General features: G+C 39.9%; 3 protein-coding genes and 1 long non-coding RNA gene across 7 annotated transcripts; 2 read left to right on the top strand and 2 right to left on the bottom strand.

Annotated features, from left to right (window-relative positions):
* Positions 1-11003: 11003 nt before the first annotated feature.
* Positions 11004-33010, top strand: mfsd11 (major facilitator superfamily domain containing 11). The gene is made up of 14 exons (XM_026916702.3): positions 11004-11205; positions 26273-26398; positions 26607-26662; positions 26954-27061; positions 27185-27264; positions 27357-27453; positions 27567-27625; positions 27745-27904; positions 28017-28057; positions 28148-28213; positions 28714-28839; positions 28915-29089; positions 29284-29419; positions 31308-33010. Exons 2-14 carry the CDS (start codon positions 26303-26305, stop codon positions 31467-31469), a joined length of 1362 nt encoding a protein of 453 aa, XP_026772503.3. The 5' UTR covers positions 11004-11205; positions 26273-26302; the 3' UTR covers positions 31470-33010.
* A 7678-nt stretch (positions 33011-40688) lies between these two features.
* Positions 40689-44093, bottom strand: mettl23 (methyltransferase like 23). Of its 4 annotated transcripts, none has more exons than XM_026916911.3 (5): positions 43924-44093; positions 43724-43828; positions 41254-41491; positions 41087-41171; positions 40689-40918 (listed from the first exon to the last, which is right to left on the bottom strand). In XM_026916911.3, the coding sequence occupies exons 1-5, from the start codon at positions 44047-44049 to the stop codon at positions 40756-40758; spliced, it is 717 nt and encodes a 238-aa protein (XP_026772712.1). In that variant the 5' UTR covers positions 44050-44093; the 3' UTR covers positions 40689-40755. The 4 variants fall into 4 exon arrangements, with proteins under 4 accessions (XP_026772712.1, XP_026772715.1, XP_026772714.1 ...); XM_026916914.3 differs by having other exon boundaries at positions 41254-41397; positions 43773-43828; positions 43924-44062; XM_026916913.2 differs by having other exon boundaries at positions 41254-41397; positions 43924-44018.
* A 7452-nt stretch (positions 44094-51545) lies between these two features.
* On the top strand, positions 51546-53523 carry LOC113527984 (myeloid-associated differentiation marker homolog). Its single transcript, XM_026916194.3, has 2 exons — positions 51546-52032; positions 52153-53523. Exon 2 carries the CDS (start codon positions 52237-52239, stop codon positions 53071-53073), a length of 837 nt encoding a protein of 278 aa, XP_026771995.1. The 5' UTR covers positions 51546-52032; positions 52153-52236; the 3' UTR covers positions 53074-53523.
* Positions 53524-60599: 7076 nt separating this feature from the next.
* On the bottom strand, positions 60600-66197 carry LOC117599003 (uncharacterized). The gene is made up of 3 exons (XR_004579431.1): positions 66106-66197; positions 61982-62180; positions 60600-60708 (listed from the first exon to the last, which is right to left on the bottom strand). It is a non-coding gene; the product is annotated as an uncharacterized LOC117599003 (long non-coding RNA).
* Between the last annotated feature and the right edge of the window lie 5892 nt (positions 66198-72089).

A 72089-nucleotide genomic window follows, 5' to 3' on the forward strand; every position in this document is an offset into this window, starting at 1 on the left:
TCAGCCAGAAGCCTTTCAAAAATTGAAAATAGAGCTCAGTTCAACACCATTGTTAGCCCAATACTCACCAGCAAATGTGACAAGAGTGTCAGCAGATGCCTCATCATTTGGGTTAGGAGGGGTGTTGATCTGAAAACAACCAGAGTATGGAATATGGAAGCCAGTAGTGTTCATTTCCAGAGGATTATCAGAGGCAGAACGCACAGCTTGAGAAGGAGGCATTAGCAGCGACATGCGCATGTTAACCTGCTGGGGTTAAAGTTAACACTTGAAACTGATCACAAGCCTCTCGTATCGTTGCTGAGTACCAAAGCATTAGACCAACTCCCTCCTCGTGTCCTAAGATTCTGGCTAAGACTGCTGAGATTCGATTATGACATAATTCATGTGCCTGGAAAGCAGCTGATCACAGCAGATGTACTGTCAAGAGTGCCAGTTAAACACACACTCTCACAAGAGGAAATAGAGCAGAAGGCAGATGTGAAAGTGTTTGTTGATTCTGCTTGCCTGCTACAGAAACAAGGCTTAAACAAATAATTGACAAACAAAAAGCCGACCCAGTGTTACTGCCAGAAAGAGTGGCCAGAGAAAACTCATCTTCCAGAGTGGGACAACTGCTCTATAGCTGGAGACTTACTCTTGAGAGGACAAAGAATTGTAATTCCCTGTTCTATAAGGCAAAAGATGCTGAAAATCCTTCAAGAGGGCACCAGGGAATTGTTAAGTGCAGGTTCAGAGCTCATCAGTTAGTCTGGTGGCCAGGTTTGTCAGTACACATCAGCCAACTTGTTGAAAGATGCAGTGTCTGTGCTCAACACAGGCATGCACAGAGTGAGCCCCTATTAATGACAGCCATACCAGAAAGACTACAGCAATGCATTGGCACTGATCTTTTCTTCTGGGAGAATAGAACTATCTGCTTGTCATTGACTATTTTTCTCAGTATATTGAGGTAGCTTGACTTAAAGTCGACTTAAAGTAGACCTAAATTCTGCACTGAAAGAGGTATTCAGTCAACATGGTATACCAGAGACAGCAGAGTCAGATAATGGACCACAATACAATTCTCCTGTCTTCAAGGATTTTGCAGATGAGTGTGAATTTACTCATATAACAAGTAGTCCATTGTACCCACAAGCAAATGGAGAAGCAGTGCGGGTGGTGAGCACTGTCAAAGGTCTTTGGAAAGGGGGAGGAGATAAGGAAAGCGCGCTGCTGACATATTGTTCCACACCCTTGGAGAATGGGTATTCACCAGCACAGCTGCTCATGGGAAGGCAGCTTCGCACTACCTTACCTCAGCTGCCGAAAAAATTGTCGCCACACTGGCCTGGCAGTAGAGAGTTCAGATGTCAATAAACAAAAGGAAAGAAACAGCAGCAGCAGTATTATAACAGATGTCACAGAGCTCGTCCCCTTCCTTTGTTGCAGCCAGGGCAAAACATTTGGTTGCCACTGAAGAAAACACACCGGACTGTAATTTGTCAGACACCAGCTTCACAATCTTATCTGATTGGAACAGAAGATGGACTGATTAGGAGAAACCATACTCATCTCCATGTGATCCATCAGCCAGACCAAGTGGCACAATCAGATACAGAGACTGATAGTAACACACACAATACACCAGACACTGATATAGAACAAACTGAGTCTCCATATGTGACCTGGTCAGGTACAGTATCACAGCCACCTAAGAAGCTGGACTTGTAAATGAAAGAAAATAAGTTAAGAATGGTTCTGAAATGTGTTGAGAGGTAATGTGTTGAGATATTATGGTATTTATCCTTGTAAAGACAAATGGTTAAGAAAAAGGGGGTTCTTCATTTAACAGGGAAGGTGTTCTGTAACAGTAATAATTGTTAAGTGTATGTTGTTACCCAGACATATATGTAGGTGGAACAGACTGGAAGTAAACGCTTGTGTGAATGTTGATCCGCATACCCTGTCTCGTTCTTCCGTGTAACATAACAGAGGATTCTGTCCATGAGATGTTGAAATGTCGCTGGGGCCCCAATCAACCCAAATGGATGAGCAACAAATTGATGTAACCCAAGCAGTGTGGAAACTGCCATTTTTTCCAGATATATTGGTGTGAAAGGAATCTGCCAATACCCCTTGGTTAAGTCTATTGTCGAATAAAAGTGAGCCGCACCTAACCGATCGAGCAGTTCATCAGTGTGAGGCACCAAGTATGCGTCAAATTTAGACACCGCTTTGACTTTCCTAAAGTCCACACAAAAACGGACCGACCTGTCAGTCTTGGGTACTAAGATGATCGGGCTACTCCAATCACTCTGGGACTCCTTGATTACCCCCATGTTGAGCATAGCCTTGAGCTCCTCCCGAACCACATTTTTTTTGTGTTCAGGCAACCGGTATGGGCCGCTGCTACAACCATACCTGGAGGAAACTCAATGTGGTGTTCTATCAGGTCGGTGCAATCAGGTAGAGGTGAAAATACATCGTAAAATTCCTCCTGCAATCTGACAACCTCTGAGTAAGTACATACATACTTGCAATAGCCCAAAATTCATTGACCTGTAGCAGCCAAACAGTTTGGTCAACAAAACTCTTTTGTCAGGAAACTCTCTACTTGATGGTCTACCTATGGCTACTTTGAAAAAGAAGGTTTTTTTAATAAATAATTAAAGATGACAGAAAGTATATCAGCCAAATCTAATTAAACTATATGATATAATATACATAATTCTGTTGATATAACAAGTTTCACTCTATTCCCTACAGTTGTGAAGATATAAACCAAAAGGTAAATTAATTTATTTTAGTACCCCCTTCTGGTGGGAATGGGTCATTTCATTTGCCTCAGTACAGGGTGGAATATGAGCTCTAGCTACCAAATTTGGTGGCAATATTTCAATAATAAGCCTGTCTTATAACTGTGTAAGTAAATTAGACTCTGTCTCATTAGAATTTATTGACATGTGGTGGCAACATTTTTTATATATGTCAACATGTTTTTGATAATTACTGAGATTCACACACCACTGAGTAGTTTGACACCAATATTGTGCAGATAGGACAAAAATCCTATGAAAAGGTCTCAAAAGTAGGTTTTGCATATTAAGCAAATTATTAAAAATTCGAGCTAATTGGTCCAAAATGCACATTTTTAGCAGGTAAGGAGACAAAGCATGGGAAAAAAGAGCTTTCTCTCTACCCCTTATTTATTTATTTATTTTACAAAAGATTTTTTTAAGTGCAAAAATATGAATTGAGCTCTCCAGAAGCCAAGTTGAGTAAGACTGTATCAATAATTACGGGGTCCTTAGAGGGACCATAGCTCAATGCTTACCCTGTCAAATGCCAGCTGAAAGCTGATTGGCTGATGGTGGGCATGTTTTTTAAGTAACCAGGTCATCATCAAATATCCACTCGCCGCATCTCTTAGCATAGAGATGCAGTTTCAGCTTGATAGGACTTAGCTCTGTCCCTTATGCATGACCACACCCCAAATTTTGCAAATGACCTCAGAATCTTGTCCTGTATATATTTTTCAATTTTCGTGCAAATCCATGCATGAGTTGCAGCTGTTTGAGTAAATTAGGCCTTTACAGTTGTGGCAGCCATATTGTTTACAATTGTCAACACGTTTTTGATAATTATTTTGGGTCACAATCTGTTGAGTGGTTTGACACCAACTTGTGAAAACAGGACAAAAATTCTAGGACAAGTTCTCAAAAGTAGGTGTTGCATATTATTCAAATTAGCTAAAAATCTAAGTGGGCGGAGCTTGTTCTGAGCCAAGGAATAAGTTGCAAAAATTCTCACTGTAGGACTTAGGGTATTAATTAATTATTAATTTATTAAATTATTAAGTTATAAACCTTCGGTGCTCGGAACTCTAATAAGTGGAGAGGAAAACTGTAGAGATATAATGGAACCATAGAGGGATGCATGAAACATCCCACAATTATGGTTAAATCATGCAATTCATGAGAAATCATTTTAGAAAGCAATAGTTATTAATTTGGAAAATATTGAATATTTTCTAAACTTGTTATTGTTGTTAGAAATGAATTATAGAATGTTTCTCAAACTAATATCTTGTGTTTACAGAATATTAGAATATGTTGATGATGCACTTGGATAAGATTTTTAAAAATCCTGCTACCGAAATGTGATTTGTATTCTACAAATAAATTATGTTTTAAACCTGTAATTGTGGATGAAAGTAAAATCCTAAACCAATGAATAACGTGTGTCCCAAATTATCAAACACGCTGTCCCAAATTACCAAACTTGTCATTAAAAACGGCTTTCAGTCAGTCTTGACAAAAGTGTAAGCCATGCTTCTTCAATTCAATTCAATTCAATTTTATTTGTATAGCGCTTTTAACAATGGACATTGTCACAAAGCAGCTTTACAGAAATAAATGGATTCAAAAAATATACGTAAATATGTGAATTTATCCCTAATGAGCAAGCCAGAGGCGACGGTGGCAAGGAAAAACTCCCTTAGACAATATGAGGAAGAAACCTTGAGAGGAATCAGGCTCAAAAGGGAACCCATCCTCATCTGGATGCAATGGATAGTGCAATTATAAATAAATCCCTTCTATTATTGTGTACTATATGGACAAAGAGTGCAGTTGTGCAACCAGTAAATTCATCACAGTTTTCGCACGAAGTTTGGTTGGTTAAAATCTATCCACCATCCACTGATGGAGTCCTGAGTACGAAGGTGCTCATGGCAACTGCAGCCCCAAAGCCACTACAGCAATCGCAGTCCCAAGCCATTACAGTACAGCTCCCTATATGTGATCCCCAAGCCATCTCCACAGCCCCCAGGTGGCACCATCCCCAGCAATCCAAACGGTTCTTCAGGCCGTGCATATGAGGCCACCCCCAGCTGCAGTGAGCAAACTCAACCGATGAGAACTCCAACCAGAAGTAGGGCATCAGGATGGGTCAGGCAGGTCTGGGGAGCAGAAGGGGTCAGGATCACTGGAACCTCAGAAGTAGCATGTGTAGCTTGACAGAGAGTGAGGGAGAGAGAGAGAGAGAGAGAGAGAGAGGGAGAGATTGTTAGGTAAGCTTTTGTCCTCTAATGGTTAAGGACAATGTACTTTGCGTGCAAGCAGGGACTCCGGCAAGACTAGCTATGACAGCATAACTGAAAGGGAGAGCCAGAAGCTAACACAGACATGAGGGCACCCTGGGACATAAGGCAGCCAGCCACTCCACCGTCGACAAATCTGAGTTAACGCATGAGAGTGGGGGGCGACAGCATCCAAACATCCCAGTTCACCACAACACTCTATGCCTGTGAACCCTCCAGACAACAAATATGTTTTCAGCCTAGACTTAAACACTGAGACTGTGTCTGAGCCCCGAACACTAAGTGGAAGGCTGTTCCATAACTGTGGTGCTTTGTAAGAGAAAGCTCTACCCCCAGCTGTAGCCCGCAATATTCGAGGTACCAACAAATAGCCTGCACCTTTTGATCTAAGTAGGCGTGGCGGATCATAAAAGACCAAAAGTTCGCTCAGGTACTGTGGCGCAATTTAGTGCATTTATAGGTCAATAGTAGTATTTTATAATCAATACGAAATCTGATTGGGAGCCAATGCAGTGTGGATAAGATAGGGGTGATGTGTTCATATCTTCTGTAAGTAAGGACTCTCGCTGCTGCATTCTGGACTAACTGGAGCTTGTTTATGCATCTACTGGAATATCCAGACAGTAAGACATTACAATAATCCAACCCAGAGGTAACAAAACCATGAACTAATTTTTCTGCATCATGTAGTGACAATATATTTCTTATTTTAGCAATATTTCTGAGATGAAAGAAAGCGATCCTAGTTATATTATCTACATGAGCTTCAAAAGAAAGATCTCGATAATCTAGTCGATAATCACACCAAGGTCTTTTACTGCTGCACATGATGAAACAGAAAGGCCATCCAGAGTTATTTTGTAATAAGAAAGCTTACTTCTAACTGCATGTAGTCCTAGTACAAGTACTTCTGTCTTGTCAGAATTAAGTAAGAGAAAGTTAATAAACATCCAGTTTCTAATGTCTTTTACACATTCCTCAACTTTATTAAGCTGGTGTCTGTCATCTGGCAAACATACAACTGTGTGTCATCAGCGTAACAGTGAAAGCTAATACCATGTTTACGAATAATTTTGCCTAGAGGTAGCATATATAAAGAAAAGAGCAGTGGGCCTAAAACAGAGCCTTGCGGGACACCAAACTTTACCTTAGTATGCAAAGAGAAGTAACCGTTTACGTTTACAAACTGATAACGATCAGTCAAATAATACCTGAGCCAGGAAAGGGCCGTTCCCTTAATGCCTACTGCATTTTCCAGTCTATCGAGGAGAATCGCATGATCAATGGTATCAAAAGCTGCACTAAGGTCAAGCAGCACAAGCAAGGAGACACAACCCTGATCAGAGGCCAGTGCTGTCTCTGTGCTATGATGAGGCCTAAATCCTGACTGATACATTTCATGAATGTTATTCCTCTGTAAGTATGAGCATAGCTGCTGTGCTACAACCTTTTCTAGGACCTTGGAGGTAAAGGGGAGGGGTTTGATATTGGTCTATAGTTAGACAGCTGACAGGCGTCAAGGTCAGGTTTTTTAATCAGGGGCTTGATAACTGCTAGTTTAAAAGATTTAGGTACATAGCCAATGCTAAGGGAAGAACTGATTTTATAAAATATAATATATTTTTGATATTTTTAAAAGAGGTTTGATTGTTTCAGGAATTATCTGTTTGTAGAAACAAGTAGGTAAAGGATCTAGTATAAAGGTTGATGATTTTGATGATGAAATTAGTGAAATTAGTTCAGTCTCTTCAAGGGTAGTAAAACATTGTAATTGTTGATCTGATATTATTATATTATCATCTACAGGGTTAGTTATAAAACTGTCCAGTTTTAAATTAATAGTCTGAATTTTTTGCCTGATATTTTCAATTTTACCATCAAAAAAATTCATGAACTGCAATATAATGATTGTGTGTGTGTTTCTACTGTGGTCTTATTCCTAGTTAATTTTGCTACAGTATTAAATAAGGATCTATGATTATTTTTATCTTCAATTAGGGTGGAGAGATACATTGATCTAGCAGCACTAAGAGCTTTCCTATAGCTCAAAAGGCTCTCCTTTCATGCTATTTGAAATACTACCGATTTAGTTTGACGCCATTTACGTTCTAGTTTTCGAGTGCTCTGTTTTAAAGTTCGTGTGTGATCGCTATACCAGGGTGCTAGCTTTTTCTCCCTAATTATTTGTCTTTTAAGTGGAGCTACCTTATCTAGCCAGTTCCAGAACGTTGATTCTAAGCATTCAGCTGCCTGGCCAAGTTCTTCGGGATCAGACGGTGATCCAATCATGGTTGATAAATCTGGGAGATTACTGATAAAACTCTGTGCAGTTGTTGATGTGAAAGTACGTTTGACATGGTGACGTGGCAAGGTGCATATATTATGATTAAGAAGCATTTTAAATGAGATGAGGTAATGATCTGAGATAGCTTCAGACTGTGGAAATGAGACTATATTTTCTATATTTAATCTGAATGTGAGTATTAAATCAAGAGTATGACCACCACTATGGGTGGGTCCTATTACATTCTGATTAACCCCTACTGAATCTAGAATGGACACAGCTGCTGTTCTTAGAGGGTCATCTGGATTATCAAAATGAATATTAAAGTCTCCAACAATTAATGCTTTGTCTAAAGAAACAACCAGGTTAGAGATGAAATCCGCAAATTCACATAGGAATTCCGAATATGGCCCTGGGGGTCTGTAAATAATAATTAGTGGAATCACCTGGGTAGACTTATTTTTAGTGGGTACGTATATGTTATGTTAGTATAAAGAACTTCAAATGCGTTGAATTTATGACTAAGTTTTTGTGCGATGCCTAGATTATCATTATAGATGACTGCGACACCTCCTCCTTTGCCAGTTTGACGGGGCTGATGTATGTAACTGTACCCGGGCGGACTAGCTACATTTAATGCCACAAACCCGTTTTGTTTAATCCATGTTTCTGTTAAACACAGTACATCAAACTCCTGATCAGTAATGGTTTCATTAACAATAAACGCTTTAGACGTAAGAGATCTAATATTCAACAGTCCTAGCTTCAGATCAACAGTGCTGGCTACACATTCGATTTTATTTAATTTTATGTTAGTTAGGTTACTAAAACAAACTGTTTGAGTATGTCTATAATTTTGTTTAGCTCGGGGAACAGACACAGTCTCAGTATGGTGGAACCTAAGTGATGACTCAGTGCAGCTAGCAGATAGTCGGTTTAGCCTGCTTGTCTGCTCCCTGGCCTTGGCCCTGGATTGTCACCAATTAACTAGGCCTGTTCTGAGACTATGTGCTATGCTGCAAGAAATGAGAGCAGCACCTTCCCAAGTGGGATGGGTAGCATCCCGCCCTAAAAGGCCGGCCTTGCCCTCAAAGATAGTCCAATTATCTATAAAGCCCACATTGTTTTTGGAGCACCACCTGGACATCCAGCAGTTCAGTGACTATAACCTGCTGTAAGCAATATCGCCACACTGCATTGGAATGGGGCCAGAGCATATTACAGCATTGGACATCGCCTTCACTAATTTACACACCTCTACCATGTTACTCTTAGTAACCTCAGACTGACAAAGGCGTATATCATTAGCTCCTACATGAATAACTATCTTTGAAAACCTGTGCTTGCCTAAGACCCTAAGATTACCTGCTATGTCCGGCACCCTGGCTCCCGGTATACACCTAACTAAAGCTGATGGTGCCCCTAAAGGCCTAGCTAATTTAATGTGCCGCAAGATAGAGTCACTTATAAGCAGAGCTCTTTCAGGTTTCTCAGCGGGTGCTTCACTGAGGAGAGCAAACCTGTTGGACACGTGAAGCGGAGAGGAGTGGTGCTTCTGTGGGCGAGCCTTAGCGTTAGCTTTGGCTTTGCGATTATGCAGCCGAGTCGTCACCCATTTGCCCCGAATTAGTGAATCTGGATTATTTGTTTTCATTTCTATCAAAGAGGATAACAAAGCACATCTCTGGCAGTGTCTTTGTTCTCTTACATAATGAGATCTGGTGGCACACAGAAAGCTCCAGTCTCACATACAATTGGGTATGGCTGTGTAGAATATTGACTAGCTTTTGATGTCAGCACTTTATTCTATAAAATATGTGTAGACTGTTAGCTTACTTAACAAGACTGCACATTACAGATCTTAATGTTTGACTTTGTATGTACCCTCTTGAAGGTGTTTGACGAAAGCAATTGCAAAAGCATTAACTGCAAAGATGCTTGAAAAAGCCATGTCCAAGTAGTTAACAAGGCCCGTGTTGGAGAGGGGTACCATGTACACAGCATCGACAAGCAGCTTACTCTTAAATATAAGATTATCAAGCAGTTAAAAGATATTGATGTACGGACATTTGTGTATTATTAAAGTTATTGATGTACAGACATTTGTGTATTATTGATAATTTTATCATTGTTGTTGATCTGCTTCAGTGGCGTTACGGGGGGCGTGGCGGGGGCGTGATGTATTGTCAAAAGACCCCGATCTTTCTGAAGACTGAAAACGTTTCACTTAACAAATAAAACAGGTTTTATAAGGTTTTTTTGTTTGTTTTTGTTCTCCCAGTACGAGAAATCCGTCTGTCCGTGATGAAAAGCAGTCGGCCCTGGCAATGACAGAATACTGTTTACCGCTTCCCTTACACGTTCATTTCGCTCAAAGTAGTTTTGAAGCCCTCGTTTTATGTGTCGGGTATTTTTGAATAGCCAGCTGTTAAATAGTACCTGTTCCGGCCGACAGGTGGGACTGTTGTACACCTCAGTTAATTAATCACTTTGCCCAATTTAATATTTTTATAACCTTGTAGCACATTTCTTGCCTCATATAAGCTAACAGCTTACACCACAAAGACACACAAATAGACATATAACAAAATGAAAGAAACAGACAAGACAGAGAAGAGATATCAGGACTTAAAAGACAAACAAGATGATAGACAAATAAAACACAGACAAACAGCAAAAAGGATTTGAGACAAACAGCCAGACAAAAAGAGAGACAAAGAAGCCACTTGAAAGGAGAGAAAAAAAGAGATACAGGAGAAAGGCAAGACAACAGCCACAAAGTAATGGAGGATCAATAAGAGGAAGAAACAGACAAAAGTGAGAAAAACGAAAACAAGAAGAACATTAAAAAAGAAACAAGGCTTACAACAAGCGAGCGGACAGACTATAGAGACAGCTAAAGAAGAAGAGAGAGGGTAAAAACCAATATAGACAACTAGAGTACTGGGAATCATAATTGTGTTTTTGTTTGTGCAGTGTGTTCAAAATGCAGTAAATGCAGAATACCGTAGGTATTGGTGTGGTATCCGCTAATCATTTATAAAATAATTTTATTGTTTTGAAAATTAATTCCTGGGTCAGGGAGGCGAGGGGCGGGTCTTGTTCTCAGTGGGCTAAGCACCTGATCTCTTCCCAACCCTAGCAACGCCCTTAATCTGCTTGTTCTTTGCTTTTAATTTTTAAATAAAAAAGTTGTAAAATTGTATTATGGATCCTTAATCTGTGTAATGTTTTCCTAGTTAAAGCAGCTACTGTAATTTTCCTACGGTTTCATATCCATGACCTTCTGGGGAAAAAAAAACAAACAAAAAAACAGAAACTGGACACTCCCATGTGAACGGGCGCTCTGGCTAGGCTCGCCATTATATACGTTTAGTGCGCACGCGCAGACAAATCTCTCGTCTCCCGCCCACAATTTTAACCTTTAAATGGCGGTAGGACAGAATAAACAACTACTAACAAAACAGACACGTAGAAAAGCAATGCATTGACACACCTATGTTGAATAGGCTAATTAATAAAATTATATGTCATTCCAAGCAGCACAAGGCCCTTTGTTTCACAGTTACCCGAAAGACAGTTCTCCTTAAAAACTCGATTACCCATAAGCGGTTTTCTTAACTGACAAGTCATCAGCTGATTCCTCACATGACAGATTTTTTTAACCAGTTCAGTGTTGAAGCGGCTGATTAGTTAGCAGTGTGAAAACTGGTCGAAATACTAAAGTTTGGTTGGCACGCACAATAATACGTAAACTCGGCATGGTTCTGAGACCCTACAAACTGTGAAAAAACAACAACAACAAAAAAAAACAAAAAACGATAGGATCTTACCGCCGGTAAGTTGCTTGCTAGCTAACATTGGGGAACGGTGTACTGTACATTATTTCGTCATTTTCGCTTTTCATATTAAATACCCGAAATCACACGAATTCATACACGCTGTAATGATGGTTTGGGCTATGTAACATCTGCCTAGAAAACAAAATGCCTTTTGACCGGACCAATGTTTCATTAGGTATAGAGTGGTTGAATATATTGTTCCAAAACAAGTTACACATTATTGTGCACCATATCTGGATTATACTACACCAGTGTGTTTTTTGTGATTCAAATAACTTTTTTTTTTGTTTGTTTGTTTTTTGATGATGTTTTCAAAAAAAGTTGTACAACATTGTACACCTTTTCTAGGCTAAAAAGCAACTCTTACTCTTCTTAAATTGTAATTATTTATGAAAATCAGTATTTTCTGAACGGTTAATTTTATTGCTTTAAAACAAATACAGTATTTTCCACCTTATATGCACTGTAAAAAAAAATAATAATACTAGTACTACCAAGCTATCATGGGCGTTGAGCAAGACACTCAACCCGGTTGAATGGGTAGAAATTCATTGAGAGAGGTGGTTCAGTGGTTAATCCTTTGGGCTGCAGGTTAGAAGGTTGTGAGTTCAAATCCCAGCACTGCTATGCTGTCATGGTTCATGAACAAGACCCTCAAGCTTCAACTGTTAAATTGTACCCTGTCTCAATTTTAAGTCATGTTGGATAAAAGCATCAGCCAAATGTAGTGGATAGTATTTTATTTTAAATTTACAATATATACAGTGAGGTCAATAAGTATTTGATCACCCTGTGATTTTGCAAGTTCTCTTACTTAGAAATCATGGAGGGGTCTACAATTTTCAGCATAGGTGCATTTCCACTGTGAGAGACAGAATCTAAAAATAAAAATCTGGAAATCACATTGTATGATTTTTTTAACAATTTATTTGTGAATTACTGTGTCAAATAAGTATTTGAGTCAAAAAATTTTAATATTTGGTACAGAGGCCTTTGTTAACAATTACAGAGGTCAAACGGTTCCTGTAGTTCTTCACCAGGTTTGCACACACTGCAGGAGGGATTTTGGCCCACTCCTCCATACAGATCTTCTCTAGATCTGTCAGGTTTCGGGGCTGTCGCTGAGCAACACAGAGTTTCAGCTCCCTCCAAAGATTTTCTATTGGATTTAGGTCTGGAGACTGGCTAGGCCACTCCAGAACCTTGATATGCTTCTTACGGAGCCACTCCTTGGTTTTCCTGGCTGTGTGCTTTGGGTCATTGTCATGTTGGAAGACCCAGCCATGACCCATCTTTAATGCTCTGACTGAGGGATGGAGGTTTTTTCCCAATATGTCACAATACACGACCCCGTTCATCCTCTCCTTAATACAGTGCAGTCGTCCTGTCCCCTGTGCAGAAAAACACCCCCAGAGCATGATGCTTCCAGCCCCATGCTTCACTGTAGGTATGGTATTATTGGGATGATACTCATCATTCTTCTTCCTCCAAACACGGCGAATGGAGTTAAGACCAAAAAGTTCTACTTTGGTCTCATCTGACCACAGGACTTTCTCCCATGACTCCTCTGGATCATACAGATGGTCCCTGGCAAACTTCAGACGGGCCTGGACATGGGCTGACTTAAGCAGGGGAACCTTCCATGCGATGCAAGATTTTAAACCATGACGTCTTAGTGTATTACTGATAGTAGCCTTGGAAACGATGGTCCCAGCTCTCTTCACGGCATTGACCAGCTCCTCCCGTGTAGTTCTGGGCTGATTCTTCACCATTCTAAGCATCATTGATACCCCACGAGGAGAGATCTTCCGTGGGGCCCCAGTCCGAGGGACATTGACAGTCATCATTAGCCTCTTCCATTTTCTGACAATTGCTCCAACAGTTGTTCTTTTTTCACCAAGCTGCTTGGCAATTGCCCCGTAGCCCTTTCCAGCTTTGTGAAGGTCTACAATTTTGTCTCTTGTGTCTTTTGACAGCTCTTTGGTTTTGCCCATGTTGCTACTTAGACTTTGGCTGATTGTGGGGTGCACAGGTGTTTTTATGACAGCTAACGACCTCCAACAGGTGCTACTAATTTAGAATCATGAGCAGAGTGTAGCTGGACTATTTAAAAGCAAAATAACAGGTCTTTGAGGGTCAGAAATCTGGCTGATAAGCAAGTGATCAAATACTTATTTGACACAGTAATTCACAAATAAATTGTTAAAAAATCATACAATGTGATTTCCGGATTTTTATTTTTAGATTCTGTCTCTCACAGTGGAAATGCACCTATGCTGAAAATTGTAGAAGACCCCTCCATGATTTCTAAGTAAGAGAACTTGCAAAATCACAGGGTGATCAAATACTTATTGACCTCACTGTATATATTTTCGCTCTTGTGAACAAGATGAGTGCTGTTAATTGTTATTATTTAAAAGATCTTATTTTTTCATTTAGTATTGCCCTTCAGAAGCTACATTAGATATTTACATGTTTCCAAGAAGACAAAATCACAATTTACACCAATCACCCTGCTCAAAATTTTACACCCCCTTGGCTACTAAAGTATCGTGTTGCCTTCTTGAGCATCAGTGAATGTTTGCACCTTTTGTAATAGTTGTGTACGAGTCCCTCAGTTGTCCTCAGTGTGAAAAGATGGATCTCAGTGTCATATAGCCACTGTTGGAAAGGGGTGAAATATGCAGAAGATGCTGGAGGACTTGGAGGATTTTTCTGAAGAACAGTGGGCAGTTTAACTGCTCAGGACAAACAAGGGACTCATGAACAACTATCACAAAACATATAAACAGTCATTGGTCATCCATGTAACAACACACAGTATTAAGAATCAAGCATATGTAAAATTTTGAACTAGTTAATTTGTGTATATTCAGTTATTATTTTGTCTTGTGGACTATATGCAAATATCTGTTATGTGAAATAACTTATTCAGGGCAGTACTAAATAAAAAACAACATGCAATTTTTATGATCCCTCTAATGTTTTTAAAATTATTAACATTTTGCAGATTCTGATCTGTATTATTATAAATTATTAACATTTTGCAGATTCTGATATACACACACACACACACACACACACACACACACACACATATATATATATATATATATATATATATATATATATATACACACACACACACACAGACACACACTTACAACCAACTACAGTAATTACCTGTAAATATATTACAATACTAGTAACTCTTCTGCCAAATTTCTGTAAATTTTACATTGTGACTCATTTTACACAATGTCTATTGTTAAAACCTTTTTAATTCAATCACATTAAAATTCAGAATGTAATTGAATTATTTTTTTTTTATACAGCTTTTAATAGTAGACATTCTCACAAAGCAGCTTTAGAGAAATCCAAATCATGAACATGAATGAGCAAGTCATAGGTGTCAATTAAAATTAAAAATGGCCTGAGACATTCATTCTATGAAAAACTATTTAAAAGTATTATTAAAAGGAAAAATGTTTTTTTTTTTTTTTTGTTTTTTTTAAAGACAACAATTAAGCAGATGTTAAAAAGTGCCAGCACAGTATTACAGTTTATCGACGGTGTTTATTGTACAACTTTTTGGAACTATATTGTTAACAATTCAGAACCAAATTGAATTATTTCCAGATACTGTTGCCATGAAGGGGTGTACTTGGTCTGCAACAATGTGGTGGTACCACCTGGTGGTACGGGTCGAAGTAACATCCACATGAATGCCAAGACCCAAGGTTTCTCAGCAGAACATTGCCCAGAGCATCACAATGCCTCCACCGCCTTGCCTTCTTCCATAGTGTATCCTGGTGCCATCTCTTCCCCAGATGAGAGATGCACATGCACCTGGCTGTCCATTTGGTGTTTAAAAAAAAAAAAAAAAAAACGTGATTCATTAGACCAGGCCACCTTCTTCTATTGCTCCATGGTCCAGTTCTGATGCTCAAGTGCCCATTGTAGGCATTTTCGGCATTGGACAGGGGTCAGCGTGGGCACTCTGTCTGGTCTGCGGCTATGCAGCCCCATACGCATCAAGCTGCAATACACCATGTGTTCTGACACCTTTCTATCATAGCCAGCATTAACTTTTTCACCAATTTGTGCTACAGTAGCTCTTCTGTGGGATCAGACCAGGAGGGCTAGCCTTCACCCCCCACTCGCCTTGGGTGTCCATGACCCTGTTGCTGGTTCACTGGTTGTCCTTCCTTGGACCACTTTTGGTAGGTTCAAACCACTACATACCGGGAACATCCCTCAAGATCTGTCGATTCGGGGATGCTCTGACCCAGTCGTCTAGCCATTACAATTTGGCCCTTATCAAAGTTGCTCAGATCCTTACGCTTGCCTGTATTTCCTGCTTCCAACACATCAACTTTGAGAACTGACTGTTCACTTGCTGCCTAATATATCCCCCCCCCCCCCCGTGACAGATGTCATAGTATCAATAATATTTTCGTCACCTTTGAGTGGTGGAGTGTATATACACACACATATATACACATAGTATTTGGACAGTGACACAATTTTATTTGCCTCTGTAGACCACCACAATGGATTTGAATTGAAGCAATCGTGATGTGATTGAAGTGTAGACTTTCAGCCTTAATTCAAGGGGTTCAACAAAAATATTGCATTAACCATTTAGGAATTACAGCCATTTTTTACATAGTCTCTCCATTTTCACAGGCTCAAATGTAATTGGACAAACTAACATAAAAATAATCCTAATATTTAATGATAAATACTTGGATGCAAATCCTTTGCAGCCAAAGACTGCCCTAAGTCTGGAATCCATGGAGATCACCAAATGCTGAGTTTCCTCCCTTGAGGTGCTTTGCCAGGCCTTTACTGCAGCCGCCTTCAGTTGCTGCTTGTTTGTGGGACTTTCTGCCTTCAGTTTTGTCTTCAGTAATTGAAAATCATGCTCAACTGAGTTGAGGTCAGGTGACTGACTCAACGATTTAACAACATTCCATTTCCAAGCTCTTGGGTTGCGTTCGCAGTACGTTTTGTGTCATTATCCATCTGTACTGTGAAGCACTGTTCTATCAGTTTTGCAGCAGTTGACTGAATCTGAGCAGAAATTATAGCTCTATACAATTCAGAATTCATCCTGCTACTTCTACCAGCAGTCACATCATCAGTAAACACCAGTGATCCAGTTCCATTGGCAGCCATACATGTCCATTCCATTACATTGCCTCAACATGTTTGACAGATAATGTGGAGTGCTTTGCATGAGCCCTTCCTTTCCTTCTTCATACTCTTCTCTTCCCATAACATGGTACAAGTTAATCTTGCATCAGAACCGGTCATATTGTTTTTTTTTCTTTCTTCTTTTTAATAGAGGTTTTTTTTATCAATGTCTAATCTGGCCTTTCTGTTCTAGAACGTTACCAGTGGTTTGCATCTTGAGGTAAACCATCTGTATTTACATTCCTGAAGGCATCTCTTGATAGTAGACTTTGACAATGATATGCTTACCTCCTCCAGAGTATTCTTGACTTGGTTAGATGTTGTGAAAGGGTTTTTCTTCACCAAGGAAAGAACTCTGCGATCAACTCTGTGTCTTCACAGAGGGGGCAGTCATGGCCTAATGGTTAGAGTCTCGGACTTGTAACCCGAAGGTGAACCTGAAGGTCGTGTGTTCGAGTCTCAGGTCCGGCAGGGATTGTAGGTGGGGTAGGGGGAGTGAATGACCAGCCCTCTCACACCCTCAATACCATGACTGAGGTGAGATCCTTGAGCAAGGCACCGAACCCCCAACTGCTCCCCGGGCGCCGCAGCAAAAAAGGCTGCCCACTGCTCTGGGTGTGTGACCCCGGGCGCCGCAGCAAAAAAGGCTGCCCACTGCTCTGGGTGTGTGTTCACTACTGTGTGTGTGCACTTGGATCGGTTAAATGCAGAGCACAAATTCCGAGTATGGCTACACGTCATTTCACTCACTTCTGTGGTCTTCCAGGTCTTTTGTTGCTGAGCTTGCCAGTGCATTCCTTCTTTTTTAAGAATGTACTAAATTGTTCATTTGACCACTTCATGATGCTTCACTTGCATCAACACCTCTTTGGACTGCATATTGAGAGTTCCCATGAACAGCTACCAAATGCAAATTCAACACCTGAGATCAACGCCAGACCTCCAGATCTCCTTCATTTGTCATGAAATAATGAGGAAACAGGGCACACCTGGCCATGAAACTGCTTGTCAGTCAATTGTCCAATTACTTTTGAGCCTGTGGAAAATGGAGGGACTCTGTTTAAAAAAAAATTTAAAAAATGGTTGTAATTCCTAAACTGTTAATGCAATATTTTTGTTAAACCCCTTGAATTAAACTGAAAGTCTACACTTCAAACACATCTTGATTGCTTCATTTCAACTCTCTCTCTCTCTCTCATATATATATATAATGTGTGTATATAAAATAATAGATAGATAGATAGCTATAGATTGATATATACATCATGTATGTACAGTTGGGGTCATAAGTTTACATATGCCTTGCAGAATCTGTTAATATGTTAAGAATCTGTTAATAATGTTAATTTTTTGAAAATAAGAAGGATCATAAAAATTGCACTTTTTGTTATTTAATACTGCCCTGAATAGGCTAGTTCACATACCAGATGTTTATATGTAGCCCACAAGACTAAATAATTGAATTTACACAAATGAACCAGTTCAAAAGTTTACATATGCTTGATTCTTAAAGCATAAGATGGCAGCATGGCAATAGCACGCAGTGGCCACTCTGGATTCAAAATGTTGCTATTTTTGTACTTATCCCGACTTTTTAACGGCACATGGACATTGGAAAAACCGGTGTTTGTATCTACCATCACCAAACACTACTAAAGTATAGAAACCATGCAACAACCAACCTGCATGATGACCTGCTGGAGAAGCTGTGTGCGAGCACGTGGAAGCCCGGCAAGAGGGCGGGTGTCTGTTCTGGTTAAAAACAAACCAGGCCTACACTGCATGATGACCTGCTGGAGAAGCTGTGTGTGAGGACGTGGAAGCCCGGCAAGAGGGCGGGTGTCTGTTCTGGCTAAAAACAAACCAGCCTGCAAGAACTTTGTGCTAGTCTCTAGTTACTGCTCATCACTGGTGGAGTTTGTGGCTGTTAGATGCAGACCTTTTTATTTACTATGGGAATTCACCACTGTTGTTATAGTCAGAGTGTACATTCCCCCAGCGCTAATGCTAAGAAAGCTCCCCGTGAACTATATGGGGCTATTAGCCACCTGCAGAACACACACCCTAATAAACTGTTCACTGTTGCCAGAGATTTTAACCATACAAATCTCAAGTCAGTGTTCCCTAAATTCCATCAGCATGTGGACTTTGCAACAAGGGGGTGAACGCACTGGATCTTGTTTACACAGTCATCCCTGGTGCGTACCAACAGAGCCCCGGCCCATTTCGGCTATTCAGACCACATCTCTGCAGGTGAAAACCTGACCAGCAGGAGCCATCTCTGCTTTTCAGGACTGTTTTGAGCACACTGACTGGCACATGTTCAGGGAGGCTGCAACCAATGGCGACTTCTCCAACTTGGAGGAATACACGGCATCAGTGACCAGCTACATCAGCAAGTGTAGTGATTATGTCACTGTCTCCAAAGACCATCAACACCCCCTCCAAACAGAAGACGTGGATGACCGCAGAGCTGAGTGCGCTGCTGAGGACCTGGGACTCTGCCGTCAGAGCAGGTGACAAGGTGGCCCTAAGAACAGCAAGGGCCAAAGTGTCCTGGGCCATCAGAGAGGCAAAGAGCGCACACACCCAGAGACAGGGACCAACTACAGGACTCCCAGGCAGGTGTACTGAACAACTTCTACACTCAATTTGGGGCACAGAATGATGTCGGAGCGAGGTAGACCACCCCTCCTCACAACAACCAGGTGCTGTGTCTAACAACTGCCGATTTGATGAAAACTCTACACAGAGTCAACCCACGGAAGGCTGCTGGACCAGGCAACATTCTTGGCAGAGTGCTCAGAGGATATGCAGACCAGCTGTTGGATTTGCCCACTGACATCTCCCTGAGCAGCGCCGTCATTCCAGTGTGCTTCAAGGCCACCACCATCATCCCCGTGCCGATGAAGTCTTCAGTGTCCTGCCTCAATGACTACCACCCCATTGCACTCACACACTTGTCATCATGAAGTGCTTCGAGAAGCTCATCATGAGGCACATCAAGACCCTGATGCCCCCCTGACTGGACCCCCTGCAATTTGCATATCTTCCCAACTGCTAAACAGACGACGCCATCACCACCACCCTCTATCTGGCCCTCACCCACCTGGACATAATGGACATGTATGTTCAAATACTGTTCATAGTTCAGCATTCGACACAATCATTCCTCCACACCTGATTGGAAAGCTGAATCTGCTGGGCCTGAACACCTCAATCTGCAACTGTATCCTGGCAGTCTGGATCGGAAGCAGCACACTGAGCACTGGGGCCCCCCCAGGGCTGTGTGCTCAGTCCATTGCTGTTCACTCTGCTGACTCACAACTGTGATTCAGCACAGCTCGAATCACATCATCAAGTTTGCTGTTGAAGTGACCGTGGTGGGTCTCATCAGCAAGAACGACAAGTCAGCATACAGAGAGGAGGTGCAGTGGCTAAAAGACTAGTGCAGAGCCAACAACCTGTCTCTGAATGTGGACAAAAATAAAGGGATGGTTGTTGACTTCAGGAGAAGAATTGTTATAAATTATTATTTCGTTTAATGATCATATTTTTTTCATTTAATACTGCCTTTCGGAAGCTACATAAGATATTTATATGTTTCCCAGAAGACAAAATAATAACAATTACACTGATGATCCTGTTCATAATTTTACATCTCCCTGGCTCTTAATGTGTATCGTGTTGCCTTCTTAAGAATCAGTGAAAGTTTGCACCTTTTGTAATAGTTGTGTATGAATTTCTCAGTTGTCTTAAGTGTGAAAAGATGGATCTCAACATCATATAGCCACTGTTGGAAAGGGGTCAGATATGCATAAGGTTCTGGAAAACCAAATAATGTGCAGTACCTGGAGGATTTTTCTTAAGAAGAGTGAGCAGTTTAACTGATGAACAACTATCACAAAACATAAACACAGTCATTGATCATCCACGTAACAACACACAGTATTAAGAATCAAGTGTATGAGTGTCCTCTGTCACATGATATAACCTATCCTTAATAATCGAAAAATAGGGGTGGGAGAGTGCAGCATTAGGCTGAATTCGCTGACCATTGATTATCCTCCCTTGGTCGAAAGTATGTCTGAGGCTCTCAATGCGCGACTGCTCCAAGGGGAAATCCCTGAGGGAAATCCCCACCAAGAGGGGAGTAGTGGAGCTCCCCCTGCTCTCGATGTCCCCCTGATGTCAACGACCCTGGCACCGCTTCCCCAGTCAATGCTGTGCACATCCCACACCATTTTTCACTACTGCAGGACCCATCCTTAAACATTTCTCTCACTAACGCTTGGAACCCGGGCCAATTTGTCCCTAGGATTAGTGGATGGGTGAGGCGAGGACTAACTGCCGCCTCTACTCTATATTTTTGCCCCTGGAAGTGAATAATAACCGGCACTACCAGACGGTACTGAACATCCCCATGCACACACCTCACCTTCACCAAAGAGTGCCTTTCCCAATGCCTCACCATGAACCAAGCATTGGTGAATTGAGGTCTGGTTACAGCCTGAAACCAACAATGCGTGGTATGTCCCCCTTGAACACTCACCAGTATGCAGTACGTCCCTGCTCGATCGGGGGCAGCCTGAGGCATATTGGAGGTTTCCATGGAGCAGGGAAGGGGAAAGGGCAAGGAGGAGAGAGAGAGATATGAGAGCGAGAGAGAGAGAAGGAGAAGGGAAGGGCTCGTCTGCCCCTGGATACGCCGCCGTGTGGTCCTCTGCCAGGTGGATTGCCTCGTCGAGCGATGCCGATCGGTGGCACTGGACCCACTCCGCTGTCCCTTCTGGAATACAGGCAACGAACTGCTCCAGTACCAAAAGGTCGATCACATCCTCAGCGCCACATCCCTCAGCCAGCAGCCACCTCTGGGAGGTGTCCCGGAGCTTCTGGGCGAACGCAAATGGGCGGCTGAGCTCTCAGTTCTTTGATTCACTGCTCCTGGTCTCAGCGCCGCTGGAGGAGGGCCTGATGCTGGGTCTGGTGGAGGCTGGCGAGGGACGTGATGTCGGCCAGTGGTGAGGATTCCATGATGGCGTCTTTCTCAACTTCCATGGTTTCGGCACCAGTGTAGCAAACCTTACCGGTTTGGGCGGAAATGAGGAAACAGGAGGCAGGCTTGGAAGCAACTTGGAGGTGTTTTATTCTCCAATTTCACTCTCGAGGCGCTTGTCTCTCTCCTTTTTATCCTCGCCATCAGCTCACTGCAACACAGAACACTCAGTAGTAGAATTCCCCGCAGATGTGCATTCCTTACCATTCACCTTCTCCGGCTCTGCCCTCTATTCACAAACCGGCGCTCAAACACACCCCAGCTTCCACAGTCCTCTACCCAAGATAAAGTCTGGAAACCAATACTTGTTGATACTGTTAACATTCAGTTTAAGTCTGGAAACCAATACTGTACAGCAACTAATTTCTCTGAGGCCATTCCACTACCCAGGATCATAGCACCAGTTATAGGCAAAGCTCCAATTAAATTCTCAAACACAAGAGGAGATGACCCAGTTATTGGTTCCGAAGAGTCATAGGGAATTATTATTCCAGGTGGCTCACCATAATCCGATGGCGGGGCACTTAGCACAGGATACAACACTGGATCGTCTCATGCCCCGTTTCTATTGGCCGGGCATTCGTGGTGATGTTCGCAGGTTGTGCGCAGCATGTCGCAAATGTCAGCTGGTGAATCCGCCAGCCTCCCCAAAAGCACCCTTGCGCCCACTCCCATTAATCGAGGTCCCCTTCGAAAGAATTGGCATGGACCTTGTCGGGCCATTAGAGGGAACTGCAAGAGGGCATCGCTTTGTATTGGTTCTAGCGGACTATGCAACGCAATACCCGGAAGCAATGCCCTGGTGCAACATCTCCGCATGTAATGTTGCAGAGGCACTCTTCCATGTTATCTCCCAAGTCGGGATCCCGAAAGAGATCCTGACTGATCAGGGCACATCATTTATGTCAAGAACACTGCAAGAGCTTTACGAGTTGTTCAGGATTAAATCAATTCTCACCAGCGTTTATCATCTGCAGACGGATGGGCTAGTGGAACAATTCAATCAAACGTTGAAAAACATGATTTGTAAGTTTGTTCATGACAATGCGCAAAATTGGGATAAGTGGCTAGAGCCCCTGTTATTTTCAGTGCAAGAGTTCCCACAAGCCTCCACAGGGTTTTCCCCGTTCGAGTTACTGTGGAAGCCTCGTGGCGTGCTCGACGTCATTCAAGAAAACTGGGAGAAGGGACCTTCTGACAGTAAAAACGAAATTCAGTATGTTCCTGACCTGAGAGCAAAACTCCAACAAAAATTGTGTTGTTTTTTTAGTACTGCCCTGAATAAGCTATTTCACATAACAGACTTCTCAAATGTTTGGCTTCCTAGAGTAGTATAGGCAGATCAGGGAACTAACTTCCTGTCTGAAGTATTTTGTCAAGTTATGACCTTTTTGAAGATCTGTCGTCTGTCATCCGATTTCCAGTCCATATCGCCCAGAATCGCAAGGTGCCCTAGGGCGGTATGAAACATTTCTTAAAGTCAATGCTTAGTAAGTCTTGCTTAGACACAGAAAAGAAAGGATTTGGATGAAGGGGTTATTCTTGTTTTATTTGCAGTATGAGAAGGAGTGATTAGGTCACAAGCAGCAGAATTAGTTTTGGACATTCAGTGTAAGGCCCATTAAATATTTTAAAGGAGGCCCTCCTTTCCGAGAGTGATACTGTCCCATGTAATGTGCTGGACTATGTTAATAGTATCCATGAATGGTTACACAAGGCTTGTGACTTAGCTAAAGAAGCTCTGCATGTCTCTCAATCTCGCATGAAGAGGCATTATGATAGAAGGGCAAAGCTCAGAACTCTTCAGCCAGGAGACCAGGTATTGATCCTTTCACCAGTCCAAGGCTCTTCTCTCTCTGCAAAATTTTCTGGCCCTTACATAGTAGATAGGAAACTGAGTGATACAGAGTGTTATTCACACTCCTGATTGAAAGCTTGCAGACCAGTTAAAATGTTGAAGGCTTATCATGCTTGTGCCTCTTTAGCTGAAACAGTTGCCTCTCACCCTCTTAAAACTTTTCCTGTTGGGGTGATCACTGCAGTACCTGGCAAAAGGTGGCAAATGGGACAGATGAACCAGAATTCCAGAGTATACCTCAGCCTCAGCCTGTACTAGATTGTCAAACTCTGAGTTGCTATTAGGCCTATTTACACTGTTACCCTATTTATTATAGGAACAAAAGAAGGACATTTCCAGGTTGATACAAGATTTCTGTTCCTTATTTGGTGATGCTCCCACTCAAACCAATGTTCTACAGCAGTAGTTCCCAAACTTTTTGGAGCATGCACCCCTTTCTAGTGTTTGATAACTGTCAAGCACCCCCAACACCATATCTCGGTTAAACATCACAATTTTAACTGCATTAATTAAATACAAATTTTCCCTGTGTATCAGAAAATATAAAAATACATTTGAATTATAAATAAAAATGATTGTTGCTGCCTACCTTCTTTGAGAGAGATGGATGGGCCTGCATGTTCTCACACAGATCATCAAAATTTGGGGTAATGGATGACAGTTTTACCCTCAAATCATCCCCGGCATCTAGCCTTTGTCGATGTTTGGTTTTCAACAATGTCAGTGCAGACAACCCTGCCTCGCATAAGTATGTGGTTGAAAAGGGCATCAGTACTGGCAGTGCTTGGTTTGACAAGCCTGGATACTCCACAGTTGCTGAAGCCCAGAAATCCACCAGTGATTTTTTTTTTTTTTTTAAGTTTGTTGTGTCTCCCATCAGATGATAACTCCAGTAATTGTTCTTGCTCTTGAAATGAGAGATGTGGGATTGGAGGAGTAACATCAAAAGGATTGCAAATCCAGGTCTGAGATTGGTCCATAGGGGAAAAGTAAGTCTGCAGATTTTGGCTGAGCTGGTTGAGATGTTTAATTATGAGCCCTTTGACGCAATCACTCAGTACAGATTCCCGTGATTGCACAAATTCACATAGCAGAGGAAAGTACTCAGTGGAGTTTGTATTTATCCAGTTGGACCAGAAAATGGGCTTTTTTTTTTAAGTGCTTAAATTTTGTCCTGGGTGTTGAAAACAGTGGCACTGAGACCCTGCAGACTTAAATTAATATCATTTAGAGTTGAAAATATGTCGCCAGATATCCCAACTTCTGAAGCCAGAAGCTTTCCACTTGATAACCAGCGCACTTCTGTGTGCAGTAGAAGTGTATCGTGTTCACTGCCCACTTCATTGCATATAGTGAATTTAATAGACGGCCTTTGATGAGGTTGACGATCTTCACATCATCATTAACTACGGACAAAAGTTCCTCTGGCATGTTTTTCATTGATAGGACTTCTCCATGGATGCTGCAGTGTACCCAGGAAACTGATGGTGCAACTTTTCAGATGAGAGCCACTGCTCCTTTGTGCCTCCCCGTCATTGATTTCACCTGTCTGTACAAACCCCAACGCAGTGCATCCAATCAGTTTTGTTCACTCTGAAAAAGCTATCCATCAAATTAAAAATATCTTCCCCTGTGGAACGTGTGGCAAGGGGACGACAAAACAAGAAATCTTCATGGACTGTGTTCTCAAATAAATAACGGACATACACCAGAAGATTAAATAGATTCGCTATGTGGTAGCTTGTCAGATATGAAGCTCCCTGTGCATTTTTTTGAAGACCCTAAGCCTGAATGGGAGTGGATTATTTTTTATTTATCTGCAGTTCCTCCAGTTTTCCTTGGACAAACTTGCAGGCATGCCTTGTAAGTGACCATTTTGTTTGTAAGTGGAGGACCATCTACTTTTCAGAGACTGCTCGGCATAGTTTCAGCTGATCTAATTGCAGTGCTTCCTTGGATGACGTGGTGGTTTATTCCCTGGACTGGCCCAGTCATCTAGAGTCCTTGCTCAGAGTCTTTGAGAGGCTGAAAAAAGCTTCTTTGACCATAAACCTAGCAAAATGTGAATTTGCTAAAGCTACAACAAACATCTTGGTAAACAAGTAGGGCAAAGACAGGTCTGTCTGGCAGGGGCTGCAGCAATTCATTGGTACGGCCATTTTCTGCTGCAGTTTTTGTAAGAATTTTTTGGAAAGTGGTGGCTCCCCTTACATCCCTTCTTAGTTCTTCCATGTCTTTTGTGTGGACTCAGTCTTGCCAGCATGCATCTGACAGTGTTTTTGCTATTCATTTTGTTTGTGTTTGTTGTTAATGTCTGCTGTGTTAGTGTTGTATCATCGGTTTCACTGCTACACATTGCTGTCGCATCACATAGTGCGACCCTAATGAGGACGAAAAGGTCAGCAGGTGCGGGCACGTACATAACCCTCACGTAGGAATTTCTCTGTGTAGACACGCTAGGTAAGTGTGCGGGTACTACCCCTTGTATTTTGGAGAGGCTTAAGATAGAGTAGTAGCTAGTATTATCTTTGCAGTTGAGGGTGAATACAGAGTTGGCTGAGTTGGCTGTAGAAACATATCTTCTGTTCCTTCCTTTGGTGCCGTCTAGTTCTCTCCCTAGGGGACCACCTGCTACATTGGTTACCCTTCAACTTTCCACTTGTTAAAGCTGTCTTACAAGGTGTCTTCTGTGTATGAATTGTGTGTCTTGTAATAAATGCTGTAAATGTACCCCAGTTCCCAAGTCTTTTTATTCCCCACCGACTCAGCTTTTCATCATCTCCAGCTCATGTTACTAACCCTGCTCTATTCTCCTAGGCCAGAGCCCAAACTTAGCAGGGCCGTAACACAGTCCATATACCAGATTGTCAGACTGCATTGTGTAACATTTGAGGATCTGTTTATGTGGTTGTCTCATAGTGGTCACCTGATATCTTTCTGTGCTTTTCAGGGTGTTTTCGAGTGAGGACATCACACCAAGATGAGGCCAGAAAGAAAATCACTGTTAAACATCATTGTATTGGGTCTTGGCTTTATGTTAATATTCACCGCCTTCCAGACCTGTGGAAACATTGAAGTATGACAGAAATTTTTTAAAAAGTTAAATTTTATTTGGGGCTTTCTTTCCAGTCATTTGTCACAGGAATATAGTTTCAGTGTCAGAATGAGTTTTCACTATTTGCCATGCCATTGTTTCCCACACACTTTGACAAGTTATATTTTGCAAAGGCATAAAAAAGAAAACAAAAATATTTAGCTCCTAATTGTGTTTGGTCTTTTGACAGCAAACTGTGCTTAAGAGTTTTAATAGCACAGAATTCCATGGAAGTGGGTACACAAGGTATTATCTTTTGCAAATATTTTTGAGCTTATTTGTATTGCTTTGAGTGCATTTTACAAAGTAGTAAAAGTCATGTGACTCTGTATTGCTCTTGTATATGTTGTGTCCAGATTTCGTTTAGTGCGAAATTGTGTTGTAAGAAATCTCAGGATTTAGTCCTCAGTGTTTAAGTCCTGTAAATTTATTGGCTAATTCTGTGCGACAGATCACATTATTAGCACCAGGAGGAAAAGTTATTATAAGACATGAAACTGTTTGTCTGCTAATATTAACTTCATTCCTTTTTGATAGCATGGCTATTATCTATGGAGTCTTCTCTGCATCAAACCTAATTGCTCCTTCAGTGGTAGCTGTCATTGGACCTCAGTTGTCACTGTTTTTCAGTGGACTAGTTTACAGGTAAGGTCAGGCCAACGAACATTTATATTTTTCTACTTGAATGAAATGCATGCTGTTATATTCATTCCTCTACTGAAATAAATATATGTTCTTGAAAATGTTCTCATTCTGGTCTCTTTTTAGTGGATACATCGCAATGTTTATTCACCCTTTTACCTGGAGTTTCTACACTGCTTCAGTCTTGGTTGGAATTGCAGCTGCAGGTACAGTGTGACGCATATTAAGCAGTTCTACAAACCTTTGTGGAATCTTCTTCTTTTTCCACTTTTTAATCGATATAATGTATTTTTCACAGTGCTGTGGACAGCTCAGGGGAATCTTCTTACCATCAATTCCAGTGACTCTTCTATTGGCCGAAACAGTGGGATATTCTGGGCTTTGCTGCAGTTTAGGTGTCTCTGTGCTTTTGTTTAAATGTTTCTTGCTATATAATAATTGAGGTGAATTTATCTTGAGCAAGAATGAGTTGAAGGTTATCTTTTACTGTGTGTGTTTGTTCTTTCAGCTTGTTCTTTGGCAATCTTTACATTTATGTTGCCTGGCATGGGAAGGTTCACATATCAGGTGAGGGTTATGGTGTTTTCCCAGTGGTATCAGTACATATTGTATGTACAGTGGATGCAGTTGTGTGTAGTTGGAAATAATGCTAACAAGTTTATGTTTCATCTACTTCCCTGTCTCAGATAAAGACCGTCAGACGGTGTTCGTTTCACTCACCATCATCAGTCTGGTTGGAAACTTCCTCTTCTTCCTCATTCAGCGGACTGAGACAGAGGTTGTGCCTACTGAGGTGTCTGAATCACCGCTGTCTGGAGATGCTTGTGAAAGTGACTCAGTGGTGGTGTGAGTATGGAAATCATGAGCCTCTGTGTTTGGCAAGAAATGTTTTAGATAGATAATGCTTAAAATAGAGCAAAGACAAACATCTCTCAATACTTTTTGCATTTTTATGCAGAGCACCCCAGGGTCTAGGTGCTCAGGCTTTGTTGGCATTCAGTAAGTTTTCTGTGCTACTGTAAAATACTGTAAAACACTCATTTAAACTCAACTAGTTTTAAATTCTTCTAATGTATGCTGTGTGAACAGAGAAATCCATTCAGCTGGCCATGACCAAAGAAATGCTGCTGTTAAGCATATCCATCGCATACACAGGTAAACCATATACTTGTTCCTAGCCACTTAAGTAACTATAAAATTACAGTCAAATCCAGAACTATTGACATTCTTAAAAAGAATGGGCAATAATGATTGTGTATATATACTATACAAATGATTTAAATTTTCCCTTCAAAAAGATTTTCAGAAGAACTTCTTTGCCAATAAAACCCATAACAAAAGATTTAGAATCCCTAAAGAACTTTTGAAACAAATGCAAATTACTAATCCATAAAGAATTTTTCTTTCCCCCATAAAATTGCTCTCAGTCTTCAAGGATACTAATGTTGCGTTTGAGTGCATTTTTTTCTTTCACTGATAAAAGAGGTGTGCACCTGACACCCACTGTAGAATGTGATGGTTCATTGAGGGTTTAGGACTGTTTTGCAGCTAGTGACCTAGGGGTCACCAAGTCACCACAGAAATGGTTGTGGGAATACAGAATGCAGTCCACCTGCACAAACCAAAGAATGTAAAGGAGTTTTTTTCTTTTACAGGGCTGGAATTGACTTTTTACAGTGGGGTTTATGGGACATGCATAGGAGCCATGACTCGCTTTGGTGATAATGCCAAAAGTCTCATTGGCCTCTCTGGAATTTTCATTGGTGTTGGCGAAATACTTGGTAAGATTGTGTGAGTTTTGATAAGGTTGTGTGAGACAGTTAAAGGTATAATTTATACTTTTTTTCTTTGATCAGGTGGGTCTGTGTTTGGAATGCTGAACCAGTGTAACCGGTATGGGAGGAACCCTGTGGTGCTTTTGGGATTGGTCACCCATTTTTTGGCCTTCTACCTAATATTCCTGAACATAGCCAGTGATGCTCCCTTAGCCCCAGAGGAGGGGACACAGCTGTACAGCTTCATCACTCCCAGGTAATGCAAAATAACTGGAGTGGCTACTGAGTTAAAAAGCATTTCTGCCAAACTATAGCAGCAGCATTTCTATAATTAGTGATGCTAGTAAGTGTGTAATTCTTCGTAAGGCATACTAGCTTTTGGTTTATCCACTTGTCTTGACTCATTTGATTGATTCTGTGTTCAACATGCCATGTTTACCCTGGAATCAGCATGGACTTGGCATTGTTCTGTAGTTTACTGCTTGGCCTGGGTGACAGCTGTTTCAACACACAACTGCTCAGCATCGTGGGCTTCATATTTCGTGATGACAGCGCCCCAGCATTTGCTGTTTTCAAGTTTGTACAGGTAAAACACAGCAGTTCATTGTCATGACAGCCAGTATGTTTTTTAAGGAAGTATTAACAAGGTTTTTTTTAATGCTATGAAGTAATGAGAGTTGGGCATTTAACAATAATTTGTTTTAAATCAGTTTTTTTTGGTATACCAACAAGTTTTATGATGAAATTCAGTAAGTAATATATTATCACTTCAAAATAATCATGATAGGTTTTGTTCTTGTATTTAGGGGTCTAAACTTACTTATGTATCTGCCTATTCAATTATTGATTGTTACAATTTGAGTCCCAAGACTGCTGCTGGCCAGACCTTTTTTGGTTAGTGGACTATTCTCAACCTAGCAATAACACTAAATTATTACTATTACTAAACTAACTTACGTATTTAAAAAACCCAGCAGCACAGATGTGACCTACAGGATGACTGACTCCAATTATGCTTAGAAAAAGATTATCTACATTTTCTAAATGTGCATATACAAGCTGTTCCAACAAAGTAGTTGTGTAGTAAATTGGCCAGTAAGTGAATAAAAACATCAGCAGCCCTGCTGAACCTGATCCATTTGTGCCAGCACCAAACATATTACCATGTCAATGTTGCTGCTGTGTAGAGAATGGCCCACCACCCAAATAAAATCTTGTTAGCAATGCCCCTATGTTGGTCCCCTTCTAAAGATGGATCAGGTAGAACAGGGCTGGCAAATTATGCATAGCAATAGAGGGACAACAGCAAGTACCTGTCTATCTACTAAGTGCACCTCTGTAGTTGGTGTCCCTGATAAAATACCCAGTTAGTGTTTAGAAACATGAATCAGCCTAACTGCATTTGGAGGGTTTAAAATAAAAATTTCATCTGAAGATGAAAATATTGCCATGAATAAATAAATACAATTGAAGCTGAAACATTATAGTTAATGATAAAATTATATAATCTGAAGTATATAATTATTATATATAATACTATAATCTGAAGTGGTTTATGCGATGTGAACACACTGAAATTTTTATGTTTCTGTTATTAAATTGTTAGTCCAAAGCAAATTAATTTTACATACATCAGACTGTTTCCTTTAAATACTGACTATCCATTGTGAACTTGTTACCCTTCACAGTCAGGTCCATAAATATTTGGACACAGTACATAGGAGTTGAATTGGATTATATTATATATTAGATAATGAATATGACCTCAAAGAGCAGACCTTCAGCTTTAATTTGTGGGTATTTACAGTCAAATCAGGTGAACAGTGTAGGGATTACAGCACTTTTTATCTGGTCCCCCCACCCCTTTTTTTTTTTAACAGGACCGAAAAATAATTGGACAAACTAACATAATCATGAATTAATTTGTCAATTTTAACACTTTTATTTTAACATATAAAAAGTTAGGTAATTCCTACACCTGATTTCTATGTAAATACCCTCAAATTAAAACTGATGGTCTGCAGTTCATTATATTATTTCAACTTGGGTATATCAATTTGCATGGTAGACAGCTAAAATGACTATAACTTTGTCGTTGTCCAACTATTTATTGACCTGACTCTATAATGCAGGGGTCTTCTGTCTTATCTGCAAAGTGGACCTGATACCACTTGTTTAATCAGTTCATCTTGGTCTGCAATCAACCATCAAGTGTACTTCCTATTTGGCTGGAATGAAAGCCTGCAGCCACACTGGGCCTTTCTAGATATGACTGAAGACCCCTGCTATAATGGAATAATATATAATGCAATATAATTACAAATATACAATAATATAAATTATAGATATATATAATTATATATCAAAAATTGTTAGGCAGTTGTAATATGCAAATTTGAAGAGATGTGTGTGAGAACTTTTGACAGTTTAACAGAAAATGTTTTTTGTGTGTTGTATCCCCATGCTCTCTGCAGTCCATTGCTGCAGCTCTGGCATTCTTCTACAGTAATTATCTCCAGCTACACTGGCAACTGCTCATTATGGTACTGGTGGGCTTTACTGGCACCCTCTCTTTCTTTGTGGCTGAATGGATGGTGGCCAGCTGCAGACGAAACTCAGATTATGACAGCATCTAACGGCTAGAGTCAGTGAGAATGTGGCAGCAGAAGACTTCTTTTTTGTGCTCTCCTTTTCAACTTTTTCCTGAAGCTTTCTGGATCCTCAGGATTGGTATGGAATGAGCAGTTCTGCAGAATTTTGTAATACTCATTTGGGTTTTTTTTGCTCACTGATCTCTGCACTAAAAACATATCTTGAACAGATTCTTTAAGCTCTGGAGTACACAGTTATTGTATTGTTTCTTCTTTCTTGCAGCTTAGCTGCACACAAAATAATCTTTTTAAATATACAAAGCCATTAAAATCACTGTTTGCTTTTGTGGTAATTTAATTTTAATTTTCTAAAGGGAGCAGTTGGTTGAGTACACCACTCAAAATTGTAATAGTATAAAAGTTGAAAAAGGTATGGTTTAAATTCATGTAATTTCAGGCATAATTCCAGCCATATCAACAGAACAGCATACAACTATATGACAACTGTCTCAACACAAGTAAATTGCACTATAGCAATTCCTCATTCTTAAGAAGGGACATTTCAAAAGAGTAAATTTTACTAGTCGAATCAAGTCATTACAGAGAATTGATATAATTCCAATGCAAAATTGCATAAAGACATTTGCTAGAATTAAAACACAGTTTCATTTAAAGTGTATTTTTTCCACATTTTAATATTTAGCAGCCACTGTCCACAGTATAATCATCTAATGTTAATGCAAAAGCTATAGCTTCAGTGTTATTCACAGTCTCAGATTTATTTTTGGAAATTTAGAGCAGTAATATTGGATCTTTGTTTAAATGATACCTTGCCAAAATGTTCAATGATGATTTTGACGTGAAGGTTTAGTGATGATGAAAGAATCTGCAAACCTGTAGGCCACCTCTCCAGGTATGCATTTCCTCATTATTTATTTGAACACTACAACAGAATAACTGTATTTGTACAAAACATCACTGTGATAGAACATTACTTTGCATTACATTACTTGAATTGTCTGAAGTATATGTGAGCTTTCTGTTGAATGGAACACTCTATCGTGAACTGTAAAGTTGACAAATATCACTTGTCAAAGCAGTAACTTAATCTGCAGTACAATTGCAAGTATAGGTGGGAGGTAAATATGAACTAAGGACTCTTTCAGCAAGATATCTTTGTTTATTGGGATGCACTGTATATGACCAGTTCAGCTTTAATTTAGGGCAGTTTATTGGATGTTAAATTTGTGTCCATAAAATGTAGGCTGTAGGTACAATTTTACTTGAATCATATTATAGGCCTACTGTAACCCTAACCCAAGGATGCCAGTATTTAATGCTTGTGTGTGTGTGTGTGTGTGTGCGCGCACACACACACACACACACACACACACACACGAATAAAGTTTATTTTGCACCTTTATTGTTTACTCATGATACTTTTATGATGATTTGCAAATTTTAGTGCTTCTGTGTACTGTTTATTAGATGCAGATATACTCCCAGGAAATATTAATTTAGAGCATTTCCATCAAAAGTGCAATTTGGTAAATGTATAATTAAAAAAGACACATAGTACAAAATTATTTTGCCTGAAGTGTTTTTCAGTGGAAAGGTTGTGAAAAAAGTTGTGAAAAATGGTTTATCTCTAGCAAGAGATTTGTTGAAGTGTTTGAGACTACTTAACCTTAGACTACTTAGGTTCCACTAACCTTCTCTGTAAGAAATTCTAACCAGTCTGTTCCAACAGACATTGTGTTTCCAATTTCTTTTAATGAACATAATTCAATTTTTTTTTGTATAGCGCTTTTAACAATGAACATTGTCACAATGCAGCTTTACAGAAATATACAAATTCAGGATATACATTTTTTAATTTATGAATTTATCACTAATAAGCAAGGCTGTGAGGCGACGGTGGCAAGGAAAAACTCCCTGAGACAATATGAGGAAGAAACCTTGAGAGGACCCCGACTCAAAAGGGAACCCATCCTCATCTGGGTGACACTGTATAGTGTGATTATAAATAATTCCCTTCTATAACTGTATATTATATGGTCAAAAAGTGCAGTTGTGTAACCACGAAAGTTCATTGTAGTTTACACATGAAGTCTATTTTGTTGAAGTATTTTGTTGAAGTATTCACTGATGGAGATTTGAGTGCAAAACTGTTTGTGGGAATTCCAGTCCTAAAGCTGTCATAGCAATTATAGTCCTAGGCCATCGTAGCAAAATAATATCATAATTCATAATATCATAATTCATAAATAATTCATATCAATTTAAGTCCAAAGCCATCTTCATGGTTTCTAAGTGGTACCATCCACAATAATCTCATGTAACTTTAGGTTGTCCGTGTGAGGCCATCCTTGGCAGCATAGTTCAATTTCCATAAAATACAAATAAATGTATAATTTAAACCGGGTGGCCTTGACTTGCCTTAATTAATTTGCAAAGCCCAATTTACATCAGATGCAGTAAACGTCATTTGCAGTGTGCTCCTATATTAATCAATGAGGCCTTTCATTGTCCTGCAAGCTTCATATCAGACTGCCAGCATGAGGGTTTTTGGTGGGGTTTGTGGGATCTCAATCCTGAGGCACACCTCTAGTCAATCACTTCCTTTACCCAGCAGTCTTTAGACTGCACATAAACAGCTGGTCAATGACCCAACAGAAAGGCTACAGTAACTCAGAAAGGTGAGGCTTCAGTAGGCACAGGCTCAACAAAACCAGATAGTTATAGCCTGGTCTGATGAATCTCGATTTCTACTGACGCACACAAATGGTAGGGTCAGAATTTGGCGCTAACAGCATGAATCCATGGATCCAACCTGCCTTGTGTCAACAGTCCAGGCTGGTGGAGGTGGTGTAATGGTGTGAGGAATGTTTTCATGGCACACTTTGAGCCCGTCATTACCAATATAACATCATTTGAATGCCACATGATATTTGAGTATTGTTACTGACCATGTTCATCCCTTTGTGGCCACAGTTTACTCATCTTCTGATGGCTACTTCCAGCATGATACTGCACCATGTCAAAAGTCATCTCAAACTGGTTTCATGAGCATGATAATGAGTTCAGTGTTCTTCCGTGGCCTTCCCAGTCACTGGATCTGAATCCAATTGAACACCTTTGGGATGTGGAAGAATGGGAAATTCACAGCAATTCACAAAATTTGCACCTGAAAAATCTGTAATCATGTCAACATGAAATGTTTCCAACATCTTGTGGAATCTATGCCACAAAGAATTGAGGCTGTTTTGCGAGCAAAGGGAGGCCCTACCCAGTATAGTGAAGTGAAGTGACTTCACTAGTGACCCATACTAGGAATTTGTGCTCTGCATTTAACCCATCCAAGTGCACACACACAGTAGTGAACACACACACCCGGAGCAGTGGGCAGCCTTTTTTGCTGCGGTGCCCGGGGAGCAGTTCGGTGCCTTGCTCAAGGGTCTCACTTGATAACTGCTGTCTGTTTGCATTCACTGAGACATGGCTAGATGCTACTGTTCCAGATAACAGAGTTTTGCCGCCCGGCTTTACAATCTACCGCCGGGACAGAACAACTGACTCTGGTAAGCGCAAAGGCGGTGGCGTTTGCATTCTAGTGAACTCTCGTTGGGGCACAGATGTTTCTGTTGTTGCCAAGCACTCTTGTCCTGACATCGAACTCATAACAGTTAAAATACGGCCGTTCTTTCTTCCATGCGAGTTTAGTTCAGTCATTTTCACGGTAACTTATATACCTCTGCAGGCAGATAAAAGCGATGCAATGGACACTCTTTATGAAACTATAAATAGTCTGGAGAACAAATACCCGGATGCTGTTTTTATTGTTGCTGGAGACTTTAACAGAGCAAACCTGAAAAATGTTCTCCCTAAATTCTACCAACACATAATTAACTAGGAATAAGACCACAATAGAAACACGCACACAATCATTATATAGCAGCGATGACTTCATGAATTTTTTCAATGGTAAAATTGAAAATATCAGGCTAGAAATTCAGACTATTAATTTAAAACCGGACAGTTCTATAACTAACCCTGTAGATGATAATATGATAATATTAGATAAACAACTACAACGCTTTAGTCCCCTTGAAGAGACTGAACTAATTTCACTAATTTCATCATCAAAATCATCAACCTGTATGCTAGATCCTTTACCTACTTGTTTCCTCAAACAGATAATTCCTGAAACAATCAAACCTCTTTTAAAGATAATCAATTCTTCCCTTAGCATTGGCTATGTACCTAAATCTTTTAAATTAGCAGTTATCAAGCCCCTGATTAAAAAACCTGACCTCAATCCCTGTCAACTGTCCAACTACAGGCCAATATCAAACCTCCCCTTTATTTCCATGGTCCTTGAAAAGGTTGTAGCACAGCAGCTATGCTCATACTTACATAGGAATAACATTCATGAAATGTATCAGTCAGGATTTAGGCCTCATCATAGCACAGAGACAGCACTGGTAAAAGTTGTAAATGACTTACTACTGGCCTCTGATCAGGGTTGTGTCTCCTTGCTGGTGCTGCTTGACCTTAGTGCAGCTTTTGATACCATTGATCATGCTATTCTCCTCAATAGACTAGAAAATGTAGTAGGCATTAAGGGAACAGCCCTTTCCTGGCTCAGGTCTTATTTGACTGATCGTTATCAGTTTGTAAACGTAAATGGTGACTTCTCTTCTCATGCTAAGGTAAAGTTTGGTGTTCCGCAAGGCTCTGTTTTAGGCCCACTGCTCTTTTCTTTATATATGCTACCTCTGGGCAAAATTATTCGTAAGCATGGTATTAGCTTCCACTGTTACGCTGATGACACACAGTTGTATGTTTCAGCAAAGCCAGATGACAGACACCAGCTTAATAAAGTTGAGGAATGTGTAAAAGACATTAGAAACTGGATGCTTATTAACTTTCTCTTACTTAATTCTGACAAGACAGAAGTACTTGTACTAGGACCACATGCAGCTAGAAGTAAGCTTTCTGATTACATAATAACTCTGGATGACCTTTCTGTTTCATCATGTGCAGCAGTAAAAGACCTTGGTGTGATTATCGACTCTAGTCTTTCTTTTGAAGCTCATGTAGATAATATAACTAGGATTGCTTTCTTTCATCTCAGAAATATTGCTAAAATAAGAAATATATTGTCACTACACGATGCAGAAAAATTAGTTCATGCTTTTGTTACCTCTAGGTTGGATTATTGTAATGCCTTACTGTCTGGATGTTCCAGTAGATGCATAAACAAGCTCCAGTTAGTCCAGAATGCAGCAGCGAGAGTCCTTACTAGAACCAGAAGATATGACCACATCACCCCTATCTTATCCACACTGCATTGGCTCCCAATCAAATTTCGTATTGATTATAAAATACTACTATTGACCTATAAAGCACTAAATGGTCTCGCGCCACAGTACCTGAGCGAACTTTTGGTCTTTTATGATCCGTCACGCCTACTCAGATCAAAAGATGCAGGCTATTTGTTGGTACCTCGAATAATGCGGGCTACAGCTGGGGGTAGAGCTTTCTCATACAAAGCCCCACAGTTATGGAACAGCCTTCCACTTAGTGTTCGGGGCTCAGACACAGTCTCAGTGTTTAAGTCTAGGCTGAAAACATATTTGTTTAGTCAAGCCTTTTGTGAATAGTTTTCTTAGGTACAGGGGCAGGTCTGGAGGGTTTCACAGGCATAGAGTGTTGTGGTGAAATGGGATGTTTGGATGCTGTCGCCCCCCCACTCTCACACGTTCACTCAGGTTTGTCGACGGTGGAGTGGCTGGCTGCCTTATGTCCCAGGGTGCCCTCATGTCTGTGTTAGCTTCTGGCTCTCCCTTTCAGTTATGCTGTCATAGCTAGTCTTGCCGGAGTCCCTGCTTGCACTCTGCATGCAAAGTACATCGTGCTTAACCATTAGAGGACAAAAGCTCACCTAACAATCTCTTCCTTTCTCTCCATCTCTCTCTCTCCCTCACTCTCTGTCGAGCTACACATGCTACTTCTGAGATGCCAGTGATGCCAGTGATCCTGACCCCTTCTGCTCCTCCTCGCTGCCTGACCCATCCTGATGCCCTACTTCTGGTTGGAGTTCTCATCGGTTGAGTTCGCTCGCTGCTGCTGGGGGTGGCCCCATATGGACTGCCTGAAGAACTGTTTGGATTGCTGGGGATGGTGCCACCTGGGGGCTGTGGAGATGGCTTGGGGATCACATATGGGGAGCTGTACTGTAATGGCTTGGGACTGCGATTGCTGTAGTGGCTTTGGGGCTGCAGTTGCCACGAGCAGCTTCGTACTCAGGACTCCATCAGTGGACAGTGGATAGATTTTAACCAGCCGGACCTCTTGCAAATACTGTGATGAATTTATTGGTTGCACAATTGCACTATTTGTCCATATAGTACACAATAGAAGGGATTTATTTATAATTGCACTATCCGTTGCACCCAGATGAGGATGGGTTCCCTTTTGAGCCTGGTTCCTCTCAAGGTTTCTTCCTCATATCATCTCGGGGAGTTTTTCCTTGCCACCGTCGCCACTGGCTTGCTCATTAGGGATAAATTCACAGTGATAAATTTAAATATTTACAATATATTTTTGTGAATCCATTTATTTCTGTAAAGCTGCTTTGTGACAATGTCCATTGTTAAAAGCGCTATACAAATAAAATTGAATTGAATTGAATTGACATAACTTTTCACACTTGAGCAGATCAGACGCTTGATCACTGCTACGCCACACTCAAAAACAGTTACAAACCCCTCCCCCGCCCTGCCTTCGGTAAAGCAGATCACACGTCCATTCTTCTTCTGCCTGCATACAAACAAAAGCTAAAACAGGAAAAACCAGTTATCAGGACAATCCATCAATGGAGTGAGGAAGCCATCTTCACACTTCAGGACTGCTTTCATACAACAGATTGGCAGATCTTTCGGGATGCAGCGGGCACAGACATTGAGGAATACACAAGCTCTGTCACGGATTACATCAATATGTGCACTGAGATCATTATCCCTAAAACCTGCATTAAAACCTTTCCAAACCAGAAGCCCTGGATGAATGCTGAGGTCAGGGCCAAACTCAAAGCTCGTACTTCAGCCTACAACTCTGGTGACACTGAGGCATACAGAAGGGCCAGATACGAGCTTCAGAGAGCTATCAGGTCTGCAAAAAGAGTCTATAAAGACAAGATGGTGGAAAACTTTCAGGGATCTAATCTCAAACTCCTGTGGAACGGCTTACACTCAATCACGGACCACAGCGGAGATAAGGATGGAAAAACATACAACATGGATCTGTCTGCCTCTCTGCCAGATGAGTTGAATGTCTTCTACGCACGGTTTGAGGATAGCAACACCTTACCTGCAGTGAAACTGCCAGCAGATAATAACAGCTGTTCTCTTACCTTCTCCTTGCCTGACGTATACAGATCACTTAAAGCGGTCAACCCACGCAAAGCACCTGGTCCTGATGGTGTTCATGGCCGTGTCCTCAGATCGTGTGCCAACCAGCTAGCGGAGGTGCTTACAGACATCTTCAATCTCTCCCTTAGACTGTCTGTGATCCCCACCTGCTTCAAGAAAACCACCATCGTCCCTGTCCCTAAGAAGTCTGTTGTCACCTGCCTGAATGACTACCGACCTGTGGCACTGACCTCTATCGTCATGAAGTGTTTCGAGCGGCTCATTAAAGACCACATCTGTTCCTTCTTGCCAGACACCATGGACCCTCTCCAGTTTGCATATAGGAAAAATAGATCGACTGATGACACCATTGCTCTAACCGTTCACAATGCCCTCACACACTTGGACAAGAAAAACACTTATGTGCGGATGCTGTTTATTGATTACAGCTCTGCATTTAACACCATCATCCCATCAAAACTCATCACAAAGCTCAGAGATTTAGGACTGAACTCTCATCTCTGCAACTGGATAATAGACTTTCTGACCTGCAGACCCCAAGTGGTGAGAATTGGTAACCATTTCTCATCCACACTTACCCTGAGCACAGGAGTGTTCTCAGCCCCCTCCTATACTCTCTGTTCACACACGACTGTGCTGCCAAACACAGTTCCAACATCATCTTTAAATTTGCTGATGACACATCAATCCTGGGTCTCATCACAAATGGAGATGAGACGGCCTACAGAGATGAGGTGAGAGCACTATCACAGTGGTGCCATGACAACAACCTCTGCCTCAACGTCAGCAAAACCAAAGAGATGATTGTGGACTACAGGAGGACACAGGAGGTCAGCCACGCCCCCTTATACATCTACGGTTCTGCAGTGGAAAGAGTTAAGAACATCAAGTTCCTTGGTGTGCACCTCTCCGACGACCTGTCCTGGTCTCTGCACACCACATCAGTAGTTAAATCTGCACGCCGGCAAGCTTTGGTCTCCCTCCCAGCATCCTTACAAACTTCTACAGATACCATTGAGAGCATCCTGACGGGGTGCCTTACTGTATGGTACGGCAGCTGCTCACTCCTCGATTGCAAGGCCCTTCAGAGAGTTGTGAGGACAGCTGAAGTCATCATCGGCAACAAACTTCCATCCCTTCAGGACATCTTTCATCTGCGATGTCTGAGGAAGGCCCGAAAAATCATAACTGACCCTAGTCACCCAGCACACAGTCTGTTTATCAAACTGCCATCAGGCAGGCGATACCGGAGCATTCAGTCCAGAACCTGCAGGCTATCAGAACCCTTAATAAACTGTAAAAAACTGTCTCTAAAACCTTGCATACTTTGCACAACGACATTACACTACCTCAAAAGCAAAACCTGCACCTCAACCTTATTTGTATTTTTGTTATTGTTACTGTACTGCTGTAGTGCAGTACTGCACCTGCACCTTATTTGTATTTTTGTTATTTGTTATTTATGACAAATAAACTTGAAACCTCAGTCGTGGTATTGAGGGTGGAAGAGGGTGCTGGTCATTCACAACCCCCACCTACAGTCCCTGCCGGACCTGAGACTTGAACCCATGACCTTCAGGTTCACCTTCGGGTTGCAAGTCCAACTGTCTAGCCATTAGGCCACGACTGCCCCCTGTATAAGTATATGGTTCCTAAAAAAGTACTCAGTGAGTGTATGTCCTGATGTCTTGATTCACTGTAATGAGAATCTCTTTTGTATTAACTGCAGAAGCATAACCTTTTAATATGGTTCTGAGATCTCAGATTTTATTATTATTAATTTTTTAACTGTGTTGGCTGTCCAAATGTATTTTACTTGATAAATATATATTGTTTCTAACTGTAGAACTGTTTATTATTTCAAGCAGTATTATGGTTACATACAAAAAACATAATTATGTCTTAGTCCTTGCTGTTACAATCATCATTTGTATTGAATGATTTCCAGGCAGAGTCGATCCAGCTAGATGTTTTTTGTTTGCATGAAATATATCCAATGGGACATCAGTGCACCGCAGGTTCCATTTGTTCAGCAAAGTTTCTATAGTCCAGTCTGAGCTGAAACAACATTTTTCAGATTAATCATTTTCAGTCACATCCCCAACACCAATCTTCTTTAATAATAAATGAATAATAAATGACTGATTACCTGACTGAATGTTCAGGACATTCTATCCTTATGGGCTCATTAATTGCTATAGGTTTAAAATAAATGGGGACTGATACCTTCTTTCCTGAAATGTGGTCCAGAACTGGCCAGAAGGGTTTCGCCTTAGAAGAAAGGAGACTGTTACAAGTACATCTTCAAAATCTGATAAAAGGAGAAAACAGAGGCAGTTGGTGAGGAAGGACTAACAAGGAAGAAAACTACATGAAACCAGGGTCAGATTCACCTTCAGGTTCATAGAAAACGTCTGAACCCAGTATAATGTCTACAGGTGGTAGAGACCTCAGCTCTGGTGATATCTCTCCCCAGGTGAGACCAACCACAGGCACTCCATGCAGATCATTAAGCTCACAGCAGCGCCTGCTGTTTTCTAGGCACAGAGGAATTTCAGCACTGTCTGAAAGAGTCACATGAGCTCCACATTTCGCAGCCACAATGCCTGGCAAGCTCACCCCAGCACCTAGCTATGATATTATAAATAAGAAATGTTATAAGTGGTGCCAAATGTAAAAAGATAAATACGCTTTTCAAAATTTGAGGCCATTCTGATATATTTAGACAGTGTTTCATGTTAATCACAACAGTTTAGGTTTTGTGTTTAGTGTTAATTTTAAATATAAATCTAAATGTTAAATGTAAATATAAACTACTATCCAGTGATTATGTATGTTATGCTACAATCTAGTAAATTTTGGGACTAACCCCATAATAGACAGCTAAGCGTCGACAACATACAGCCATCCAGTATACAGTCTAGCAGCTTGTTTTGAGTGGCTTGAGACATACCTTTGTTCAACCATGTTCAAGATAACATCACTAACCACGGATGATAGGTTTCAGCAAAATGTCTGGCCCAAATACATCTCAAAAACCACACAAAATACCTGAAATTACCCCAAAAATTTGGCCACTGTAAAATGGAGGTGTTTCTTCTTTTTTCAGCATTTGAGTGGGAAACAAGTATGTCACTCATGTTTCTGATGTACGGATATTATCCTCTCCATAATCCCCCTTTCGCTCTCCCAAACTCTGCAATATATCTTACAACAGAAATGGTTATCATTTCGTACATCGACACACTGTCTGCACTTACACGTTTCCATTTTGTGGAAATTTATTACATTGAATTCATGTTATTTGTGCATATGCTAATTGCCTCCGCCCTCTTGGAGTGTGCTGGGAAAACACACTAGGAAAACACACTGCAGCAAGGGTTGCAAAAAAATAAGTTCACATGTAGAATTTTTTAAGTTGGTTAAAAACGGTCTGTAGTTTCCAAAATATTTTTTTAAAGCAAATAAAAATATATGAACACAGTACATGCCTATATACAATGTACAGAACCATTTCAGTTTTCAGAAATATTGCCAAGACTGAGTCGGGATGCTCGTTGGGGACTGTGATGCTGTCATTACGACCAGTAAATCCTGAAATTAGTCTCCACAATGAAATTACAGACATACAAATATACAGAAGTAGGAAAAGGTAAAAGTAGGTAGTGCTGTAGCATTAGGTAGTCAGGTAGCCAGCATATTTACTGCTAATGTGCTGTATACCTACGTCTCTACTTCTGTAATTTCTTAGGGATTTGCTGCATTCATGATCACGTGAAAACTGGGAAATTTGCAACTCAGAGAAGTCGGAGCTCTTAAAAATCTCAGACTTCTCAGTAGGATAGATCCGTTTGAATGGGTCTCCATTTCGGAGAGTTTTTCGAGAGCCCCAGCTTTTCCACTTTGCGATTCCGTGATGTCACTTCAAAATGGCTGTGTTCATAGTGAAAAGTAAGAATAAGAAATAACAGCATGATTTAAGTTTTTTAAGCAGTATTTTGTGTTTCTGTTTATATTCAAAATGCTAAATACTGTGTGATACTTTGACATTTGGATTGTTAATTCACTTTCTGCAAGATCCTTTGATCAAACTGCTCTTTAATGTAATTTTAATAGTGAATTATCACATTCAATTTAAAAATAAATGAAGCACTAAACAAACAACTCAAATTCCAGTTTGTGTAGACAGATCACGGTGAATATTCATATTATTTCCGAGTTCGCGTGAACGCTCTAATGTGGGAAGCAGGAGGTTCCGCGTTGGAAACTTCCGAGTTCCCAGTTGTCGTGAACGCTGCATTAGGGTTTGAGTAGAGGTCGCAACTTGTAATTCCCAACTTCCAACCAGGAAAAGTCAAATAAACCTCCCCCTCAATTTATAATCCGTATGTCAAATCCACCAATGACGTCATTTTCGTAATTTTAGGATTGACCAGTGATGGCATCGCGGTCCCAAAGGAGCATACTGAACCCCAAAAATCCCTGTCAACTGCGGATTTGTTTTTTTCAGGGGAAACTTTTTCCAGAACTAAAACTGGCGACCCTTGCCGGAGCTGTGTATGACACACACTGCAGAGAGGACAATTAGAGAGGGGAAATTAGCATATGAACGAAACATCTACATTTTACATTTACAATTTATATTTAACATTTGCATTTAACGTTTATATATAATATTTACATTTAACTTTTAGATTTATATCTTACATTTACACTGGAACTTAAAACAATTATTGGAATGGCTTAAAAAATCGGATAGAAAAGACTATTCAACTTTTTACTTTGGCGCCACAAAACAGATTTATAGAAATGGTTTGTAGCTACAACAGGCAGAACGATAGGTGTCCTTCAAAGAAGCTTAACCTCGAGTACGTTTTTTCTCTGTATTTTCTCTCTCGTGGTCCATACATACTGGGCCAGAACCACTGCACAGGGCCAGACGTGCATCCCATACTGCGAGCCAAGAACCTGAATTCATACATGCATGCAATTAAGTACCAATATTAAGTAATGCGAACAAAATAATACTACCATTAGTAATATAGCATTCGGACTTTCACTACCTCTGGGACAGACACCATCAATGCATGTGTGCCATCGTGGTTCTCAAACGTGAACGTTTTCTGGATAAAACGTGGACTCACAGATTCGTCCAGATTACATAACCTAATCTTCATAGGTAAACTCATGTTTTAAAACCTAAAACGAGACCAGGAAGACGATGGATGTTGTAAATACAGTTCTATTGGCTGAAATTACCCACGTGGTTTAACTACGTACGGTACACGAATGTCACGTGGTATCCAGCAACTGTCCACTACAGTATGGCAGGCTCTCGGGAAGAAAACGTGAGAATATCCGTTTTAACACGTATTTTTTCGTGTTAAAACGCAAATGATTTACACGTTAACGCGGCAAATATGTGTACGTTATGTTTGTGTATTTGGGTGCATCCATTTTTGCTGGGGGAAACTTTGATGTTTTACCGTCAACTAGTGGTATGACGTTAGTGCTCAAACAGTACAACGAGTGATTGACCAGGCGTGTCAAACTCAAATTCCGCCGGGTCCATGCATTTTTGAAACCTTCGAAAGGCCATAAACTAAACTATTATTACATAAGCTAACTATTGATTTTTTTAAAAAATGTATTATTATCTTTTCTAACTCCAGTAACCAGCTCTGAAAACAGAAAAGGATGTTTCTAGGAAAAAGACCCAATAAGCACAAACCCAGCTAATAAAAATATGTCCCAGGGACGTTGCGATACCTTAAACAAACCTCCAGCATACTATTCAGGGACATTCACGGTACCTAAGCAAACCTCCATCAGAGTACTCGGGGATATTCTCTGTACGTTAAACAAACAATGCCTATAACGTTAAACGATCATATGCCTATACTATTGCTAGAATTGTTATTAATCTAGAAGTAAAAATTTTATTAATCTAAACAGTAGGCTTAGTATTTGAGGCATAATAACACATAGCGTGATGGACTAGAAACATGGTTTATTTTGAACAAGACAAGAAACACATAAAAAAAAAACACTTATTATTAACAAAACAAGAAGGCTGGAACAAAACATCCTCCAATACAACAAAAAGAAACAAATTGTGTGCGCTCAGTGCTTACATTCTTCAAGTCTTATAACCTAAAACAAAATAACACAACAGGTTATTTTTATTGATACCTTTTGGTTAAAAGCTACCACTAACAGTGTTATATTCCCAAATAGTCCTCTGGAGGTCCACAGGACATAAGTCTGCTGGGTAGCATTATTGCCTCGCACAGGCAGAAACCTGGGTTGATCCTAAGTTCAGTGGCCTGCAGGGTCCAGATTTATTCAGGGCTTTAAAAATACATGATCAAATTATGGCTTTATGAAAACAAATTGTATTACACGCTATACACACACTGTATACAATATATATGTATATATACACCAATCAGCCATAACATTAAAACCACCTGCCTAATATTGTGTAGGTCCCCCTTGTGCTGCCAAAACAGCTCTTAGGCATGGACTCCACAAGACCTCTGAAGGTGTGCTGTGGTATCTGGCACCAAGACTTTAGCAACAGAGCCTTTAAGTCCTGTAAGCTCAGTGGATTGGACTTGTTTGTCCAGCACATCCCACAGATGCTCGATTGAATTGAGATCTGGGGAATATGGAGGCCAGGTCAACACCTTGAACTCTTTGTCATGTTCCTCAAACCATTTCTGAACAATTTTTGTAGTGTGGCAGGGTGCATTAGCCTACTGAAAGAGGCCACTGCCATTAGGGAATACTTTGGACGACTTTGGCTCCTCAGAATCTGGCCCTATATATACCTTTCATATTTTGTGCATAGCCATCCAATATATTATGTGTTATAGCTGTTTGGATATATTAAGCCATGCATTGGAATGATTAATTGGCAGGCACCGGCCAAATTCTTTAAAAATGTCCACAAATTTTTAATAAATGTTTATAGACAGAATCTGCTGAGTAAGTTGACACCACAGTTTGAAGATCTGGCAAAAATCCAAGGAATAGTTTGCAAAAGATGGGTTTGCATATTAATCAAATTATAGAAATTTTGAATGGGTGGGGCTAAAGGTTCCAAAAACCACATTTTTGTTGCATAAATGACTGAAACATGAGTAAAAAGAATATTTCCTGTCTACCTTATTTTACATGAGACATGCTTGTTTATAAGTGAAAAAAATGAATAGCACCCTCCAAAGGCCAAGTTGAGTGACAATGCAGCATTTTTTTTCTGGGTCGCTACAGGGACGTATTATTCAAGTTTCATAATGATTGCTCATTTTTAACACCATCAAATGCCTACTGAAATTGTCCGATAGTGATCACTGAAATTGTCCGATGGCAATCAAGGTCATCATTATTAATACACCAACCAACTAGGATAAAGATGCAGAATACCAAGTTTCAGCTCAGTTGTCCTTACACTGATCAGCCATTACATTAAAACCACCTGCCTGTGTAGGTCCCCCTTTTGCCGCCAAAACAGCTCTGACACATCGAGGCATGGACTCCAAAAGACCACTGAAGGTGTGCTGTGGTACCTGGCACCAAAGACAGCAGCAGATCCTTACAGCAAGTCCTGTAAGTTGCAAGGTAGAGCCTCCGTGGATGGGACTTGTTTGTCCAGCACGTCCCACAAATCCTCGATCAGATTGAGATCTGGGGAATTTGGAGGCCAAGTCAACACTTTGAATTATTGTCATGTTTCTCAAACCATTCCTGTACAATTTTTGCAGTGTGGCAGGGCACATTATCTTGCTGAAAGGGGGAATTCCGTTGCCATGAGGTGGTGTACGTGGTCTGCAACAATGTTTAGGTAGGTGGTATGTGTCAAAGTAACACCCACATGAATACCAGGTCCAAAGGTTTCCTTACACTTGCCTGATTTTCCTGCTTCCAACACATCAACTTTGAGAACTGACTGTTCACTTGTTAATATATCTCACCCCTTGACAGGTACCGTTGTAATGAGATAATCAATGTTTTTCACTTCATCTGTCAGTGGTTTTAATGTTATGGCTGATCAGTGTATGGTTCCTGAGAAACAGTTTTCTGAACTTAGCTCTACCCCCTATTGATGACCATGCCCAAAACTTCGCGGAGCTCCTCAGGACTTTGTCCCGAAGGTGCCTGTCAAGATTCGTTCAAGCGCATACAAAGAATCATAGGTTACAGCTGTTTGAGTAATTAGACTCTGCCGCATTAAAATCGATTGGCCGGTGGTGCCCATATTGTTCAGAAACTCTCCTGAGCCATATGACACCAACTTGATGGTGAAGATGGGAAAAAAAAAACTCTAGGACTAGTTCCCAAAGTAGGTTTTGCATATTATGCAAATTAGAAAAAAATCTAAGTGGGTTCAGTGGTTCAAAATCCATCCTGGTTCAGAATTACCCAAGGAATCTGAAGAAAAAGAATTTTGTATCTAGGCTTCACAGTACACCAGATATGGCCAAAAAAGTAAAATGGGGCACTATCCTGTTCTATAGGGGCATTATTAGGCCAATCGAGCTCTTCTCTCTTGCCTGAGTAGTGGGAGTGAGTACTACATACTGGCCAAGTTTCATGTCTGTGGCACATACAGGTTGGTCTGCACGTCCTTCCAAATATTTTTTCCATTCAAAAAATGGATGACAGACAGCCGCCACACGGGAAATGTGCTGTACACAAGCACACCTTTCCCAGTCAGACCAAACAATTTGGCATTGGTCCCATTTTGGTATCTCTAAAATTGTGGGACTAGACAGTAGGCAAATTTCAGAGGAAAAATAAGAATAACTATATGGTGCAGTTCCTACAGAAACTGTGAGTGTGTTGCGACACACATCTTCAATGTAGGTCAATTGTTTTACACACACACATACTTCACTTATATTTTTAATATTTGGGTTTGCATATTTATATTCAGGTTTGGGGTTTTTCTAATTTACATGTCTTTTTGAGGCATTTGGAGCAATTAGCAGTCAAGAGGATATTTATGTTTGGGTTAAGGAAAATTAGAGGTCACTGGTGTATTTATATTTTGGTGTTGGGGCAGTTTGCAGGAAGGGGAATATTTATATTTTGATTTGGGGAAATTAAGGGTTACACAGACTTATATTCAGGTTTGGGGCAATTACAATTTACATGTGTATTTATTTTAGGCTTTGTGGGCAATTAGCAGTAAGGAGGGTATTTATATTTGTGTTTCGGGCAATTACAGGTCACACAGACATTTAATTTTGGAATTTGCAGCAAACAGCAGTCAGGTTATGGGGTCGGGGCATGTTTTTTTTTTTCCAGTGATTTAGCATTCAGTGGTATATTTATTTTGGATTTTGGATGTATTTAGGAGTCCAGTATAATATTTATGGGTTTTGGGGCATTTAGCAGTCATTGGAGTAATTATCTTTGGAGGTTGGAGCAATTAGCAGTTATGGGAGCATTTATCTCACCAGGGCATGTCTTTTGTCATGCACTTTTCGCACACTATATGAATTATTAGGGATTAAATCGATTCACACCACTGTTTATTATCAACAGACAGATGGGCTGGTTGAATGGTTTAATCAAATGCTTCATAAGTGCACTCACGATGCTCAGAAGTGGCTCTAAACTCTGTTGTTTGCATTATGAGAGATCCCACAAGCCTCCCCAGGGTTTTCCCCATTCAAATTACTGTACGGGCAAAAGCCTGGTGGTGTCTTCATCAGGAAAAATTGGGAGAAGGGACCTTCTGACAGCAAAAATGAAATTCAGTACATTCTGGACCTGAGAGCAAAACGCCACACCTTAAGTCACCTAACCCAGGAGAATTTGCATCAGGCCCAGGAACTACAGTCTCTTTACAGAATTTGCAGCGGGAGATAAAGTACTCGTTTTACTACCCATATCGAGCTCTAAATTACTTGCAAAGTGGCAAGGACCCTTAGAGGTCACATGGTGAGTTGGAGAAGTCAACTATGACTATGACTAGGTCAGGTGAACAGATAGAGGCAATGTTCTTCAAATATACCACCTTAGTCTTCTGATGGAGAGAGGCGGTTCATGTGGCTCTGGCAACGGTGGTTCCCAAGAGGGAGGAGCTGGGGCCAGAGTTAAATCTAAAAAGTGCGGCCCAATTCACCCCTGTTCCCCTGTGGCGACCACCTCTCACCATCACAGACAGCATGGGTTGCCAGGTTGCAAGGGGAAATTGCTGATGTGTTTTTGCCTCTACCTGGTTGCTCATATAACACCACACTGAGACTCCTCAAGGTGTGGTTGTACGCAGCCATCCATACTGGTTACCTGAACACAAAAAAATGTGGTTCAGGATGAACTTAAGGCTATGCTTAACATGGGAGTAATCGAGGAGTCCCACATTGATTGGAGCAGCCCAGTGGTCTTGGTGTCCAAGGCTGTTGGGTTGGTCCATTTTTGCGTGGACTTTAGAAAAGTCAATGTGGTGTCTAAATATGATGCATACTCAGTGTCTCGCACTGATGAACTGCTTGATCGGTTAGGCGCGGCTTGCTTTTATTCGACACTGGACTTAACCAAGGTGTATTGGCAGATTACAGTGACTCCAATATCTTGAGAAAAAATTACCTTTTCCACTCCATTAGGGTTACACCAATTTGTCACCCTTCCCTTTGAGTTATTTGGAGCCCCAGCAACGTTTCAATGTCTCATGGACAGAATACTCCACCCACACAGTGCATATGCCACTTCAGCCTGTACTTTCTTTTGGTCTCTTCGTACCTACTACTTCATACCTAGCCTTTTTGTAGTCATCTATGTTGCTTGAGATGAATTTAGTAGAGCGGGCACACAACATGGGGCAGCAGTTCTAACAAATAAATAGATAGAACTATCTTAATATAGATAGATAGATAGATAGATAGATAGATAGATAGATAGAACAGTTCTAAACACTTCCTAGTCAATACTCTCAAAGCAGTCCTGAAGCACCTGGTCAGTTTTCTGGAACTTTTTTACGCTGACACCCAGCACATGTGGCAAGGCCTGCAACACATCACAGATTATCAGAACAAAAGCAGAGAGGAAATACACAGCCACACCACACTGCCAGATGAGCTGAATGTATTCTATGCCCAATTTGAGGATTTTAACACTGAGCCACAGAAGAGGGTTATGGAAACTGGGAGTACACTGAAACCTCCATTCATGATCTCATTGGCGAACGTGTGCAAGACTCACACTCGGAAAGTGGCTGGCCTGAAAAACATCCATGAATGTGCTAAGAGCCTGCTCATCAGAGCTGGCTGTTGTCTTTGCATGTCTTTGCATGTCTTTGCTGTCTTTGCGATTCTCAGTACCTCATATCATACATTTATTATAAGTATTAAAGGTAAATAAGACCACATTACCATGGACATTGAGAAGGAGGTTACCCGGGAGGGGTCACTTGCAAATTAGCTGGAGGGCCAGCCAAGCCACTCTCCAATCATCTCCAAACTGACCTGCGGTTGGTTGAAGACCTTAAGAGGACGGCTCATCTAAACTACCATAAAAACGGCATGCCCAAGCAAGTAAAAGACACACAGGAACGCAACAACACAAGAACAAAGAACAGAGCCGGAGCTGGGACCAGAACAGAGCTGGAACAGGAAGATAACCTGCACCAGAAGATTCCAAGACTTGCATCACCGAACATCGCTTGACTCGACCCTTCGCCCAGCCGTCCAGACTCCAGCCTCCCTCTCCGGCGACGATCGATAACTTCTCTGACATCCTCCAACTCTGGTCTGACTAGAACCTGCTGACCAACACCAACTACTTCCATTCACCACCTAGGCAAAGCAAGTATTGATACCTCCCAACTTCATTAAACTGGTGCAGTAAACCTAAAACTCTTTTCATCGATTAATGATGATTTATGTTGATGGTTCACTCAGGTCAGGGTCTTGTGATTTGTCAGGTTTATGTCTAAGAACTCAACTCTCTGATCATTCTCACTGGTTCTTCTCATTCTATGTTCCTACATGTATGAATGTGTATGTCTGTGTGTGTGTTGGTTGTGTGTAGTAGCTTAGTATATGTGTGTAGTAGCTTAGTATAATAAAGTCTCGTCTGATGTTTAAAGGCCAGTGTCTTGTGTCTCTGTGCTTCAAATTTATTGCCTTAAACTGCCGATCTTGTTACTGTGCTCTCAATATAGTGTTTCACTATATTTAAGATATTATTGCTGGTGGCCACGGAGGTAGTATCCCATGCACAATTAATAAATACACTCGTTTCAACTTATCGCTGGACAAATAGTTGATCAGCTATTAAAATACTAAGTTTACAAATGTCCCCTTCTAAGCTGCTAATGTCCTACATATTTGGTGGAGAATACATCAGCTTAATCTAAATGAGTTAAATTCCTTACAATAAAGTGGTTTACTTCAAGATGAATGAATGATGAATTAATATTTTTTGTATCACAGGTATTAATATATAATACGGAATTTTTAATTATATTATAATAATTATATATTATATAATAATATATTATATATTATAGGTATGGTCTTCCACACACAGGTCAATTATCTGTTGACCCATGTGTGGAACTGGTGTTCCAGAGGCAAATTTTAATACATTGTTCTCAGGATAAAGTGGTTACTGAAGACAAATGAATTAATTAATTTATGATATTTTGAAGGTAACTATTTCAAATATCATTTAGTCCAGAATTAGGTTTACCTTGCTTAGTATGAGTCTGGGAACCAAACCCTTTAAATGTATTGCTCCTCTCAATAAAACAGACTTTTAACATTTAAAATGGGGAGACTTGCCTTTATTTGGTTGACTTATTGTCAACTGTGTCTATAAAAAGTGATTTGTACAATACTGCAGCTGGAGAATATGACCATAATCTCAAGGGCCACACCCTGCTCTTATCTTCAGGCATACCTGAGAGGCAGTAAGAGCACACATTAAAACATTTTATTGGCTGGACTCATACGAGCAGATGTCCTTTTGCGGAACAAAAGGTCTGATAAGGTATCAGTCAGAAGGAGTGGCAAATAGGACGTCCCTCACTGGATTCCTATACAGATCAATCTCTGTGGCAAGACTCACAGCAAGACACGAAGGACGAAGAGAGACACTGAGCAAAGTCACAAAGAAAAGACAGACGGCTTAAAAGAGGAAAGCGGAAATATTCCAATTAAGTGAGTAACACAGTAAACTAAAGTAAAAAAGACGCACTAAAATTGGAATATTTCCTCTTTCCTCTTTTAAGCCGTCTGTCTTTTCTTGGTGACTTTGCTCAGTGTCTCTCTTTACTTTAGGATCTTTACTTCAGGTAAAGGAATTGAATCAGACATCAGCCAATATTAAGAAGGACAACATTTTTCAAGGACATTTAATTCATCATGGCTACACTCAACACTCGTTCTGTGACCACGCCTGTTGGCATTATACGGATGTTGGAGGTTGTGCTGTCATGTGTCATCTTCAGTCTGGTGGCCTCTGTGGGGCACAAGACCTCATCATACTGGACATGGTGCATGTTTACTTGGTGCTTCTGCTGCTTCATGACTCTTTTAATCCTTATCCTGGAGTTCACTAGTCTCCATGTAAAGGTGCCGATCTCCTGGGATGACTTCACTACTGCATTTGCTATGCTGGCTACACTAATGATATTGGCTGCCTCAGTCATCTACCCCACCTTCTTTGTTTATTCATCTGGTTCTCGCCAAATTGCTGCTACTGTCATTTCCTGCCTGTGTTTTATTGCATATGCAGTGGAGGTAGGCCTGACCCGGACAAGACCTGGTGAGATCAGTGGTTTCCTGTCTACAGTTCCAGGCCTGATGAAGGTTCTTGAAGCTTTTGTTGCCTGCATCATCTTCATCTCTCTCGACCCAGTCAAACACATTGCTTTGCAGTGGTGTGTGGCAGTTTATTCACTCTGTTTCATTTTTGCTATACTCATTATCATCCTCACAATCTGCAGGCTGCTGGATTTGTGCCCCTTTCCATTTGACAAAGTCCTTACTGGTTACAATGTACTTGCTGTTATGATGTACTTGACAGCAGTAGTTATATGGCCTCTTTACAGTTTCCAAAATAATCCAAAACCGGCAAACTGCAGTGCCTGTCCCTGGGACAAACTAGTGGTAGTGTCCTTTATGTCCTGTGTCAACCTCATTGTCTATATTGTGGACACATGCTACTCAATCCGCCTAGTATTCATCGCACCTGCTTAAGAGAAGACGAATGTTATGGTAACTTTGCAAGCATAATAAATAAGAGTGCAGTGAAATAATTACAGGATATAAAGATTCTGATTAGAGTAGCCAGCTGTTTGTGTGATTGTTTATTTATGTAAGATTAAGGAATTAAGGAAATAGCTTACAAATTCCTATAATAACCTGGCAATCCAAATAGTAGGCACTTGTAGTCCAAATTAGCCCAAATTTCTCCTTTTGGGTAAACTATATCCATCCATCCATATATCAATCTATCAATCTATCTATCTAGTCCAGTAAAACTAATAAAAGCTACACTGGATCTCCTTCTTTCTTTTATTTTTAAATTATAATGTTTTTCTCACAGGAGCTAGTTTGGACTGTTTTTTTAAATTATGATTTTACATTCTGGTGTGTTGTCTATCATTTGATAAATCACAAAGATATAATTATAAATAAATTACATTTTAATATGCAAGTCTTGTGGTTATATATTGATCTAGGTATGTGTGTGTGTGTGTGTGTGTGGGTGAACATTATTTGTATAGTGTCTTTCACAATTAAAATTGCCTCAGAAAAGCACATACAAATGAATTAAAGTAAACTAGGCACTAAGATAATTTAAAAATTATTTACAATAGATATACAATAATTTCATATATCCTTATATAACATTAAAATAATATAGATCAAAGAAGTTATATAAAATTTAAGTAGAACTAAAATAATTCCTAAAATATTCAGGAAGTTGATTCCATAAAAATGGTGCTCTAAATGTGAAATCCTGACTACCTGCTGAGTTTTTCTTAATTCTTTGAATATAATGAAAACTAGATCCACATGAGCATAACTAATGTGTTGGACAAGGAAAAGTAATTTGTAGACAATATGAAATTTTCTAGGAGCCACTGTAACTCGGACAGGATTAAGTGAGGTGGTCAAACTTCCTGGCTCTGGTAAGTACATTGCAAGCCACATTCTGGACCAGCTGTAGCTTATTTACTGACACAACAGGATAGTAGTGAAGTCTTGATAGAAAACCAAGGACTTATTGCTCTGTATCTGACAGTACATTCCTAAATTACAGTCAGGTCCATAAGCATTTGGACAGTGACATAATTTTCGTAATTTTGCCTCTGGACACCACCACAATGGGTTTGAAATATAGCAATCAGGATGTTATTGCAGTGTAGACTTTCAGCTATAATTCAAGGGGTTTAACAAAAATACTGCATTAACTATTTAGGAATTACAGCCATTTTTCTTACATAGTACGTCCATTTTCACAGGCTCAAAAGTAATTGGACAAACTAACAGTTATCAGTATAAGGATTTTTTTTTTTATTTTCACTTATTGACAAACAAGAACATATACCAGAACCAGAATAGAACCAGAAAGAAAAAAAGTCAGATTAGGCAAATTATGAGCTGAGATTTTGTGCTTAATCAAGCACGAATCATCCTTTAAAAAATGACCTCTTTTAAATTGGTTGGTAGATGCTCCAGCACTGGCCTCCATGTCTGTTCAAACATGGCACTATCTCCCCTAACCACGGCAGTTAGCCTCTCCATGGGCAGAACTCAAAAGATCTCTTGATACCAGAGTGAGAGTGAAGGGGGTCTAAACTGAATCCATTGAATTAAAATACATTTTCTAGCAAGTAGCAACAGCTTATCAAAGAGTAAAAACCGACTAGCACTTAAAGTAATCTGTTTTGGGGAGAGACCGAGAAAAAAGGACCCAGGGTCCTTATTAAATGTCAGTTTAAGAATTTCACCCATCTTCTGTGCCACCCCAACCCAAAACTTTGTAATTGCTGAACAATGCATATAAGTGCCAATTTTCCTCTGGTATATATTACATAATGGTGAGTGGTTTCTATCAGTCTTGTTTAGAATAAGTAAGGTAGTGTAGAGTCTAAGAAGTATTTTGTACTGAGTTTCAGCCAGTCTATTACAAGCAAATATTCCTCTGATCAGTTTAACTGGATCTACCCAGTCATCATCAATGTACTCAGCACTAAGACCTTTCTTCCCAGCATGCCAGATATGATCAATACCACTGGATTCCATTGAGTAAAAAAGCAAGTAAACTTTTGAGATACGATGTTTTTCAATTTCAGCAAGAAAAGATCTATGTTGAAGTACACTGGCATATCACCGGGAGGTTTAGGAGCAATGAAATTAATAAAATGGCAAATCTGAAGGTATCCCCCAAAATATCCACATTCAAACTCAAATTGTTCCTGTAGTTGGTTAAATGTCATCAAGGTGATGTCTTGGTACAGATCACCTATCATTCTGATCCCCTTTCCATGCCATTTATGAACACCAGGGAGAAAATCTCTATTTTGATTTAATGGTGTCAGGCCTGGTAGTAAGCCCCTTCTCCCTGCAAATTTCATTAGGCCTTCCACACCTTAACAGTGTTGATCAGGATAAGGTTATCTTATTTCAGGCAGGGATTTGGGACCCCTACTGCTTGTAAGTAAACTTAATAAGAATATGGCATCACTGCCCACTCATCAACACAGGGCTAAGAGTCTAAAAGAGAACGCATTCATGTCCAGATTGTAAGGGTATGGCAAGCCCAGCTGTAAAACCTTATGTTAGATAAGGCCCCCCTTTCTACCAGTAATTGTAGGATCTTCATCCGTACTCTTGGTTTTTTCTCCTGCCAAATAAATTTAGGAAAAGTTTTTATGTGTTAAGGGCATAGACACTTCCAATAAGCACTCTTTCTCTGAAAAGCTGGCCTAAAATTAAAACATAACGTCCTCCTGCGTCTTTTGTTATATCTTCAACCCTGAAATTTAGCTTCTTGTGTATTAAGACCACTGCCACCCTACTGTGAGTGTTAAAAGAAGAGCAGAAGACCTGACCAACCCATCCCCGTCTAAGCTTCATATGTTCTACATCAGTCAAAACGCAATCTAAGCCTGTTCCCTTTTAAGATAAGAAATCATTTTTTGTTTCATAATTACATGTTAACCCCCTTAACATTTAATAAGACAATTTTAATATCACTCATATTCCCCTATTAAAAGTGTTATGAGTAGGCTGCATAGAGGCAAACAGCTGGGTCTTAGCTCCAGAAAGGGCATGGTAGGAACAGAGAAAGCATCATAGGTATTTTCACAGTTCTTGTTACACACACACACACACAAAAAACAGATTTCAAGGTTATTAACTGTGAACGACAATAACATAAAAAGAAAAAAGAAACAGGCTGCCAACCAGCAAACATGCAGAAAATGTTTTGAAATATTTCAGGGCCAATGACACTAAGAGGTGTAAGGGTGATGCCCAAAAAGATGATCAATAGGAAAATATTCAACATCTTTCAACAACCCAACCCTGCATCTCCAACTTCTGAGATACCACAAAAAATAAGACAGATTTATTAATTTAGAAAACAGTTTGACCATTAAAATATTTACAGTCTTCATAAGATTTCCCACTGCAGTACTAATGTTCTTGTGGTAATCATTTATATTCAGCAAAGGGACCTAGAACAGGAATTGTTCCACTAGGAGCAACAGCAATATGATATATGACAGCAACATACTCTAATTTCAGTACCGTACATGAAGCTCTAGCATCATAGGTTTAAGGCAAACCATTCAGAAAAGCTTGGGCATCCCATGGGCAGTGAAATGAACGTCTCTCACCCTCATGTGTGTCTCTACACTTCAGAATTCATCCTGCTACTTCTATCAGCAATCACATCATCAATAAACACCAGTGACCCAGTACCATTGGCAGTCATACATGCCCATGCCATAACACTGCCTCCATGTTTGATAGACGATGTGGTATGCTTTGGATCATGAGCCCTTCCTTTTCTTCTCCATACTCTTCTCTTCCAATCATTCTGGTACAAGTTAATCCTAGTTTCATCTGTCCAAAGAATCTTGTTCCAAAACTTTGGCCTTTCTGTTCTTGAGTGTTACAAGTGGTTTGCATCTTGAGATAAACCCTCTGTATTTACATTCATGAAAGGCTTTTGGTGTAAAAGGTTAAAAAAAAAAAAAAGAGGTAAAAAGGCTATTGCAGTCTAAAAGTGTCCCAGAAACACATAAAACTATCTCTAAAAGTGACACTGTCTATAAGCACTGTGTTAGAATGCCAGTAGGTTTTACATAGCTTTTCTTTAATATGCATTGCACCATACAATGATCTCCACAATCTATCCAAGCTAATAGCAGTGCAGTTAAAATCTCCACCCACAATTAAAACTTCATTATCATTACAGGAACCAATCACAGTGCTTAACCTGTATAAAAACAGCATCCTCTCTACACCTAGAGTAAGAGCATACACACATATAACAACAAAAACCTCATTCTCAAAACATGCTCTCACTCTTAGAAATCTTCCTTTTAAAACTTCTTCAACATTATAAAACTGTGGAATAAAAGACTCAGAGAACAAAAAAGCAACACCACCACTAAGAAAAGTATTGTGATTTAAAAACACACACTCCACTCCACTCACTCGCCCAGTCCGAGGAGTTCCCTGTGTCGCTGTGAGTTACTTGTGGGAAAGTAACATCAGCTTGCTTCTGTTTCAGCAGTTCATAAAGAATTTCTCTTTTCTTACAATATCTAGCTCCATTTATATTTAATGTTACTGTGGTGATTTCACTCATTGTTAGGTAATAGATAAGGGACAATTTAATGCTTATTTAATACATTCTTATTAAAGCAGGGCTAAGCGATCTAGGTTTTGCCTTCATAACCATGTATTTGTTTAAGGTTGGTCACCATCATTTTTAAGCAGTAAATCTCAACATCTGCAAAGGCTGAATGCAGAATTCTTTCCTTGCTGAAGAAAAACCCCTTCACAACATCTAGCCAAGTCAAGAACACTCTTGAGGGGGTAGGTGTAACATGACTGATCAAAAAGCTGTATACAAGCACACATTTCCGGACCAGACTGAACTAATTTGACTTATATTGGTAGCTGTAATGATTGTATTTAACAGTTTTTAATATAACAGTATTTATGGTAGTTCAAATACCCATAACACAATTCTCCTCATTGAGTTGAGTGTTTTAATACATATGGTATGTTATGTTGCAGTAATTTTGTAATTCCACTTATTTTGTGGGTTGACTTTACGCAATGTCATGTGACGTCCATTTGACATCACTAGAATTCCCATAACGCAATTCTCCTCATTGAGGCAAGCGTTTTGATGTGTGACAAGGCTGAAGTAGTTTGGTGATTAGACTCAGTTTGTGGCCTGTTGGGTCCTGCTACTGATTTCTCAATGAGTGTGACTTATTTTTCCTGCAAAATTTCCATAAGAGGTCTACTCCCTAAGAGGTACGAGAGGATATGTGAAACGAGCATGTCAGCCAAACGACATCCGAGCTGTGACCCTATTCATTCTTTATGGGCAGAAAACATATGATTTTATTCGGTTCGAACATCTTAAGTCTGATCACTTATAAAAGTCGTAACACACCTCATTCATGTCCATAGCACAAACGGTGTGGGAAGAGTTATGTGCCAAAGTTTTGTCAGGAAGTAAGAATAATAATAACTAGATAGATAAAGTTTGTCATTACAAACTTTGATGTTGGCATAACAAAGCCAGTCTGAAAGTTTCAAATAGTTATCAGTTTGAAATCTGAAGGTAATGTGCAGTTTTAAGAAGGAAAGACAGACAGATAGATAGGTTGCCAATACTTGTAGAGTTCATTGATAGATAGATAGATAGATAGATAGATAGATAGATAGATAGATAGATAGATAGATAGATAGAGTGCCAACAGTTGTACAGTTGAGTGGATAGATAGATAGAGTGCAAATACTTGTAGAGTTGATTAGATAGATAGATCGAAAGGGCCAATAGATAGATAGATAGATAGATAGATAGATAGATATTCAATTTTATTTGTATAGTGCTTTTAACAATGGACATTGTCACAAAGGGAAGTAAGGAAGTAAGACTAATAATAACTAGATAGGTAAAGTTTGTCATTACAAACTTTGATGTTGGCATAACAAAGCCAGTCTGAAAGTTTCAAATAGTTATCAGTTTGAAATCTGAAGGTAATGTGCAGTTTTAAGAAGGAAAGACAGAAAGATAGATAGGTTGCCAATACTTGTAGAGTTGATTAGATAGATAGATAGATAGATAGATAGATAGGGTGCCAATACTTGTAGAGTTGATTAGATAGATAGATAGATAGATAGATAGGGTGCCAATACTTGTAGAATTGATTAGATAGATAGATAGATAGATAGATAGATAGGGTTTTCAGCCTAGACGTGAAGACTGTGAGACTGTGTCTGATCACACTAATTGGAAGGCTGTTCCATAACTGTGGGGCTTTGTAAGAGAAAGCTCTGCCCCCTGCTGTAGCCTTCTCTGTTAGAGGTACCAACAAGTAGTCTGCACCTTTTGATCAAAGTAGTAGAGGCACATCATAAAAGACCAAAGTCTTTTTGCTCAGGTACTGCGGTGCAAGACCATTCAGTGCTTTGTAGGTCAATAGAAGTATTCTATAATCAATGTGAAATCTGATTGGGAGCCAGTGCAGGGTGGATAAGATAGGGGTAATGTGGTTATATCTTATGGTTCAAGCTGGTGTCTCTCATCTGGCTTAGTTGAAACATACAACTGTGTGTCATAAGCATAACAGTGGAAGCTAACACCATGTTCATGAATAATTTTACCCAGAGGCAGCATATTAGACTTGATACAACACCTTAACACCAACTTAATATAGTGGTATCAAAAGCTGCACTAAGGTCAAGCAGCACAAGCAAGGAAACACAACCCTGATCAGAGGCCTGTAGTAGGTCATTTACCACTCTAACCAGTGCTGTCTCTGTGCTATGATGAGGCCTTAATCCTGACTGATACATTTCATGAATATTATTCCTACGTAGGTATGAGCATAACTGCTGTGCTACAACCTTTTCTAGAATCTTGGTGATAAAGGGGAGGTTTGATATTGGCCTATAGTTGGACAGCTGACAGGGTCGAGGTCAGGTTTTTTAATCAGGGGCTTGATAACTGCTAGTTTAAAAGATTTAGGTACATAGCCAAATCTAATGGAAGAAATGATAAATAGATAGATAGATAGATAGGGTGCAAATACTTGTACAGTCGATTAGATAGGGTGCCAATACTTCTAGAGTTGATTAGATAGATAGGGTGCCAATACTTCTAGAGTTGGATAGATAACTAGATAGCTAGGGTGCCAATACCTCTAGAGATAGATAGATAGATAGATAGATAGATTGATAGATAGATAGATTTTACATTTACATTTACATTTACATTTATTCATTTAGTAGATGCTTTTATCCAAAACGACTTACAAATGAGGAAATACAAGCAAGCAATATATCAAGCAGAGAACAATACAAGTAGTGCGACCATACAGTAGATTGCAAAGATTGTGACAAAAGGAGGATAAAGGTGGAGGCAGTGAGGGGGTAAGGGAAGAGAAAGAGAAAACTGGATAAAGAAATGGTGAGAGGTTGGGAGAGGAGTAATAAGATTTTGTGTGGCGCAGTTACCTGTGAGGATGAGGACGAGCTGTTTGCCAGCTTTATGAGTTGCTGGGGTGGGAAGCTGCTTCAGTTCAAACGTAGGTAGAAAAGCAAGAATGTCAGCTGCTTGTGGCTTATCTAGACAGGGACAGTAAATGGTAACATCTTGAAATTCAAAGGAAGTGTTGGAGCAAGAGGGAGAGAGTGATATACACCAATCAGCCATAACATTAAAACCACTGACAGGTGAAGTGAATAACATTGATTATCTTGTTACAGTGGTACCTGTCAAGGGGTAGGATATATTAGGCAGCAAGTGAACACTCAGTTCTCGAAGTTGATGTGTTAGAAGCAGGAAAAATGGGAAAGTGTTGGATCTGAGTGACTTTGACAAGGGCCAAATTGTGATGGCTAGACTGGGTCAGAGCAGTCTTGTGGGTGAATTTCCCGGTATGCAGTGGTTAGTACCTATCAAAAGTGGTCCATGGAAAAACAACCAGTGAGCTGGGAACAGAGTCATGGGCACCCAAGGCTCACTGATGCTCATGGGGAGCAAAGGCTAGCCCATCTGGTCTAATCCCACAGAACAGCTACGGTAGCAAAAAATGCTGAAAAAGTTAATGCTGGCTTAGATAGAAAGATGTCAGAACACACAGTGCATTGCAGCTTGCTGCGTATGGGACTGTATAACTGCAGACCGGTCAGAGTGCCCATGCTGATCCCTGTCCACCACTGAAAGCACCTACAATGGTCATGTGAATGGAAGAAGGTGGCCTGTTCTGAATCACATTTTCTTGTCCATTATGTGGACCGCTGGGTGTGTCTGCATTGCTTACTTGGGGAAGAGATGGCACCAGGATGCACTATGGGAAGAAGTCAAGACAGCAGAGCCAGTGTGATGCTCTTGGCAATGTTCTGCTGGGAAACCCTGGGTCGTGGCATTCATGTGGATATTACTTTGACCCGTACCACCTACCTAAACATTGTTTCAGACCAGGTACACCCCTTCATGGCAACGGTATTCCCTAAAGGTAGTGGCCTCTTTCAGCAGGATAGTGCGCCCTGCCACACTGCAAAAATTGTTCAGAAACGTTTAAGGAACATGACAAAGAGTTCAAGGTGTTGACTTGGCCTCCAAATTCCCCAGATCTCAATCTGATTGAGCATCTGTTGGATGTGCTGGAAAACAAGCTCGATCCATGGAGGTCCCACCTCACAACTTACAGGACTTAAAGGATCTGCTGCGAACGTCTTGGTGCCAGATGCCACAGCACACCTTCAGAGATCTTGTGGGGTCCATGCCCCAATGGGTCAGAGCTGTTTTGGTGGCACAAGGGGGACCTACACAATATTAGGCAGGTGGTTTTAACATTATGGCTGATCAATTTCCATGGTTTGGAGAGAAGCAAACCTGTGGTGTGGGAGAAGTTGAAATTGGAGGCCAGGGCATCGGGTGTTGCAGTGTTCTCTCTTTGCATCCAGGTCTCATTCAGAGCCAGCAAACTGAGGTTGGAGTGGGTGGCAAAGGCAGGAATGAAATCAGCCTTGTTGACGGCTGATTGGCAGTTCCATAGCTCGATTGAGAACGAGAAGGAGTCTGCTGAGGCCGCCTGCAGAGAGTGTAGGTTATCTAAATTGTGTACTTTTCTATGATCGTGCTGTGGCCTGCACCTATGGTAAATAACAGGGATGAAATGATGACTCTTGTTAATGTGTTAACAGATAAAGAGTGGGAGAAAATGGGTGGAGAGACAAAGAAAGTGCTACTTAGTAGATTGAATGGTGTCTTGTCTGTCTCCTTGCTCGGTGGAGCAGGTAGACTTGAAGGTCTTACGCAAGCTTGTTCTTCACATGATGAGGGCTTCACATGAAGCCTGACATTTCCAAGTTCTAAAGCACTGTGGTGGGGGTGCTTCTCAGCTGAGCACGCCTCTTTAATTACCAAAACAATTTTTAAAACCATGGACGAGCGACTCCTGGCCGAAATTACATCACTTATCTTGGTGTCAATATCGCTACCAAACTGTCAGACCTGCATAACTCAATTTTAATACATTACTGAACACCATAAATAATGATCTCCAATGATGGATAAATTTTTCGCCCTCTCTCTTTAGAAGAATAGCATCCATAAAAAAGACGATACTACCCAAAATAAATTACTTATTTTAAATGTTTCCAGCTCACCCTCCCCCTTCCTAGTTCAAATTACTAAGCACCAGTACACCAAGACAAATTCTTTGTACATGTAAATCTACGATACTTGGCAATAAAGATTATTCTAATTCTGATTCAAATCACTCAACTCCAGTATCACTAAATTTTATTGGAAAAGCAAACCTCCCAGAATCGAATTAACCACCCTACAAAGACCCAAATATCATGGAAGACTTGATGCCCCAAACTTTCAACAATATTACTTCACTAACCAAATATATAATCAAATAGATAAAACCCATTTGGACAAATGAGATATGGCTAGATACTGAACAAGCACTATGCAAAGAAATCAGAATCCCAAATCTACTATTCATCACCACAGCAATCAAACACCACCCCTACTTCAATGACTGCAGCCAATGATTGCAGCAACTTTGACAGCTTGGTGGAAATTTTATAAAACTATAAATTCTCCACTCCAGCTGACCAAACACACTCTCATATGGCACAACCCTGACTTCTCAAACTTCTCACTAGCCTGCACCTGATACAATACTGTAACAACTGAGGCTGATATCCATTCAGCCATCTACCAGAGGGAGCCCTCTCCCGAATACTGATGTACTTCTTCTTCTATGCCTACTTCCTGTTTGGCACATGTATTTCAGGGCCTAGCTCACCTGTATTCATTGCGAAGTATTGTCAGCTTACCACTGCCTTACTGAGCGTTTCTTCATTGCCTATTGTTTGTTTCTTGTTTCATGATCTTTGTGCCTGACTTCTGGATTACGTCTTTTGGATTAATGCTTTGTTTTGTTTGCCTGGTTGGACTGCCTCTCACGTTACCGGACTTTTGCTTGACTCAACGACCACGCCTCTTTGCCTCATTGTTTGGAGTTATTTGCTGCTTCTGTTTAATAAACTCTCTTACAAATACAAAATAATCCATAGTACCCAGAACACAGGTCATAGCATGTATAAAATGGACTATGGGGAATTTGACACCTGCATGCAGTGCAAATACATTTTACGATTACATACATGCCATATGGGACTGCACACCAGTTAAGCACTTCTGGAAACAAATCACTAAGGAAATATCTAGTTTGCTAAATCACACTATGTCTCCCCTTCACTCTGACTAGGGGATGCATCTGGGATCAACATCACAAAGGAAAACACAACAGTTCTTCTTACAGCACTAACCCTCACCAAGAAAACCACACTAAGAAACTGGAAATTAAGGAATAACATTAATATCACACATTGGAAAATCTACTACATAGCAATGGAAAAACTCTCTGCCTTAATCAAAAATGAAACGACCAAATTTAACTCTATTTGGATACCACTCAACACCTACATACACCAGGGAATCACTTTGCAATAGCTAACAATACTGTCCCTACAGACAAACCACATAACCAAAGCCATAACACACATCTCAAGCATAATACTCACAAACACATGCCATTAATACACGGAACATTCACAGAAGCCAAAGTTGGTGTTATACATGTTAATTAACTCAACTGACATACCAACTACTACACTTTGCACATCACCTCCATACCCCTCCTCCACCAACCATCCTCATGTCATGTCTACTGTCCTGTCTGTTACATCCTACACCCACCACTCACCCATACTATCCCTTAAATACAAAGTACAACACATCTACAAATGTATGAAGTAAAATAAATAAAGTCTCAACAGTCCCCCAAGGGGGGTGGGGGAGAGGCAATAAATAAATAAATAAAATTTTTGGTGTTTATTTTTGGAATCTGCAGCAATTAGCTGTCTGGGTGGTACTTATATTTCCATTTGGGGCAACTGGAGGTTATGGGGTCAGGGCATTTATTTTTTGGTTTGGGAGATTTAGCATTTACTGGTATATTTATTTTGGGTTTTGGATGTATTTAGCAATCTAGTATTGTATTTTTGTGTGTATGGACAATTAGCCATCATTAGGGTAATTATCTTTGAAGGCTGGGGCAATTCACAGTTGTGGGGGCATTTATCTTTGGGCTTTGGGGCAAGTAAAGGTCAGAGGGATATTTATTTTTGGTTTGGGACAAAAAGCAGTCAGGTGGTATTTAAAGTTGTGTTTGGGGCAATTAGAGATCACGGGAATAATTTTTTTGGGTTTTGGGGCAATTAAAAGGAAGGGTGATACTTATTTCTGGGTTTGGGATAATTACAGTTTAATTAAGTATTTATATTTGGCTTTTGGGGCATTTAACAGTCCCAGTGTTATTTATTTTTGGGTTTTGGGGGAATTAGCAGCAGTCAGGGTGGTATTTATATTTACCTGTGGTCATGTGGGTATTATTTTTTTGGGTTTGGGGCATTAATCATTGAGGGGTATATTTATTTGGGGGTTTGGGTGTATTTAGCAGTCATAGGGGATTTCTGGGTTTGAGGCAGTTAGCAGTCAGGGAGCAATAATATTTGAGCTTTGGGGCAATTAGACGACGGGGGCATATTTTTGGGTTTTATGGCAATTAGCAGGCATACAGGGGAATTATTTATATAGTTGCACTATCCACTGTCACCCAGATAAAGATAATATGTTCCCTTTTGAGTCTAGTTCCTCTCAAGGTTTCTTCCTCATACAGTCTCAGGGAGTTCTTCCTTGCCACCGTCGCCTCTGGCTTGCTAATTAGGGATACATTTATAAATGTATAAATTTAAAATTTATATCCTGAATTTATATTTTTCTGTAAAGCTGCTTTGTGACAATGTCCATTGTTAAAAGCGCTATACAAATAATTGAACTGAAAAGTGGCATTTACATGTAAGCAGACAAACACAGGATTACTTTTGGGGAGAAAGGCCTGTGTCAGTGTGCAGGGCCGCGCACCAGCGGAGAGACTGACCCTTGACATTCCAGAACGCTTAACTGACAGCCAGTTTGTGTATTATTATTGGCCGCCTATTACAATATCCTTGTACCATCTGATTTTTGTCCCTACAAACATAAGGAATTAAATTTGTGCCAAAGGTACTGAACGTAAATTTTCAAGAAACGAATAAAAATATACAATTAGAAAGAAGAAAAAAACTCTGAAACTGAAAACAGTGAACTCGGTGGCAAAAGTTTAACATGGTCTTCAAATAAACAGCATTCTTTGTTAACAGTTTTCTAAGCTTCTTTTTCGCTTTTCATGGTTTATGAATGCGCTACCAGAGTTTACGCGAATCCATAACTATTAACATTAAATGACATGCTAAATAAATTTATAAACTCAATTTTTTTTCCGGAATTTATATAGCCGATTACCGTGGTAAAGTTGGTTTTATATTGTAATTCACTGCACATTCGAGATTCTCAAGAAATAAACAGACAAAAGGACAAAATGTGTATTTTCTTACTCTTTAGTGGACTGAGAACCAAGTACAACTGAATATATGTTTGCATTTTCTCCCGTTAAAGCCAGCTGAAGCTAAACTTTCAGAAACGCAGGTCATCGGAGATTTATAGTAATGGGGTCAGTAAGGGACCGTTTAAAAAGTGCATGACATGGGCGACTGTGTAAGATTCTACCAAAATTATAGTTGTCTAATTCGCAGATTATCTAACGTTTTGCAGTGTTAGGATACAGTATGGATATAGTATTTATTTATTTTTTATAGCATATATTTTATTAATGATTATTAATGATACACATTTTTAAATGAATGATTACGCATATGAACCTATTATGGGACATAAAACCCAGGGTTAGTCTTTAAAAAAAAAAAAACGAAAAAAGAAAGAAAAAAGCAAGCATTTTTAGTGCTAATTTTTTTCTGTAAACAAATAGAAATTAAACTCAACAAATATTATGATTCAGACTACAATATGCTTCATTCTTCTTATCAAAGACAGAACTAAATTTTGAAAATAATCAAGGTTTTTTGTTTAACAAAAAGAAATATAATTAAAATTCAATAACTTGTAGGAGCTACACATGTAAAACCAAATGTACTATGGTACAGTTCATTATTGCTATCAACTACAGCAAATAAAATTTAAAAACTCATTTTTTTATTGTTTTAATTAATTATTATTTTAAAAGAAAATTAATCAAAATTCAAAAACTTTTTGCTTGTAGGAGTAATACATGTAAAACCACTATGCACTATGATAGTCGATTATTCCTATCAACCGCAGCAAATAGATAAAGCTCAGGTTTTATTATGCTTTTTTATTTTTCAAAAAGAAAGATAATTTAAATTCAATAACTTTTTGACTGTAGGAGTTACACATATAAAACTAAATGCATATAAAACTATGATATAGTCTGTTATTGCTACTAACTATACAAATAGACTTTAAAAACTCAATTTTTAATTTTTTTTATTAGAATGTTATTACTTATTATTATTTTGAAAAAAGAAAAAGAATTAAAATTCAATAACTTTTTGCTTGTAGGTGTTAGAGATGTAAAACCAAATGCACTATGATACAGTCTATTATTCCTACCAACTACAGAAAATAGATTTTAAAAACTGAGTTTTTTTTTTATTTTAATGTTTTTTTTTTATTTTGCGAAAAAAGAAAAATAATTAAAATTCTTTTTTAAAAATCGATTTACTGTAGTTGATAATAATAGACTACATAGTGATTATAGTTTCACCTGTGTTTTCTTTAAAAAAATTAAAAACTGAGTTCTTAAAATCTATGTGCTGTACTTGGTATGAATAATAGACTGTATCATAGTGCATTTGGTTTTACATGTGTAACTCCTACAGTCAAAAAGTTATTTTCTCTTTTTAAAATTATTTATTTATTCATTTATTTATTGCTAATTTTATTAAATTGAGTTGTGTCTTTCATAGAAAGAGTGGATTATAATATTGTGAATCATGTGTTTGCAAACTCATATCATTTGTTATTCTTACTGTAATGAATGCTGGGGATGCTGCTCTTTTGTCTGGCTTTGACCCCGCCTACTTGAGCTTTTACACAGCGCGATCTCTTCCCATTGACGGAAGGCAGAGACTGATTGAACTCACCTGGAGGCAGGGGCGCCGCTAGGGTTTCTGGGCCCCCTGGCTAATTTGTACTCCAGGCCCCAAGGCCCCATCCCCCAATTATCTTATCTTCTTTCCACATGATCTTCTTCACTCAAGGCATGAGTGGTTACAGTGTTTGTTTCTGACACAGAAGGGAGAGTTTATAGGTAAAGGAACATCTTATACGAGAACAAGGAAATGTATTATTATTATTATTATTATTATTATTATTATTCACCGAGTGAATTATAAGTTTCACACACCAGCACACACAAACAGCGACAGGATCACTGAACTATTCTATTCGTGAATGAATCATTCAGACTAGTTTTATCAATGGGTTTCTCCAATTCATTGAAACGAACCAACTCAAACGATTCACTCACAAATCGGACGTTATTACAGCACTTATTTCATAAAATCACCCGTGATAATTAAAGCAGATTTACAGCGTAAATTTCGATCAATTCCTCACAGAATACTGTTCCAATGCTGTGGGAACCTTGAATATACATCACTAGAGCAGTTTTATTGTTGCTTGGTGATTTTTCATCTTTTTATGAATGCTGCTCCATTACTATTGTTCGATTGCATGGAAATATTGTTACAATTTCCAGTGGATAAACATCGGGGCGAGTAACTGAGAGAATTTCTATTTTATGTTACTTAAAACAGCTTCATAAAGACTAGCTTCAGAATCATAACATAAAACGGGGAACAATAAATCACCTTTTTTTTTTTTTTTTTGAAAAACTGGGTGACTAGCTGTCTTCCCCGTCTCGCTCTCTCCTCTTTTTCGTGCTTTTCTTTCCTCTTTTGGTATCTTGATTTTGGCTGCGCCATCTCTTGAGTCTTGCCATCTACCTGAATGATGCGCGAAGTTCAGATCCGGTCTGTGAAGTGCCGCGTTTCTGAATAACCCACGAACATCTTAAGGGGGGACACACGCTCTTGGCACAGAGGGGTGGCTTTCATTAAAGCGTGGCGTTAGAGTGAACGTGACTCGCTTTTGCGCACAGGGGAAGGACTGGGACGCTTTTGTGTTGCTCGAGACCATTAGGATTTGTCCGCAACGAAGATGGCTAGATAGAGTGTATTTTTTGGGTTTAGTTAGATAGTGGGGGGAATTTAGGAGCGCTGGCCACCTGTTCAAGGAGCGTCTCAAAGGGATGGTGCTGTTTCAAGAGGACTCATCAGTTTCCCAGTAAAAGTGTGCTGCACAGAGGGTACTCATCAGTACCAGTGACGTTGTGATTCTTTGAAAGTCATTGATTGCCGTGACTGTCGGGATGGAATAAAGGACCGAAGAGCGCGTGCTGTCTCTGAGGATGTTGACTCGGCACGGCTGATTCCTTTCCCTAGACCCCTGGGTGGGGTCTTGTTTCCTGGAAACGGGGAAGTGTTTTACCTTTTAAATTCTTTTTGTTTGTTGTGTGTATGTTGTATTTGTGAGTTTTAAAGTTCCCACGAATAACTCTGTGCATGCTGAGCTAGGGAAAGCGCTGATTTTTTCCACTGTGTACATGCTTAGTGTTTAATCACGATGTTGCTGTGCTGTGTGGGGTGGGGAATGACCACGAGAGTGTAGTGCAGTGTTGGAGTGTCACTTGTGTATCGCCGTTTGTTCTAGCCAGGACGTACAGAGTTAACGTTTGTGGAACTTATTTAGATGTTTATTTAAATAATGTTCTATTTTCCCAAATAAAATTGGCAATAAAGTGATCTCTTTTCTACAAAGAGCTGGTGGTGTGATGTACCCTCTGTTCTCCATATAAGTCTGGTTAAACTTCTTGTAATAAACCTCTAGATTTATTTAATTACTTTGAAAAATCACATTTGAACATAGAATAAGCAAAAACTTTTAAAGATTTATAAAACAATTTATTTTTAAACTCCCTGAAAAAAAAACTCATCTTCAGTTTGATTAATACGATCAAACACGGTAGTCTCAGAGTAAAAAGTAAACAACGCAGTTGATCATTCAAACTGCAAAACAAATCTTCAGTTCCCACTGTCTGAATAAAATATATAAAATATTAATCTCCTTTACATTACAGTACATTAACAGATGCAAAGTACACTAGAACATTAAGAGAAAAGGCATGTATACAGGAAAACCATGTGGCTGTACACAAACCAAAAAATAAGGAAAATAATATGTAATCCAAAATATAAGGCATTGTCTTAGTACATTAATACATTAACTGCATGTGCTACATTAACAGAAAAAGCATGTGCCTGTACACACAAGTTAAATAAAAAATAAATAATATAAAATAAGTAATAATAATGAACATGCAACTGATGGACAGAACAACCATCCTTCTTCGGTTTTCAATTTAATTGTTACATTTTTCACTGCCACTACAGAACAAAAAAAGGCACATGACAGCCTGGTACATTATTCTAGTTCATTTTTCAAAGCCTGTATCTATGGTTTGAGCTGTGTTTTTTTTTTTTGTTTGTTTGTTTGTTTGTTTTTCCCCCCATAATTAAGATTTAGAAACCCAACCTGAATGAATTCAAAGAAGCTAGCAAACTTCACTGGGTAGCTCAAAGAGGGTGAGAATTATAATCAAAGACACCTCTCACCCCAACCATGGTCTGTGTACCCCTCTACCACCTGGGAAACGCAGGAGTCATTCGCTGTCACACTAGCAGACTCAGGAACAGTTCCTTCCCATCAGCTGTCAGCCATCTGACCTCTCTCAAGTGTACACCCCTATTCTGACCCATGTCATATATATATATATGATGTATATAAAAGGTGTCAGAACAGGGGTGTACACTTCAGTGCCTGAGTGCACTCTTAAATACTCTTAAAGATACCATCTGTATCTTGTCATTTGCACTACCATGGTAACTTGCCCTTACACATCATTCAGAACTTGCCTCCTTGCACATTACTGACTAATTACTACATGCACCTTCTATATTTGCACTGAGCTAATCTCTACTTTCTTTGCAATATATATACATACATACACACACACACACACAGTCAGGTCCAGAAGTATTTGGACAATGGTGGTGTTTTTGTGATTTAGCCTTTATACACCACCACAATGGATTTGAAATAAAACATCAAGATGTAATCAAAGTGTAGACTTTCAGCTTTATTTTGAGAGGTCCCACAAAAATATGGCATTTACCATTTAGGAATTACTGTAATTTTACTGTAAGCAAAGTACTTCCATTTTCAGGGGCTCAAAGGTATTTGGACAAAGTGACACAATTGTAAATATAACCATAATTTTAATACTTGGATGAAAATCCTTTCATCAATGACTGCCTGAAGTCTGGAGCCCATGTTCTCAAAACTCAAATTCTGAGTTTCCTCCCTGGAGATGCTTTGCCAGGCCTTCACTGCGCAATGACAATAAAGCTGAATCTAATCTAATCTAATCTAATCTAATCTAAATGAAGAGCATAGATTAAACCAAACAAAACCACCACAGCTTCTGGCCATGATTTCAAAGACATCATAATCTGATCCTCAAGGACAATTGATACATTCAGCAGTTTGAAGGGAACCTGGGCACCAACACCAACATCTTCCACAATAGCCACAAGTGCAACTGGACAGTCCTGGAATCCTTCAAGCTCGCTCGTCTTTCTGAAACCAGAAGACGTTGCATAGAATCATGTACTAATTGAATTCACATGACATACTGGACAGTCCAACACACAAAGACAAACATATATCAGAATGAAGAATCGAATGAATAGAAAAATAAAGACCTTTGAAAAAACACAAGGAGAATGTAGGAAATTAGATTACCAAGAAATTTCTGAAAATGCCAGATGTGTCTTCTTTGAAGAACAAAGGTAATCCAGCCAGGGCTACTGGTCTAGCTTCACAGATGTCATTCTTGTCCTGTATGAATTTTAAAGGGAAAAAGGTCATTAGAATTGCAGGTCTTATATTACCAAAGGTTAAGCCCTTTAAACAATCCTTTTACCTGTTCCTTGTAGTCTGTCAGAATGTCTACCAACTTCTCAGCAAAAATTCCACTCTTCCGTTTTTGTCTGAGAAGTTGTGGAGTTTGTTTGTCAAGGTTTTGATTGGTGACCCTATGGAATTCAAGATAGACCTGCAACAACAACAAAAGCACAAAAACTTGGCTGCATATTCTAAAAAGAAAACTGAACAGTGAAAGTCTACACTCATCATAAGATTTGGCCCTCCGAAGCTATGGATTTTACTTACTTTACTGAAGCTATGGATAAAGGCTATGGATTTTACTTACTTGAGCTTCAGCAAACAATGCAGGCCATTGCTCTTGCAATTCTGCAGTGAGAGATCCCAAATTTACACTCTCTTCACACTTAAGTACAAAGGTGCGCTGCATGTGCTG

This window comes from Pangasianodon hypophthalmus, chromosome 13 (assembly GCF_027358585.1).
Source record: "Pangasianodon hypophthalmus isolate fPanHyp1 chromosome 13, fPanHyp1.pri, whole genome shotgun sequence".
NCBI classification, from domain to species: domain Eukaryota; kingdom Metazoa; phylum Chordata; class Actinopteri; order Siluriformes; family Pangasiidae; genus Pangasianodon; species Pangasianodon hypophthalmus.

What these genes read in the sequence shown, in the direction of transcription:
- mfsd11 (XM_026916702.3), top strand. Translation starts at nt 26,303, where the DNA reads ATGAGGCCAGAAAGAAAATCACTGTTAAACATCATTGTATTGGGTCTT. An exon ending in CATATCCATCGCATACACAG is followed by an intron (nt 28,214 to 28,713) that starts GTAAACCATATA and finishes TTTCTTTTACAG; the next exon opens with GGCTGGAATTGACTTTTTAC. An exon ending in TACAGCTTCATCACTCCCAG is followed by an intron (nt 29,090 to 29,283) that starts GTAATGCAAAAT and finishes CCCTGGAATCAG; the next exon opens with CATGGACTTGGCATTGTTCT.
- mettl23 (XM_026916911.3), bottom strand. Translation starts at nt 44,049, where the DNA reads ATGAGTTTACCTATGAAGATTAGGTTATGTAATCTGGACGAATCTGTG. An exon ending in TGATGGTGTCTGTCCCAGAG is followed by an intron (nt 43,829 to 43,923) that starts GTAGTGAAAGTC and finishes GTATGAATTCAG; the next exon opens with GTTCTTGGCTCGCAGTATGG. An exon ending in AGAGAAAAAACGTACTCGAG is followed by an intron (nt 41,492 to 43,723) that starts GTTAAGCTTCTT and finishes ATAATATCATAG; the next exon opens with CTAGGTGCTGGGGTGAGCTT.
- LOC113527984 (XM_026916194.3), top strand. Translation starts at nt 52,237, where the DNA reads ATGGCTACACTCAACACTCGTTCTGTGACCACGCCTGTTGGCATTATA.